This window comes from Pristis pectinata, chromosome 26 (assembly GCF_009764475.1).
Source record: "Pristis pectinata isolate sPriPec2 chromosome 26, sPriPec2.1.pri, whole genome shotgun sequence".
Taxonomy (NCBI): domain Eukaryota; kingdom Metazoa; phylum Chordata; class Chondrichthyes; order Rhinopristiformes; family Pristidae; genus Pristis; species Pristis pectinata.
In genome coordinates this window covers 5,986,230-6,058,318 of record NC_067430.1, presented here as the reverse complement: position 1 = coordinate 6,058,318, position 72,089 = coordinate 5,986,230, and the positions used below count along the sequence as shown (strand labels likewise).

The window sequence follows — 72,089 nt, the reverse complement described above, 5'->3', positions numbered from 1 at the left end:
GTCTATATCCTGCTGAATCCTTTCACAACATTCTTCACTATACATAATTAATACTTTTTTTTAAAATCTAACAGGAACCAAGTCTAATTTCCCAGCCGATAAGTTATTCGGTGATTGAATGCTGACTGCAATTTGAAATGAAAGGTTAATAAGAAAGGGCAGCTTATGTTCCCAAGGTGTCCAAGAACACAGGCCTAAAATAGCATTTGGCAGGAACTCAATTGCAAGATTGCATTCTTCTTCCAGAAGGTAATGCCTATAATTTCCTCAATCAACATGTACTCACCTAAAACATTGCTTTCCATGTCTTAATACACCCCAAGTCATGTTTACCTACATTGGCTGCTGGTGCAGAAAAGATGGAACTGAAAAACTGATACGTGTTTTAAATTTCTTCCACGGCATTTCCCCTCCCTATTTCGTTAACCTTCTCTAGAATCATGGACTGGAATCATCACAGCACACGAAGGGTGCCTGAGTTCTCCGCACTCCTAAATCTGGCTTCTTGCACCCCCCCTGATTTTTATCATCTGCCCAATGATGGCTGTGCTTTCAGTTGTTGGGACCTAGGATAGTCCCACCCTCAACCTTTCCTTGTTCTGTAGGTAAACCTGTGATGGACGCACACTCACAGAAGAGATAAGTACATACACATTCCCACTGCAGTATGAAGTAGAATATACAAAATTCAGTTCTCCATATCTCTTAGTGATTCATTGTATTTCTGGCACTGTGCAAGTATAAGAGCCCATATAAACATTATAAACTGGTGATGAAAGTGTAAAGAGTGTCTCCCAAAAGCAGGAGAAAGAAGACTTCATGTCAAATGAGAATACTTCCCCGTGAGTGTAAGCACTGTTAACGACAGAGGCAGCTTGAGGCACCACCAGTGTTGCTGAGTGTAGTGGTGGCTGGCCAAGAGTGTCAGCAAATGTGGACTCAAGAGCAAAGGCCACCAACGTTTTGCATGTGAGAACAGAGTTTTGGGGGGATCCAATCAAGCACTTTGGCGAGGATTGGCGCAATTGATGCCAAGAAGATCGAGGCTCTAAAAAGTATTTGTGAATGCCTTATGTGAGAAATGAAAGATTCACACAGGCAGTCAGGTCCAGATGTGGTGGGCCATGAGCACAGCAGGATAAGATCATAGGTCCAGAATCATAGGAATCCCATTAAAAGGACAATGTGGTTAGTTTAATGTCAGAGCTACTAAAGTGGAAGAAAACTTGGTGAATTGTGATTTGATGATATCAGTTTTAGTGGAAATTAAGTTATAAGAAAAGTTAAATACGGCTGCTGAGCTTCAGTTGGTTACATTGGAAGCCTTGGTTGATGTGATCAGGTGTACAAGCCTTTCAGTTCTTACATAGAATATATGGAAATACTTTTTTAGAACAAATACTACAGTGGAAATTGCTGATAATGGTGAGAATGCACTTGCACAAAACAATGCAGGAAACACAGTGGTTACAACACTGAATGAAGCCATTTGGCCTGATGAGACTGTAGATTATTAGTAAGCTCTAAGCAAGAGCAATCCAGTTAGTTCCACTCTCCCATCCTCTCCACAATGGCCTGCAAATTCTTTCCTTATAGATATTTATCCAACTCCCAAATGAATCTGCCTCCACAATTACCTCTGGCAGTGCATTCTTCACCCAAACACTCGCTACACATAAGCATTTTTTCTCATGTCACTTTTGATTCTTTTGTCATTCACTATTCTTTTATATCCCCTAATTCTCGACCCCTCAGTCACTCTAAGTCTGGCTTTTCTTGATTTTAAATCCCTTTATCAGGTCCTCTTGCCACTTCCTCTCTTCTAAGGAGAACTCCAGATTCTTCAATCTATCCTCATCCCTGGAATCATTGCTTGTAATTTTTTTTCTTCATGCTTTCTAAGACCTTCGCCTATGTTAAAGTGTGTCGCACAGAGCCGAACACCACACCAGATTGGCTATAGCACTGTTTTACAAAGGTTTATCGTGCCTGCCTTGTCCTTGTACTTTATGCCTCCATTTGCAAAGCCCAGGAACCCACATGCATGTTTAATCACTTTCTCCATCTGCCCTACCACTTTCAATGAACTATACACATCCCAGATATCTCTGTTCATGTACCCCTTTTAGAATGGCACCCTCTAATTTACATTGCCTCACCTTGAGCTTCCCACCAAAATATAACACCTTGTACTTCGCAACATTAAGTTCCAGCATCATGTCTAAATCTCAAGGAACTTGAAAACTGTGGAGAGTTACAAACTTGGAATGAGGATTCAGAGGTCGGGTAAGACTGTCAGAGATTTTTTGAAGGACCTATCTCAGGAATGCAACTTTTGGACTTCCTTAGACTATGTGCTGTGTGACAAATTTATCTCTGGTTTAATTAATGAGCAATTTCACTTGAAATGATTGAACATACCTCAGAACCTCTTGTTTAATCCTGCATGAAACATGAAATCCAGAGTGAACAGTAGAGAATTGAGTTTTCTAGCATTTACAGTAATGGAAAGCTGAACAAATTTAAGGTAAAAATTTAGTTAAATGGGCAGTTTATCATTGTGTCAGCAAATACTTTATCGTGGATGAGTAGACATACCCTTGTTAGTTTAACTAAGTACCACTAACAAGGAGTAAATTGAAAATATATTTCAGTAAAATACCGAAGCTTTTGAGCCAGATAAAATATTCAGTGAGTTCAACAGTCAGTAAATAGCACTATTACACTATTCCATCAATATTGATGGACATTGATTGGGTCAGAAAATAGAAGCTAAAACTGTTTTGTATACAGTTTAGATTCCTCTCTATGAAAGAATCTACTTGCTGTAGAAATGCAGCAAAAATTCACTAGACTGGTGCCTGGCACAATGCGTTGGCCCTCTAAGGAGAGGTTGAGTAGTCTGGGACTTTAGTCTCTGAAGTGTAAAAAGAATGAGAGAAGATCTCATGGAAGCTTACAAAATTCTTAAATAGCTTGAGAGGCTAAATGCAGGAAGGATGTTTCACCTGACTGAGGAGTCTAGAACAAGCTCTTTAATGTTGGTTTAAATACATTCTTGCAGCAAGTCTAGCTACAGGAGTTTATCTTGGGCTAAAAGCTGATCCAAATGGATTGCAACCAGTCAAAGGAAAGGTATAAGTAATGTTGAAAGCATGGAAAACTGAAAACATTTTAGAACTTAGATCATTCTACAGAATTATGTTGGATTTTTATCAGTTCTTACAACAGTGCTGATACAACGACTAAAGATAGACTCAAAATGGAATTGGGGAAAGAGCAAATTTATGCAAGAAAAGTCTTTAAGTCTTTATTAGTGTAAAATGATCCATCACATATTTTGAAACTTGCACCTGATGCTTAGAGTTATGAAGTAGAAGTTGTTCCTAGTCACGTAGTAATGACGTTCAAAGAAAACTAATTGTGTTTATATAACATGAACAGTTTGAGGAAGAGGCATTAGGAAATGTCTTTGGAGTGAAAACATTTCATCAGTTCCTCGTGGGCTTTTACCACATTAACAAATCATGGTCCAAAGTCAGTAATGGTCTCAATGGCTGCATTAAGAATGCAAAGGTGGACGTTCTCTGACCTCAATATGATTACACAATCAAATATAGGTCTTTGAATCAAAATGCAATTTCAGATGCGTTGTTGAGGTTACCATTTTAGAATTCCGACACTGGGTGTGAGAGTGTGATTTTCACGATTTCCCAGCTGCAGTAGTGGGGAGAGCTGAGGAGACACAAAGATATTGTTTTCAAGTAGATGTATGAAAAAACCTTAACAGGATGGAGTGAATCAGACAAATATCCAGGTGAAGACATGGGGCTGTATTATATGTCAACAATGAGTACATTCTCCCTGTATCTGCGTGGGTTTCCTCTGGGTGCTCCAGTTTCCTCCCACATTCCAAAGACGTATGGGTTAGGAAGTCATGGGCATGCTATGTTGGCGCCAGAAGCATGGCGACACTTGCAGGCTGCCCCGAGAACATTCTACGCAAAAGGTGCATTTCACTGTGTTTCATTGTATGTGACTAATAAAGAAATCTTTCTTATTTTAACTCAACACGAATGGATTAAGTGGGGCACAGAGATTTTGCATGAAATACATTGAAAGGAGCTGCACACTAAACATTCTGGTATTCTGAGCATGAAGCCAGATGCCAGAATCTGTCTTGGGTGAATAAACTAGTGGATATCTATTAAGATTGCAATGTCAAACCAGCAAACACACATGTACAAGGTGTTTCCAAAGAGTTTCTATCAACTGTTGTGAGAAAGGGATTGATCATTGCTTGGTAATCATAGGTTGTCACTGGATTAAAGTAAACACATTGGATCCTGTACAACACCAGAGCATTCTGTCAACAAATTGAGATCCATTTTCTCATGTCACAGATTATTAGCAGAGTTATTTAGTTTTGGATAATGGTCTTCAGTTTTATTCATATATTCTTGAGTACTTTATGAAACTAAATTGTATTAAGCATGTTCTTATTTTACCATATTGTCCAACCTCAAATTTGCAGAAGAGAGATCAGTGAGAATTGATAAACACTGTAGCATTAACTGTTACAGTGGTGATTGAATTTAACAATGCAAAATCAATTCACATTTTTTTTTAGAGAATTACATAATATTCTACAAAGGTTACATTCCTACTGAGTTATTTGCGTATAGAAGACTCGGTACACAATAGAGCTCAGTTCAGCTAAATCTTGAGGGGATAGAGGAAGAGCTGCAGAAAGAGTAGAGGTGGGGTAGCAGAACTAAACTTTTGATTAAAGCCATGGAGAGGAACATTTTAAATAACATGATTGGAGTTTGTGTGTCAATACCACCAGACAAATCTGACATTCAGAATTGGGATGAAACAGAGACAGTGGAGGTATGCAGTACAAAGAGATGAAACAGGTTACAAAATTGGCAATGTACACAGAAATCACAATTCCTCTGAGGTCATAGAATCACAGAATCATTCAGCACAGAAAGAGGTCCTTTGGCCCATTAAGTCACACTGACCACCAAACACCCATAAGATGACCCAATAGTTGACCCTGTGGAGGCAATGGAAGAAAGGACAAGATTTTATTGAAATGAACCAAGAAATGACACCTCCCTCACGTCAAGGAGAGGATGCAAAGCTAATGGCATAAATTCCACTTTGAGTAGGTCTTAGAGATTAAATTTGCAAATAATGTGAATGTGAATCACTCATTCTTCTCCACAAGGGGAACACAGTGTAGTGCACTTTATGTTTTTGCACTTTATTATCTGCACTTAAACAAATAACTTACATTTATAACTATAGTGCACAAGCACAACGCAGTTGGAGAGAGCGGAATAAACGAGGTGCCGACGTTTCCGCAGCTCTCTGTGTCTCTTAGTAATTCATCATATTCCTAGCACTTCAAACCATTGGGTTAAGAAACAACACATACACTACATTTCTTCTCTCCTCTCCCAGACACTCCTGACATGGCCAATTTTTGGTCATCTGACCTGATATATCTTTCTATGGCTTGGTGTCAAATTTTGGTTGACGTTAAAAGGTGACAAATAAATGCAAGCTGTTAGTTCAATTCCTGGTAGTTTTCTTGTACTTGGTTTTAACCATTTAATAAAGATTGCACTACATTTATATGAATATTGGTATAACATCCGGGTGTTCTCATTCTTTATAATTTTCCAAAAGAGGTTTGTGACTCCAGTTGAAGACATTCTACTAAACAGCACAAAATGGAGTAGTGAAAAAAAAGTAAATGCATTTGAAGCAAAGATAGTAGACATTAGCCTCTTGCAAACAGCTGGTGCCGTTGGAACACAATGACCCATATTAGATAAGGAAAAGAAGACACTCGCTGTTCCTTTGCAAGCCATGTGATACTCACGACTAACTGCTCCTAAATAACTTGACTTAAATATATTGCTTGTGATTGGCAGCATCCACCAGCAGAAAATGCTAATTCCAGTCATGTCTCTGTGATATTCATGTGATCAGCAAAGCAATAAAGATGGGGAGATTCTGCAGTTCAATAAGACGAGGTCTTTTCTCCTCTGAGCTTAGGGCAAAACAAGGCCTGCAACTGCAATAATATTTTTCATCAATTGTTAGACCAACTGAAAGGTTCCAATGAAAGCTGATTTAAACATCTATAATGTGGGCCTCAGGTTCTGATATTACCTTTCACTGCATGATATTGAAAGGGAAAACAAACAAAGAACAACAGTGGATCGTTTATCCAGTTTTTTTCCTCAAGTTCTGGTTGTTAAACAAAGAATATTAATATCAGTCACAATGCTCTCCCGAGTTTACATTATTGACTTCAGGCATCAGCAAGTAATTTTCCGGTGTTTGCTCACCCTCTCGCAGGAGCTGGCATGAGGGAGTGGGATGGGATTGATCATGTGCGTAGGCCACATCATGCATCATGGTGCGTGAATGTATGATGGAAGCAGCCAATTTTTTTTCCCTGTTATGCCTGTGGTTATATCCCAAAGGCTTCAATCAGGCACTTTCCTATCGCTCTAGGCAACAGTCCACTCCTGTAGGCCAAAGAATCAATGTTTGCATTCCTCAGCAATTAACCAGTTGCCCTTGTTAACTACAATTACCTCAGTGGAAATGGCAAGTTTGGCTCAATATCATGTCGCTGAAAAACTAACATCTTGTCCCATAATGGAAAACCAGCATCTGCTACCCAAGCACAGAATTATTAACTTGCAGCAGCTTGAAAGGAAGCACGTAAAAGCTTGTGATACTTGGCTCACATGGCTAATAATAAATCAGCCATACAATCACTTATGCATGATGTTTCATTCACCAAAATGGATCAGCCAGTCACCATCTCAATGGCCACTGACATAAGTGAAGCACAATGCCTGATTTGTCAGTAACAACAGAGACTGCTGGAAACATGCAGCCAGTCAGGAAGCAAATGTGCAAAGGCAAATAGTTAACACTTCAGGTCCAAGACCTTTGTATCATTTTTGTCTTCTCTGAAGGTCAGAATTACGTACAATAAATAAGGAAGAAAGACTTGCATTTAAATAATGACATTTGTGTTCCCAGGACATCCAGAATATTTTACAACCAATCAGGTATTTCCAAAATAGAATGAATGGAGGAAATGGAGAAGCAAATTTGCATATGTAATGTGATACTGAGCACAAAATGGACAATGCTTGAAGACAACTGCACAAAGGAAAGGCTTAAAAGTGTCTGTTGTTTGGGACCCATGGGTCCTGAATTGGTTCCAAAGTGATGACCTAAGCGCGCGCGTGCATGCGCGCGCACACACCCGCACACACCCACACACACCCACACACACACACACACACACACTTGCATCAAGAATCATATCAAGCACCATAATTGCAAGGGCATTTGCACAGAAGGTACAGGAGCCTGAGGGCACGTACCACCAGGCTCAAGGACAGCTTCTATCCCACTGTGACAAGACTATTGAACGGTTCCCTTATAGAATGAAATGGACTCTTGACCTCACAATCTACCTTGTTTGACCTTGCATCTTATTGTCTACCTGCAATGCACTTCCCCGTAGCTGTGACACTTTACTCTGTATTCTGTTATTGTTTTTATCCTGTACTACCTCAACACACTCTGTACTGCCTCAATGCACTGTGTAATGAATTGATCTGTATGAATGGTATGCAAGACAATTTTTTCACTGTACCTCGGTACCAGTGATAATAATAAACCAATACCAATACGTTTATTATGACTACCCATTGTACTTATCCAGGCCAAAGAGGTCATTATGCAGTAAGTGTTCAATGTGGACTTGATGCCAGCACTATTAAATTCAAACTCAATACTCCACCTATCAACCTTTCTTAACCTTGCAAAGCTGAAGATGTGTTCTGCAGAGTGAAGGAACCCTCAATCCATTTAACGGTGTCATCTAGTGTTTTCACATCAGAGGCTGACTGACATCAGCAGACTGCTGTTTGGTGTTTTATAAAGATGCTACGTTCTAGAGGGAATGTTGACTTCAAAGCTTCTGCACAAACCGGTTTGCTGCTGGTGTAGGCACTCTGGTATACATTCACTTTGGATTATGGTGTGGCTGCAATGAGCAAAGAGTACACAGATCAGGACAGAATGGTGGGAGGGAAAGAGTAAGAGATAAGTAATAAGTCTGCAGGGAGGGAAATTAAACTTGAGTTAAAAAGCTGGCAATAATATAATGTAACAGTCACTTCATCGAGGCTTAGGAACAATACTGAGGCATTGCTTCTCCAAGCTGCTGCTGCAAACTCAATTCCAATCTTAGAGAAGGGTGAGAATAGTGGCTTTCAGGGTCATGGTCTCCATGTGCTCGATCTGTCAACATCATGCTTTCATCATCGAGTTGTTCCGGACTTCCAATATGAATAACATTTTTCCAATTATAGCAACTCGTCTTGCACATTCAAATATTCTCAAACTCACCAGGTTACAGGAGTTTAAGCTCCCTCAACAATGCCAGATTCTCAGATTCTGCACACACACTCCAGCTCTCCACTTGTCTTGCCCTTCTACTGTCTCTGAATTGTTAGCCTTCCTGACCATTGGCTTTGGTCTCAAACACCATTCCCCCAGCAAAGACTCCATCCCTCTCCACTACACAGTTTTCAGCCTCTGTCTCTCCTTGGACATGAGCTGAATTTATGCCCTCCCATTTGATCATGAAAATCACCTGCTCTGAAACATTACCCATTTCTCCTTCAGCTCGTCTGCTATTATAACCTCCATCTATCATTTTGTTACCTTCGAACCAATTGCTTTCTTGACCACTCTCCAAAACCCGAACACATCCAAAACCTTTTGCCAAATTCGTTATGAGACCTGTTTACCACTCAGCTCTCCTTATCCATCAGCACTTAGATTTTAATATAATCATCCTGTCCTCTAATCTCTGGATGGCTTTGAGTCTTCCAATCTTTGCCATCTCCTCCAAACCTACAAGCTTTCAAGAACTCCCTGTCTTCCTTTACCGATCATGGCCATTGCACCTTCAGCTGCATGGGCTTTATAATTCCTGCCTTAAACTCTGCCGCCTCTCCGCTTCTCACTTATTCTTAAAATACAATACTTTGGCCAAGCTATAGATCGCTTATCCAAATATCGCATATCTAAGGCCAAAACTCCCACTTTGTCTGAGAATGCTGCTGTGAAGCACCTTGGGACATTGTAATCATATTAAAGTCACTACATAACTGCACTGATGAAATTACACTGGCAAGCAGAGGTAAAAATTGGTGAAAAACAAAATTGAAAGAGACATTAAAAATAAATTATTTTTTCCTGCATAGGGAAATATGTTTCAAATAATCAAACAAGTAGAGAAACATACTGAGATTATTCAAAATATAGTTAAATAATTCTATTATTCCTTCAGCACAGTAGTGTAGCGGTTAGCGTAACGCTATTACAGCGCCAGCAACCCAGGTTCAATTCCGGCCGCTGTCTGTAAGGAGTTTGTACGTGCTCCCCGTGCTTGCTCGGGTTTCCTCCGGGTGCTCCGGTTTCCTCCCATATTCCAAAGATGTACGCCTTAGAAAGTTGTGGGCAGGCTATGTTGGCGCTGGTGGTGACACTTGCGGGCTGCCCCCAGAACACTCTACGCAAAGATCCATTTCACTGTGTGTTTTGATGTACATCTTATCTTATCCCTGGAATCAAGTTAGTGAACTTTTGTTGCACTGTCTCTGAGGTAAGGAAATGGGAAAATGTGGATCATTTCCCACATCGCGGTGCCACTGCTTACTGGAGGTGGACAACGATTCCAAAGTTCTCCACTGTTTTTGGAAGGCTGAGGAAAAGTGCGTTTGAGGCCTAGACCACAAAACTAACACCAAGCCCATGGTCTATCGAGTAGCAGTGATTCCCATCCCCTTGTGTGCTTCAAAGATAAGGATAACCTTAAAGTACTGGAGCAGTACCACACTCATTGCCTCTGTGAAATCTTCTTTATCTATTGGCAGGACAGATGAATCAATATGAACATCACTTTCTTGGTAAACATCCCCAGACTCTGATCATTATCAACCATTGTCCTTATGTTTAACACCAGACTCCCATAACAAGCACTCTACTTGTAGCTCTGTAATGGCAACAGACTTATTGGAGCACAGAGAAATCTACAAGGATGTTCTCGATGTCTCCTTGAAAAGCCTCCTGGCTTTATGGGTATGTGTGGCACATGTCTCCTCAGAACAGAGGAGGAACCACTAAGAAGCACTGAGCATCTTGAGTATCTACTGCCGGAGCATGAGGAGGACTTGCACAACCAGACGATGGACCTTGTGATTTCCCAAATGACCAACCCACCCACCCTGTCAAGCACTTCCTGCCCCACCTGTGGCAGAGTCTGAACCTAGATGACAGTCATACATGTCCTGATAAATGGCAAATGACATTCACTCCACAAAAGGGGCAGATAATGACCATTTCTAAGAGAGGATCAAATAACTTACCCTCGATATTCAATGACATTACCACTGCTGAGTCCCCCACCAACAAGCTCATCTGGACCAGCGACATAAATACTGTTGCTGGCTGTCCTGAAATCCTAATGTGTTTCCAGCAGCTGCAAGGCACAAGTCAGGAGATTGATGAAATAATCTCCACTTGCTTCGATGAGTCCAGCTCCAATGCTCCAGAAGCTTAATGTCCTCCAGGCCAAATCAGCCCACTTGATTGGCAATCTATCCTCTACCCTAAATGTTTATTCCCCCCACCAACAGCACACGGGCTGCAGAGTGCACCATCTACAAATCAGTAATGGTCACCGGATCCGTTCCTAAGCAGCAGTAGTTGCATTTCCCATTTTTCACCATTAGGCTCTTCATATTTTTCCCCAACAATAGGTTTGCATTTATAAACCTTGCCGTAGAATGCAGCTCCTGTCCAACTTCTGGCCATAACTTTTCTCTTAATGCCAATGTTTAACATTTAGATGACCTAGAATAGAGCTGTGATAAGACTATTGAATGGTTCCCTTATACGATGAGATGGACTACGACCTCACAATCTACCTTGTTGTGACCTTGCACCTTATTATCTACCTGCACTGCACTTCCTCTGTAGCTGTGACACTTTACTCTGTACTGTTATTGTTTTTACCTGTACTACCTCAATGCACTCTGTACTAACTCAATGTAACCGCACTGTGTAATGAATTGACCTGTACGAATGGTATGCAAAACAAATTTTTCACTGTACCTTGGTACAAGTGACAATAATAAACCAATACCAATACAGAAGCCTGTGAACAATTGCTTCAATGGTCAGTAGCTGGCAGTGTGGAGTGACTACCTCAACTCTCATTGCCTGTTCCATCATCCTTCACACATCAAAGAAACTTTGGCTAATTGTTGCAGTTACTCTCACTGTGTCCTCCAAGCCTGCAACCTCTACGATCAAAAAGGATAAGGCCTGCAGTAGAATACCTCTGCAAGTCACACACCATCTTGACTTAGAAATATTGCTGCATTGTTGTGGGGTCTAAGTCCTGGGTCACTCTCTCAACTTCACTGTGAGAGGACCTTACCAGAGGAATGCAGCAGTTCAAGCCTCAGCTCGCCACCATCTGTTCAAAGGCAACTCGGGACGATCAACAATTGTTGGATTTAATGATACCCAGATCTTTAAAGAAACAAATTTAAAAAATCCAACAGTACATTACTTAAGACGCCACCATCAGTGATTAATGAAAGCTTCTTTGATGCATAAAGCATGATGGCATAGGCAATGAGTTGAGGTAGTCACTCCACACTGCCACCTACTGACACTGACCCCAAGTACAGTACTGCAGGCAACCATTCATGGACTTCCACTCCAGGTTCAACACCGGCATAAAAATAATACTCATGCCCAGGAGCTGGAAAGGCAGTGCATTCTACTGAAGGATACATTCTTGGGGAAAAAAAACACTATGAAGAGCCTGATAGTGGAAAAGGTGAAACGTAAGGTCCACTGTTGCTTGAAGACAAAGCTGGTTATCATTACTATGTAGCTAAAAGTAATCAAATTGAATGAATTGTGCTCACAAATATTGAGCTTTACTTAGTTCTTTGGAATTTACTTTGCTCATAATTTACAGTGTTTAAAATTCAGTGAAAAATCATCTACCAATGGGTAGTAAGGAATAAAGTGGCAAAAGGTGAAGAGAGTGTAACAGTGGAAGGAATGAAATTGTATCCTAAAGGAGTGAAAGGTAGAGAATCCAAGTGAGGGGGAGAGAGGATTAAGACCAAGAGAGTGAGAGGAAAGACCTGTTTGTGCAGGAAGGGAGAAAGAACAGAATGTGGAGAAGTACTGAGCGAATGAGTTTGGGGTAATCAGGGAAGAAATAGGGCAAATGCAAAGAGTGTCCTTATCAGAAGTGGCAGTGAGCGAGACATCACTGCAAAGTAGAATGAGAAAGAGAGGGGAGCGTGAGAAGGAACAAGAGGTGTCTGTGTGAAGAGGAGAAGTTATGGTCACTGTTTATTGCCTGTCACCTGAAGATAAAGGGATGTCTTTTTCTTTGATGGGTTACTGCAGGAGGAACTTTAATCTGTTTTTTTGTGTATTGTACCAGCCCTGGGAGTGTGTGATGGGTCATTGTAGAGGGTTAGCCTTTATTCTGTATGTAACACTTTTTTAGTGAATGTTGTGAAAAAGTAATTATTTCACAAGAAGTAAACAGAAAAAAAAACAAAGTACAATGCGATCTTCAGCATCCAAGGTGTACTCTATGTCTAGCAGACTCCACCATTGAAGCCTCAAGAGTATCAGTGGGCATTTGGTACTCCTTTGTGGTCATCCACGGATACAGCCTCAGCAGATTCTAAACTCACATAGAGGAATCTTATTATAAAATTCTTACTTATCATCCAGCAGCCCTGTTGAAAAAAGTTCACCATTAATTCTCAATCAGAAGCATTGTTCTGAGGGAAAAATGTAATTATTTATCTCCTCAGTGTAAATGAATGTGAAATTTATAGTGTCTGTGCTTGCTGTTGGGAATTACATCTTAGTGATGTAGAGGGGCAGCTTGACGAGCAGGTCCCTCCATTGGCCCATCTTGCCCACCCCCTCCTCTCCATCAGATGCTCAAGGAGCTTGGAACCGAAGTGCAACTAATTTTGAAGTGCAGCCCCTTCAAATATTAAATGAGGACCATTAAGCTCTTGCAGTGTGTGCATATATGGAACGCGGACCACTCCAGACTCTAGACAATGCAGGTCGCCTGGGAGTCCATCAACTTGCTTGGAGACACTAGAGACTGCAGATGCTGGAATCTGGAGCAACACACAAAAGAGCTGGAGGAACTCAGCAGGTCAGGCAGCATCTGTGGAGGGAAATGGACAGTCGATGTTTTGGGTCAAGACCTTCCCATTTTATTGCATGGAACTGTTCCTGGTCCTCAGAGGGCTCTCCTCACCCCATGTAGAGACATCCACTGGAGATCCTTCCACCTTTTCCTGAGGCAATCCTTGATCCCTTGCTGTAGAATTTCAAAATCAAACCTCATGTTCTCAGCTGGGTGTACTCTGAGATCGGTCTGTGAGCAGCAGCTTCAGAGGGAGATCAGGAAGGGGAAGCAGTGGTGGCAAATGAAGGCTTCAAATCCCAGTATCAGCCATCATGAGCGGGAACCACTACGCAGCGATTCCAAGTCGGCTGATACTCCGAGGTTCCCACTGCCTGATGGCAACAAAAATCAATGATAATTTGCCATCCATTTATTTCAATCAAGGGGCAATTTCCCCGTGATTTTCTGACGTTTACCTACCAGAATCTGAGGTAGCCGTCTGTAATCTAAAATGAGTCCTGTCCTTAACTCCAACCAGTGGATAATCGGCTACCCAATTTTTATCATTTGTCACAGATGCTATAAGTTTTATATTAATTTACCCTCAGGAGAAAAACTATTACAATTTTTCCTCAAAACAATGCTTCTGATTGAGAATTAATGGTGGATTTTCCTCAACAGGGCTGCCGGGTGACGAATAAAACTTTTATAAAAAGATTCCTGTATATGAGTTTAGAATCTGCTAAAGGCAAGAATAAACAGAAGATGGAACTGCCCAGAAAATTGGGGAAAAAATTAACTTTCTGGCTCCCAAACCTTAAAATTGTCTTTGGTGTTAGCTTCATGTGGACATTTAGAGAGTTGGATGTGTTTCATATTTTCCAGCTATTTACCCATTCCTTAGGGCAGCAATAATCCATAACAGAGAGTGCATACGAATGATTTCATGTCCCAACAGCTGTGGGCTGTAATAGGATAAAAACCTAATGCAGCAGTGTTACTGGTAGATGTCAGTGTCACAATGATCATAATTTCACATGGTTCATCTCTGCCCATTAACATGGTCAAAAATAATTTTTTTTTCACTGTATTATGAGATACAGCTGACCAAAATAGCCTTCTAAACCTCAGTCTTGTATCATGTTAGAAATGCAGCCCAGATCATTTTGCTTAATGAGAGAGAGTAGGAATTATGCACACATCATCTTAATACTGAACACTCTAACTAACCTCTGGACTTTTCCTGCTGTTTTTTGATGGCTTAACAGTGACATGTTCGGAGGTTTCTGATTATATTGCTTTTGTGAATTTGTAGTCAAAACACTTTGTCCCTCTTTTGTCTGCACCTTTGCCATTTGATCTCATCTTGCAGAGTTAATGAGCAAAAGCCTACGCTATCATATAAACATACAAGAATTGGACTCTCTAAGACAGAAGCAGGTGCTAGAAATCCAGAATTTTAAAACGTGCTGGAAATATTCAGCAGATTTAGGCAGTATCTGTGGAGAGAGAAAGAGCCAACCTTTCAGGGACCTGAATTTTCATCAAAGATAGACCATGCTTTCTTAACACTGAGATTCTTTTCATAGAATAATCATCAGCTGTAAGTACTTTGGGACACCTTGAGGATTTGAAGGGGGCAATAAAATTTAAAAAAAACTCAAACTAGGCTTGATACAAGGTACTTAATGAAAACTGGGAATTACACTTTGAATTAATTTGTCTATATTGGCACCCAAGTCCATAGGTCACTGAAAGTGGCCACGCAAGCAAATGAGGTGGTAAAGGTGACATATGGCACGCTTGCCTTCATTGGCCAGGGCATTGAGTAGAAGAGTCAGGAAGTCATGTTGCAGCTGTATAAAACTTTGGTTAGGCCGCACTTGGAGTATTGTGTGCAATTCTGGTTGCCTCATTACAGGAAGGATATGGAGGCTTTGGAAAGGGTGCAGAAGAGGTTCACCAGGATGCAGCCTGGATAAGAGAGCATGAGCTATAAGGGGAGGTTGGACAAACTTGGGTTGTCTTCTCTGGAGTGTCGGAGGCCGAGGGGAGATCTGATAGAAGTTTATAGGATTACGAGAGGCATAGATAGTGTAGTCAGAATCCTTTTTCCAGGGTAGAAATGTCGAGTACTAAGGACGTGCATTTAAAGTGAGAGGGGGAAAGTTTAAACGAGATGTGTGAGGCAAGTATTTTTTAAACACAGGGAGCGGTGGATGCCGGAACGGGCTGCCGGGGTGGTGGTGGAAGCAGATACGATAGTGATATTTGAGAGGCTGTTAGACAGACACATGAATATGGAGGGATATGGATCATGTACAGGCAAAAGAGAATTAGTTTAATTCGGCATTTTGTTCAGTGTAGACATTGTGGGCTGAAGGGCCTGTTCCTGTGCTGTACTGTTCTATATTCTATTAGTAGGCCTCAAGAACGATCAGTGCCTTTTGTACAAAGAATTAGTGCACGGACACTTTACCCCAGTCAGAAAATCCAGAATTCCACACATCAGCTGAGAAACCGATGAGATCTTGATCTTCTGGCCCTCCAGCTGCCAGGTCCACGTTGCGACCGCTCGAAGTGTGGACCCGAAAACTCTGCTAATTCACTAGAAATTCCAGTGCGCCCTAAAAGGGATGGAAGTTTACCACCTGATCCTGCACTCCCAAGGCCTGAAACTTGGTGGGAAAGAGGTGACAACCCTGGACGGTGGAGGATGTGATTGGAAGAACAGGAAAACATAAGAAGTAGAAGCAGGAGTAGGTTATCTGGTCCTCCTAGTCTGCTCTGATTCAATAAAAGTATCGTTGATCTTTTACCTCAATACCACTCCTCTTCATTCACCTCATATCTCACGATTCCATCTCTGTCTTGAACATACTCAGTGGCTGAAGCTTTATAGCCCTCTTGGGTCCAGAGTTCTATTGATTCACTACCCTCTGGGTGGAGAAATTTTTTCCGATTCCTGGTCCTGAAATGCTGGCTCTTTGAGACCGTCATCCCAGAAACCAATCTGGCCACCTTCAACGACAATCCCTCAAATGCAAGTACGTCAGCTTGTGGCTAGGAGGGAGGCCAATTGCATTTTCCAAGTGACACAAAATAACTTATATTTCTCGCTTGAAAAAAATATTATTTTCAACACTGAAAAAGCATTCTGCAATTGTTTTCCCTTGCCAGCACTGGATCAAAAACCTGAGCTCTGCTGCTCTCTGCTGTCCGTTTACTCTAATGACTAAATAGTTCCCCTGCAGTTGCTTTATCGCACAGAGAAAGTAATGGGCACTTCCACAATCATTGTCACGATTCAGAGGCCTTTGGGGTTGAGGGAGAACATTTGGACTCCCATGTTTCTGCTCGTTCATGATCCAGTTCTCTACTTCACTCCAGATGGACAAATTTGCATCGGTTACCAGCAAGGGCAAGTAATGCAAGTTTCTTAGTGTTCATCTTAGAGGAACAGAGCTGGAATTCTGGCTACAGATCGAAAAACAGAAAACACTGGAAACACTCAGCAAGTCAGGCCGCACCTGTGAATAGTTTTAGGTCTGGGACCCTTCGTCAGAACTGGGGGAAATAGGAAAGTGAAAAACCAAAAGGAGGAGGAACTCTAGTGGGTCAGGCAGCATCTGTGGGGGAAAAATGGACAGTCTACGTTTCAGGTTGAGACCCTTCATGTGGACTGTCATTTTGTTTTTTGCTCCAGATTCCAGCATCTGCAGTCGTTTGTGCGGCCAAAGAAAAAAGTAGTTAGTTTTCAATTGTAGAAGAGGTCAGGGAGGAATGGATAGGACAAAAGGAATGTGTCTGATGAAACCAAATGGATTAGAGTCATAGAGCAATACAGCATGGATACAGGCCCTTCAGCCCAACCAGTCCATGCCAACCATGGTGCCCACCCAACTAGTCCTAATTTCCTGCATTCTTAAATGATACTATTGCACCTGCCTCAACTACTTCCTCTGGCAGCTCATTCCCTATACTCGCCACCCTCTGCATGAAAAAGTTTCCCCTCAGGTCCCTTTTAAATCTTTCCCCTCTCACTCTAAATCTATGGCCCCTAGTTTTGGACTCCCCTACCCTGGGGAAAAGACTGTTACCATCCACCTTATCTCTGCCTCTCATCATTTTAAACACTTCTTGTATAAGGTCGTCCCTCATTCTCCTACATTTCAAGGAATAAAGGCCTAGCCTGGCTGACCTTTCCCTATAGCTCAGGCCCTCTAGTGCTGGCAACATCCTTGTAAATCTTCCCTGCACTGCTCTGATTAATGTGACAGAAGCAGATTGTGCTTTTGTCTACGTTGTGCGTTGCAGATGTGGGATATGCCTGGCAGGCCAGTCTATACTAATGCATGTAATATAGCCTGCCCTGGTAGGCAGGTCCTGCATCCCTTCCCCACCTTTTCTACAACTGAAAACTAATTTGTTTAAAAATTTTTTTTGAAACTTTATTTATACAGCACAGTAGCAGGTTCTTCTGGCCCAACGAGCCACGCTGCCCAATTACACCCCGGTTAACCTACTAACCTGTATGTCTTTGGAATGTGGGAGGAAACCAGAGCACCCAGAGGAAACCCATTCAGGCACGGGGAGAACATACTAACTCCTTACAGATAGCGGCGGGAACTGAACCCCGATCACTGGCACCGTAAAAAGCGTCACATTAACCGCTACGCTACCGTGCCTGCCCCTACTTTTCCCCAGTTCTATCAAAGGTCTCGCACCTGAAATGTTAGCCCTGTTTCTCTTTCCACAGATGCTGCTTGACCTGCTGAGTGTTTCTGACATTTTCTACTTTTATTTCAGATTTCCAGCATCCATAATTTTTATTTATTTTCATTCTGGCTGCAAAGTTACCTCGCCAAATGCTTACATGGCTAATAATCTGTGTGCATACTGAAGCATATGAGGGCTACTGAGTAACGTTAATAACATAGAACCTCTGGCAAACATTATGTTGCAAATTGACCTATTACCATAGGCTGCAGGAAATCAGGGACAGATAATTCTAATGGACTCAATATCTTGAGTGATCAGACAATACTGGTCCTTTGATAAAAGTGTGCTGCCATGGGCTGTTGACATGTTTCCCAATAAAATGTCAGGTTTGGATTTTCCAGCTCTGTGGAAGGTGGTGAGTGGATATATCGATGCAGGAAGAGACAAGCCCAATGTAGCCTTTAAGCTCTCTTCTCGAATGTGATTCCTGCAGGGAAATCAACATCACCAACGAGAGGCAGTACTTGACGATGGGCAAAAATAACTGTAAAATCCTGACTGAAGCTCAAATGTACCTCAGGCGTTAACGTGGAGGCTTCAGTGACAGCGGACGGAAAAGACTGTCTCCATGCTTATACAGGGGCCGTACTAATCTGGGGAGAGCTTGGGTTTCAAAGGAGTCCTGAGTCCAGATGAAGGGTCTTGACCTGAAATGTCGTCTGTCCATTTCCCTCCATAGATGCTGCCTGACCTGCCGAGCTTATGTTTTGTGGTCCGGCCTCAGAATGCGGTTCAAAGCCACACTCTGCTGAATATGCTACCAATTATGCCAAGGCTGCCATTTACATGGTGTAGTGGGTTCCTGATCCCCCACCACCCTCTGGATGAAAAGTTCTTTTCTTTTTTCTCCACTTTAGATCTGCTTTAGATACTCCGCTTTAGATAAAGCCTTTCTCAGGGTTTAGATACAGTTTTTTCCAATAGTGTTTGTTACTTAAAGCATGTACCATGCCTTCTACCACTGCAAGCAGACTGCACACTGTGCCTCTAGCCATAATGTGAAACTGTTCCTTTAAAAAACCTTTTTTAATACCACCTGCCCCACGATGACATCAACCTGTTGCCAGCTGGCTAAAGCTGAACTGCGGACATGAAAAACAATGCTAACTTCAAGAAATCCCACCGTTAGTGTGCACGTCTTTAACTCCATTCCAACACCGCATCCTTTCAGCGTTTAAGGAGGACTTCCTCCCAAAGTGCTGCTTTCTTATTCTGCAAGTAACACTGCAGGGGCTTCTCCCACAAAATTTTTTTTAAAACTGCCTATTAACAGGAGCAGCAGTATGTTATCAAAGTGAGCTGTAAAGGCAGTCAGGGGCTTGTTCAGCAGAAGAAGTCAGGTGTGCATTTATATCACATTTTCAAAAGCACTTCACAGCCAATGGAGCCTTGTCATTGTTGACAGAAACACCTCAGGCATTTGGTGCACAGCCATCTCCCGGAAACACCAGCAATGTTAGCAAGCAGACCGTGATGCTGGTTGAGGCATCAGAGATAACTCACCTGCTCATCTTCGAGATAATGCTTAGGATTTTTCCTACACTTGCTGGACAGCAGGCAGAGTTTAGGTTCTTGTCTTCCAAAAGACAATACCTCTAACAGTGGCCTCAGGCAGGCAACTAGCTTTTGGTGCTCAAATCTCTAGAGCGGGACTTGAACCCAGAACCTTCTCATTTAAAAGAAAGCTGAGGCACTGCTGACACTGAAATAACACCTGAATTAGAAGGCACCAGTAGCAAAGTAATAACCGAGTTGGTTTGATAGGCTAGATTGTGCAAACTTCATTCTGATGGTCACTTTCCTCTGCCTGTCACTAACCTTGTGCCTCCATTCCCCTATAAACCTGAAAGAACCTGCTGGCGCACTGCAGGCGAGAACAGAAAGCAATGTCAGGAGCCACGCAGCCTCAGACATGATTAGGCTTCGTGATGTACAATCGCAGGCAATCACCAGAATCTTAGCAGGAGCACGATGTAGTCCTGCAGTATTGCTGGGCTTGGCTTTGCTTCCAGCAGTAGCCAGCACCAGTCCAGTTACGCTTCTCTTTCCCACGCACTTTTCACAGTCAGTAATGTGAGACTACTGAACTGCAGTTAGAATGATACTGTTGGATTAGGGTCTAAACTGCTACTTAAATTGTTATTTTTCTTGTAGCTTAACTTTCTTTTTGCTTGCTTATATGTTTGTATAATCACCTGTTTGCCTGTAAATTGCACGGTAGTGTAGCAGTTAGCGGGACGCTATTACAGCGCCAGCGATCGGGGTTCGATTCCCGTCGCTGTCTGTAAGGAGTTTGTACGTTCTCCCTGTGTTTGTGTGGGTTTCCTCCGGGTGCTCCGGTTTCCTCCCACATTGCAAAGACGTACGGGTAGGCTAATTTGGTTTTAAAATGGGCGGCGTGGACTCGTTGGGCTGGAAGGGCCTGTTACCACGCTGTAAATAAAATTTTTTAAAAAATTTTAGTAGATTTTTAAGTTTCTTTGTCTGTAAGCCTGAGATGTGTGTAAATGAAGACTGGCAGTGTCATTCACTGACTGTTCCTATCAGAGAAGACTCCCTTATCTAACCAGGTTAAACTAGTTTGCAGCATAAAGAAGGAACACAGAGTCTCCAGTTCTTTTTTTCTTGCTTGAATTGCCCAGTTTTACTTCGTGTTACTTACTGTTTCAAGCCAACACTGCCTGACCTGTACTTTGATGAACATCTAATAAAACGGCTGGAAACATAAGATTTGAGCCTCGTTCTTGACTTCCAAAGAACCTTCTGGACAATATCATCCAACAGTGCACTAGGAGCCTGATTAAAGAGGAAACAGTGAGGTGAAGTCCGAACTAGTCAGGACGTTCAGAGAGAGGTGAGCAAAGACAAGGAATAACCTCTTAGTTATAAAAAGGCAGTTCCCTTGCAAATAAAGACTTGATTTTATGATTAAAGTAAAAATCAAGTATTGAAAAAAAGGAACCAATTAAAATGAGTGTTTTTGTTTGGAAGAAAGTGTCTAAGAGGTCACACCATTTTGGCAAAAGGATTGTAGAGGAATGAAGATGAGGACTGAGGAGAGCTGGAGACTGGTGGATAAGGACTGGATTGACCTGGGGATTTGGCTCAGTTTGTTTGGAATATGCATAAGAGAGAGTTATCTAAAATGACAGTTCAGCCACACAGCTGGACCTTATAATGCAAGCACTTGGCTTACCGACCCTACAGTTACTATTGTTTCTGGAGCAAGATTCTTTCTCAGGAAAGATGTGATTGCACTGCTGAGGGTGGAAATAAAATTTACAAAGATGTTGCCACAACTGAAAATGAGGAATGATTGGATACACTAAAGTTGCTTTCTTTGGAACAGTGGAGACTAAAGAGAGACTTAGCTGGGGCATATAAAATGATGAGGATCCGAGACAGAGGAAAAGAGGAGAATTAAAAACAAAGGAGGCAGAGATTTAAAGGACTAGAGGGGAGAAAAACAAAAAAAAACCTTTTCATCCAGAGGGTGGTGAGGGGTCAGGAATCCACTGCTTGAAAGGAAGTTTCGAAACAGAAGCCCACATCACATTTAAACACTATTTGGATGTGTGCTTGTTGAGCCCTGACCTGCAGGATGACAGACCCAGTGCTGGAAGGTGTGATTAAGCTGAGGAACTCTTTCTTGACCAGCACAGATACTACAACTTCCTTCTGAGTCATAAATTTTCTCCAATTTTATGATTCAGTTTTTTTATCCCATTGGTCTCCTACTTGCATTACTTTCCTCCAGACCCTTTTGCAAAGAAATTGTACGCAGCACATAGCAACGTAGAGAGAAGTACACTTTGATACACCTCTGAGCTGTCTCAACATATGAAATGCTGCTTCACAATGCCTTGATATGTTCATGAATAATCCTGTTGGTTGAACAGGCCATTAAGTAACCTGCTGGCAGACTTATTAACCAGCTCGAAGATGATAGTGTTGACCTGGCACAGTAGGGCAGCTTGTAGAGCCGCTGCCTCACAGCTCCATCAACCCGGGTTCAATCCTGACCTCCCAAGCTGTCTGTGTGGAGTTTGCACATCCACCCCGTGACCGCATGGGTTTCCTCCGGCTGCACCCATTTCCTCCCATACCCCAAACACTTGGTACTGTAAATTGTCTCTAGTGTGTAGGTGAGAGATTGAATCTGGGGAGAGTTGATGGGAATGTGAGGAGAATAAAATGGGATTAGTGCTAACATGGTTCTTGGGCCAAAGGACCTGGTTCCTCTAAGAAAACATTTGCACTCTCTTTTGTCCCCCAGATAACTCCTGATTTTAAACCATCCTGAGGAAGTTGCTGGGAAACCAGATATTGATCAGCATGTCGCAGGGGAGTACTTACGAAAGAAATTAGGAGGGCAAAGAGGAAGAATGACGAGATTAAGGAAAATTCTAAATGGCGACCTCATCAAAACCTACCTTATATTGAAAGGCTTGGCTGGAGGGGATGTGGAGACAATGTTTCCATTAGTAGGAGAGTCTAAGCCTCAGAATAAAGGGACGTCCCGTTAGAACTGAGATGAGGAGGAATTTCTTCAGCCAGAGGGCGGTGAATCTGTGGAATTCGTTGCCACAAAGGGCTATGGAGGCCAGTTACTGGGTGTATTTAAGGCAGAGATTGATAGGTTCTTGATCAGTAAGGGGGGTAAGGGTTACAGGGAGAAAGCAGGAGAATGGGGTTGAGGAAAAAAAAGCAACCAAGATTGAATGGCAGTGCAGACCCGATGGGCTGAATGGCCTAATTCTGTTCCAATATCTTATAGTCTTATGGTCTAATATTAAGGGCAAGCATGTAACCAGGGAAAGAGTATGGCATATTAGGGACTAAAGTGTCAATCTGTATGTGGAGCCAGACGACATAGGCAAGTTCTTAAATGAAGAGTTCCCATACATATTTGGTAAGGAGGACATTGTAGTTGCAGAATTCATGGAAAGCACGATGAAATTCTACAACACATTGAAAAGGAGATGGTATCTGATGTGTTAGCAAGCTTAAAGGTTGATAATTCTCCCAATGACATATGAGATATTTTCCAGGCTGCTTGAGGAGGCAAGGGAGATGACTGGGGCCCTGACAGAGATTTTTAAAATCTTCTCTGACCACAGGTGAGATAATCGATAACTGGAGGACAACAAATGCGGTCCCCTTATTCCAGAAGGGCAATAGGGTTAAACCAGGTAGCTGTAAGCCTGTGAGTTTAATATCAATGATAAGAAAGTTGTAAGAAAAAAATTCTGAGGGACAAGGTCAATCTGCATTTAGAAAGGCAGAAATTAATCAAAGATAATCAGCATGGTTATGTTAGGCGAAGATCCTGTCTCGCCAATTTGATTTAATTTTTTGAAGGAGGTATTGAAATATATTGATCAGGGCAATGCAGTTGATGTTGTCTACATGGACTTCAGTTAACGCCTTTGACAGGGTTCCACTTAGAAGACTGGTCCAAAACGTTAGAACCCTTGGGGTCTGCAACAAGTTGGCAAAATGGAACCAAAACTGGCTTTGTAATAAGTGACAAGTGGTGATGGTGAAGGGTTGTTTTTGTGACTGGAACCTTGTGACAGTTGTCTACCTCAGGGATCAGTGCTGAGATTGCTAGTATTTGATTGGTAAGTTTGCAGATAATGGGAAAACTGATGCTTGTTGTTCATAGAGAGGAAAGTAGCATTAGGCTACAGAGTGATATTGATAAGTTAGCAAGATGGGCAGAGCAATGGCAGATGGAGTTTAGTCCGGCCAAGTTCAAGGTGATGCGCTTTGAGAAGACTAATAATAGAACATTCACAATGAATGCTGGAAAACCAGGGAGTACCGAGGAACAGAGGGATCTTGGTTTCCAACTCCAAGGATTCCTGAAGATGGCAGCCCGAGTAGCTAACGTGAAGACATCTGGGATATTTGACTTCATTAGCCAGAGTATAGAATGTAAGACTAGAGAGGTTATGATACAATTTTATAAAATACTGGTTAGGCAACACTGGGTGTGCTGTGTGTAGTTCTGGTCATCACACTATAGGAAGGCCCTAATTGTACTGGAGAGGGTGCAGGGGAGATTCACCAGGGTATTGCTTGGGAGGGAGTACTTCCGTTATGAGGAGAGACTAGATAGGCTGGGTTTGTTTTCCTTGGAGCAGAGGAAGGACCTGAAAGGTATACAAAATTATGGGGTGCACTGAGAGTAGATCATGAAAAACTTCTCTCTTTAGCAGACAGCATAGGTTTAAGACAAGAGGTGGGAGATTTAGAGGGGACGCGAGGAAGAATTTTTCTTCACCTAAAGGGTGGTTAGATTCTGGAACATTCTGCCTGAATGGATGGTGAAGGAAGGTATAACATTTAAATATCTAGAAAAGCACTTGAATTGCCAAGGCATAGAAGACTATTGGCCCAGTACTAGAAAATGGGACTAATATAGATGGGTTCTTGATAGCATGGACTCTGTGGGCTGAAGGGCCTGTTTCTGTGTTGTATGATTCTGAGACTCTTATATAAAAAGGAATTTTCTTAGCTTATGGGACAAGCTCATGAAACAAAATTGTAAGCAGACTACTACAGGTTGACTGTAGTTGGGTTGCAGTTAGGCTTTTAAAACTTGTTCTACATCAAGCTGTTCATAGGACCTGGGTAGTAATCTTGGAAATAATGAAACACCAAGTCCCACTTTGTGGCCAGAAATTAGATTGTAACAGAAGACCGTTCTGATTGAAAGAATAGTGAGCGGTGAACATTTCATTTGATGGCTGTGTCTGCTCTGGAGATTCCAGTGATTTATTTCATCAGCTACTCCAGGACAACTGTAGCTTGAAAAGGATAGGATAACAGAGTGCTTTGCAATATTATTCTGAATAAAGCAGGAGTGCAGAACTTAATATGGTGGTGCAGAAAATATCTTATAGTCACTTTGCTTCCAACTATAATGGAAGGCTTCAGCCAGTGGCAGCAGCATGTGGTGGGGGGTGGGGGGGGGTGGAAAGAAGGGGAGGAGAAGCCATGGGCAGGGGGGTATCTTACCCACCCAAGAGGCCAGCAGCAGATTTAAAGCTAACATCGTGACTCGGAAAGTGATGTCTGTAAATGTAGGCAACTGATCGGCAAGTAGCAGCAGGTGAGTATTTCTACTTTTTACACTTTACCAATTAAGTTAAAGGAGAAACAAGATCCTTTGATTGTGTGTGGGATTGTAACGTAGAAAAATATAGCAGAGAATACGCACAGCAAAGTGCTATAAACAGTTCTGAAAGAAACCACAAAATCTCAGAACACAGCTTGAGCTGAGGGCTTTTCTAGTTCAAGTTTATTGTCACAGGCGTGCATACATGGGGTATAGATGCAATGAAAATTAGCTTTTTGCAGCAGCACAGTACATTACAAACATTCCACATGTGCTACAACTGAGCCAAAGGTAACTCCAAGCTACCCTGCTTCGGAAAACCTCGGAAGCTGATACCTTGGCTGTTTTTGCCCCCACCCAGGGCACACCCAGATCTTGTGCCTCTACTGCTGCCTTCTAATACTAAAATGAGAGCACACACAAAGTTCAAAACTGCACACTTTCAGATCCCTAATGAATAGTGAACTTACTACCAAGTCACTGGAAGACCTTCCTGTTTACATTTGTTCTGGGCAGCCCATTTATTTGCAACTGCCTGCTTGCATGTACCTGCTAGGAACAGCCACAATATCACATAATGGGAGTACAAATACATTATATAACAACTAAATTGGTATTTTTCCCCTCAAAGGACTGCTTCAACAGCATAATTTGATTGTTTTATTTTCTAATCTCAAAAATAAATTGAAACATTGATAGTAAGCTGAAAGCCAAACTGTAAAATGATACTACACCTCACCATGCACATTCATCTCTACAATCCCTACTGGCCACCAAAAATGATTTACAAATATTGGGAAGAGTTTGTTTAATAAAGTCTGGCACTCTATTAAAATATAAACCAAATGAAAACTCTTGCTATTCCCTTGTTACATCTGATAGACATTGCTGCAATTAAATTATGACAAAACATACATGCCCAAGAATTGGATCACAAAGGCTATTTTTCCCCAAAGCTATAATTTCCAAATTTGAAGTAAATCACATGATGATCATTTCTGGGTGAAACCGGGGTGATCACAAATCAGGCCAGGTATATCTGGTCCAGATTTATACCACTATCTCTGATGTTTTCCCAGCATCAGATGCACACCCTATGATTTCAATAGTGCATTACATCTTTGATCCCTAAATTGTTCTTCATTCAAGTCCGTTTCTTCAAGGCAACTATATTTAGCAATTACACTTAGAGACAATGAATGCAATCCTTTGGGTTTGACTTATTGATATCACAAAGGGCCTCCATTTTCCAACAGAACAATTCACAAGGCTTTACTGGTGACTATTCAGACCCCTCCCAAAGTGCTCAGACAATGCTATTTGGAGAATGCAGCTATTAAGTAACTCTGCTCAATGGTCATGCTGCCATGAGCAGAAGGAGGAGGCACTGCAGCCAAGACGGCCTCCCTCCTCTCCAGGAAGCTATTCTTCCATTCCTGGTCATTTCTGTCTCAATAGAGGATATGGACTGAATAACGAGCAGTGACTAATATTTTCACTGGAATCCAACATTAGGAAGCTTCCTAAACAATTAGGTTCTCTGCACTTTAGACGTTTTGTAATTTTGGAATAATTGATTTTAGTAAAAGCCAATTTTACTCATTTTCTGTTTACTTAAACAACGTCGTGAATGTCTGTCTTTGTTAGGGTTGGATCTAGTTTCTGGAGCTAGATACAGAGAGGAGAAAACAAGCTGAAGATCTTGACTGTTTATCGGCAACTTCAGCCCTACGTCCAGTGAAAACAACATGTATTTATATAGCGTCATTAATGTAGTGGAACAGCCCAAGGTGGTTCATAGACATGTTAGCATTTAAACATTGAGACACGCAAGGAAATATTAGAACAGATGAGGGGTCACAGAGCACCCATAGAGGAAAGAAGTGGAGAGATTTCAGGAAGCAACTGTAAGCCAACGCTGCTGAAGACATGACCATCATCAACGGAGCAATTAAATTTCTAAGTGGCCAGAACTGAAGCAGCAAATACCAGAGGCCAGAGGTGCTTTGGGGTAATCCGGCCTGGAGATTACAAAAGAATGGAGTTGAAAAAAAGGTAGACCAGTGGTCTTGGTAATGGTGTAAATATATAATCGTGACATTTAAGGTGGACAGTCTGGTTCAGTTTCAGACAGCTGCATGAAGACAGACAGAGCTAGCAATAGGGTAAATGGCTCTTCAAAATTATGAAATGGTACTACTGCCATTTAAGAAGGGTAATGGTCCAGCCAATTTTACCCACATGATGGAAGGGCCATAGAAACACTGGGACTTCAAGCACTATTTATTATTTAAAATCAAACACTTTTCCCCACATTCTACTGGCAATGCTATTTAAAACATTTGGAATGGGAGTGGACTGGTTCTTGATACTGGTGATGAGCAATTGGGCCCCGTGGATCTGGTAACAGGAATAATTCTGTCAAGATGATCCTGAACTACTTGAGTATGGTCGCCCTATTCAGCAGCTTGGGAGTAGATTTTATAACAGTGACTGAAGATTGTGTCTGAATTTTGGACTTGCTAATATTTCATTTCAGGAAATTTCTGCTAATTTAGCACTGGATATCAGACAAGTAAAGAGAGGGGTAATCATAACATGGCACGATTTTAGGGTGAACATCTAGGATCCTCAACTTAATAAGGGCAATTACAATGGTATGAAGGTAGAATTGTCTCATAGGTAAATAGGTGAAGGGATTGATCAGTGGCAGATATTTAAACAGCTAGTTCATAATTCTTGGTGGAAATTTATCTCAATTAGAAAGAGGGATTCCATGAGAAAGATGAACCATCCATGGTTAACAAAGAAGGTTAAGGAAAATATTAAAGTTATTGAGGAAGAAAATTGACTGAGAGAAACTGGCAATATCGAAGCAAATAGTAAGAGTTTCTACAGATATATAAAAAGGAAGAGGGCAACTATGGTAGGTGTGGGGACCTTAGAGGGTGAGACTGGGGCATTAATAATGGGTAACAAGGAAATGGCAGGTAAGTTAAATCAATACTTTGTATCAGTCTTCACAGTGGAGGACACTGCAAAACTCCCAAAAATATCTCATAGGCTAGTTTCAATTAGTATGGAAAAACTTGCAATAATCCTTATCACAAGGGACAAGGGATTGGAAAAACTAATGCAACCAAAGGCAGACAAGTCACCAGGACTCAATGGCCTGTACCCAAGGATTTTAAAGAAAACAGCCGTAGAGATAGTGGAACCATTGGTTGAATTTTTTTTCAAAACTCAATGAGTTGCAGAAATGTACCAGTGGGTTGGAAAAACCTCAAATAATAAGTAGGGAGAAAGATAAAAAGTGGTAGCTATTAGGCCTGTTAGCTTAACTTCTGTTGTTGGGAAGATACTGGAGTCTGAAATCTAGTCATTTACAGAAACTTACTATAATCAAACCAAGTCAATATAATGAAAGATGAATCATGTTTGATCAAAGCTGCAGCTCTTTGAGGATGTAATAAGCAGTGTTGATAAGGGGGATCCTGGAGATGTCGTTCATTTGGATTTCCAGAAGGCATTTGACAAGGTGCAACATAAAAGGCTAGTGCACAAGCTAAGAGCTTGTGCTATTGGGGAAGTATTTCAGCATGGATTAAAGATTATCACATAGAAGACTATTAGAACTATCAGACTTTTTCCCCAGTGCAACAATGGCTAACATAAGGGGACATAATTTTAAGGTGATCGGAGGAAGGTATAAGGGGGAAGTCGGGGTAAGTATTTTTTTTACACAGAGAGTGGTGGTTGCGTGGAACGCACTGCTTGCAGGGGTTGTGGGGGCAGATACATTAGGGACATTTAAGAGACTCTTAGATAGAGACATGAATGATAGCAAAATAAGGGGCTATGTGGGAGGGAAGAGATAGATAGATCTTAGAGCAGGATAAAATGTCGGCACAACATTGTGGGCCGAAGGGCCTGTACTGTGCTGTAGTGTACTATGTTCTAATAAACAGGTCTTTTTCAGGCTGGAAGAGTGTAACTTGTGGAGTGCCCACGGATTAGTTCTTGACCCTCAATTATTTACTATTTATATTAATAATCTGGAGGAGAGGGCAGAGTGTAAGGTATCCAAGTTTTTACCAATGATATGAAAATATGTGGGAGGACATATTGCAATGAGGCGATCTGGACTCTGCAACAATGTTGACTCAGTGGGTGAAAACCTGGCAAAAAGAGTTTAATGTGGGAAAGTGGGAAGTCATACACTTCAGTCAGAGGAATCTAAAGGCAAATGATTATCTAAATGGAGGGAGATTGCAGTTGAGCCAATTACAGAGGGATCCAGGTCTTCTTGTACATGAACCATTAACAGCAAGCAAGCAGGTAATTAGAAAGGCAAATAGTACATTAGCCTTTATTGCCAGAGGGTTGGAGTTTGGGAATAGGGAAGTATTGTTACAATTGTAAAGGGTAATGGTGAGGTCACATCTGGAGTACCGTGCACTGTTTTGGTCCCTTTATGTAAGAAAGGATATATTAGCATTGGAGGCAGTCCAAAAGAGATTCACTAGGCTAATTCCTGGGATGAGAGGGTTGGCCAGTCAAAAGTGAAATCAGATACTTTTGTTCTGGAGCTCCGAAGAATGAGGGGTGATCTTACTGAAACATATAAGATCCTAGAGGGGGCATGACAGGGTCGACTTTTCTCGTTAATGGGAGAATCTCAAGCGAGGGGATGTAGGTACGAGATGAGAGGGCGGTCATTTAAAACTGAGGTGCGTGAGAACTTCTCTGGAATTCTCTGCCTCAGAGGGTTGTTGAAGTGAGAGCATCGGAGGTACCAATGAGGAAGTAGATACATTTGTGAAAGACTGGGAAATTGAGCACTGTGGGAGAGTGACGCAGAAGAGCAGGTGAAGCCTGGGGCAGATCAGCCAAGACCATACTGAATGGCGGGGTGTGCTTGAGGTGCAGAGTGGCCTATTCCTCCTTTTTTCTTATATTGCTATGTTTTAATATCATCCTGTAGTTTAAGACTATCCTCATTAATGTCACATCTGCAAACTTACTAATCATGACTCTAATATTCATATCACTGAGGTACACTGTAGATCACAGGCTCCCAGACATAAAAACAATCCTCCACCGTCTCCCTCTGCCTCTTACCAAGCCAATTTTGGATTGAAATTGTCAACTCGCTGTGGATCCCAGGGGCTCGAACCTTTTGGACCAGTTTGAACCTTGTGGAATGCCTTCCTGAAGTCGATGTACACCACATCAACTGCACTGTCCTCATCAATACATTTTGTTAACTCATAGGTGCCCTATTCCATGCTCTTCTTAAACTCACTGAGTCTCAGTTCACACACTCTTTTTAAACTTACCAGGGCCCTGTTTCTCACGCTCCCTTTATATTCAACGAGTTTTGTTCCTCGTTCTCCCTTTAAACTCTTCTGGTTCACTGGAAAATTAATTACACTCTTGTGTAACATCTACAAAACAGGTGAATCTAATAACGCATTGGTGTGTTAACAGCAGTAATATCTATTAATCTGGAATCTCTGCCAGTCCAGCATCACCAAAGTCCCAAGAGTACCAGATGATCAGTTTTAGTTATATAGTACAGAAACAGGCCATTTGGCCCATCATGTCCATTGCCAACTATCAAGTACCCATCTGTACTCATCCCATTTACCAGCACTTGACAATTGAAGTGCTCATCCGGATATTTTTTAAACGTTTGAGAGTACCTGCCTCCACCACCTTCTCATGCAGTTCCAGATTGCAACCACCTTCCGGTGATCTTTTTCTTTCCCTTTCAAACCCTGTTACTCCTCACTTTAGCCCCAGTCAGTGGGCTTGTAATGGATGTTTGTAGCTAGCCTATCCCCTGAGACGGTGACAGAAAGATCCAGGAAGAGAAGAGTCAGAAATGGACCATGTAAAGGCAAGAGCAAGACAGAAATTAGCAGCAAAAGTAATGAAATTTTTAAACTATTTATGAGTGCAGGAAGTAGCACCAATGCAGTCATCGATGTACTGGAAAAAGAATCGATCAAGGAGCTTGACTAGGACTGAAACAAAGACTGTTCCACATATCCCACAAAAACATACATCACATGAGCCCTCACGAGTTCCCACAGCTACACCTTTGATCTGGAGAAAGTGAGTTGAAGGAGAATTTGTTCAATATGAGGATGAACTCAGCCAGATGAATAAGTTTATTGGAAAGGGAAACGACTGGGCCAGCATCCGTGGAAGAAGCAGAGGGTCGAGATGTCCAAATGTGGTATGGAAGTATAGAGGGCTTGTATGTCTATGGTAAAGGTGGGCCAGAAAATTGGAAACTGTCTAGATGATGGAGTGTCATGAATGGAAGTGAGAAGGGACTGGATTGGGTTGGAAGGATAGAGCCAAGGTTGGAAGAAATAGGGTTGGTGGGACAAGAGCAGGCTAAAACAATGGGTCTGCCCTGATCATCCTGTTTGTGGATCTTTGGCAGAAAGTAAAAACCGGCTGTGCAGGGCTGGGCACTACAAGGAAGGAAGCTCTGGAGGGAAGATCCCTCAAGGAAAGAGGTCCATGACAATGTGGCAAACAACGTCCTAATATTTGGCAGTGAGATCATGGTCTAGAAGGTATCAAGATGTGTCTGAGAGCTGATGTTTGACCACTGCAAGACATGGGTCAGTTTACTTGTTGGCTTTGACGACAGTATCAGGATTAGACTTCACTGAGCAGAGTTCTGCAATTTCAAAAGAGGGTATATTAGCATGAATGAAGTGGAAAAATTAAGGTGGCCAATATCCCATCATCAGTTAGCAATGAGTAGATATAGAAAGGGGAAGAGGTCCAGGTGGATTAGAAATTCGGGAAACAGGAGAAAGGATCTGCAGTCAGGGGTGAAGTCTCCTGGCCAAAGAAATACACAGGGAGTTAGAGGAAGTGGGAAAAGAGATAAATGTCAAGTTGGGTTCACAATTCTATTATTTGAATTGTCTTGATTTTCATTTAAATTATTATACTTGCTATTAATTAATGATAGTACCAAAATTGTCAGTCATGACTTCCAACAATTACTTACACTAAAATATAACTCAGGAATAAATTCTCTTACTTAAATCTGAAACATGCAACTCGCAATCAGGTCTCATATTTGTCCTTAACCATCCTAGCAAGTCCAAGGAATCCTGGAAGTTAAGGGAAATTAAGCGTTGGATGTCAAAAAGGAAGCATGTGGTAGGTATGGAGAAATGAAAACAAGGATGGTCCTTCAGGAGTACAGAGAATGTAGGCGGGTACTTAAGAAAGAAATTAGGAGGATGAAGAGGTGGCGTGAAATTTCACTGGCAGGAGAGATTAAAGAAAATCCCAAAGCACTTTATAAATATATTAGGGACGTGAGGGGAAACAGAGAAAGATTAAGGCCCATTAGGATCCAAAGGGGCAATCTGTCCATGGAGCCAGACACTGTAGGTTAGGTCTTCAATGAGTACTTCTTATATTTTCACTTGGGAAGAAGATATTGTAGTTGGAGCATTCAGGGAGAAGAACAGTGAAATTCTAGAACATGTAATCATTAAAAAGGGGTATTACATAGAAGAGTACAGCACAGGAATAGGCCCTTTGGCCCACGATATTGTGCCGAACTAATTAAACGCCTAACTAAACTAAAAGGTATTAGGAGGTCTTCGTGAGCTTAAAGGTGGATAAATCCTCAGAGCCTGATGAGATGTATCACAGGATATTATAGGAGCTGAGGGAGGAGGTTGCTAGAACCCTGATAGAGAATTTTAAAGGTAAGGAGGACAGCAAATGTGGTATCTTTTATTCAAGAAGGGATACATGGATGAGCCAGATAATAGATTTATAGAGTAATACAGCATGGATACAGGCCCTTTGGCTCAACGAATCCATGCCAACCATGGTGCCCACCCACCTAGCCACAATTTCCTGCATTTGGCCCATATACCTCTGAGCCCTGCCCCTGCATGTACCTATCCAAGTGCTAATAACCACAAGCCCGTAAGTCTTCCCTCATGATAGGAAATTTTTTGAAACAAAAATCTGAAGGGTAGAATTAATAAAGCCATGGGGAGTCATAGATTTTATCTCGGAAAGATAGGGATTAATTTTTTATAGGAGGTCCTGTCAGACCAATTTGAATGAATCATTTGAAGAGCTGATACAAAGTATACCCCATGGCCCATATCCCTCTAAAACTTTCCTGTCCACAAATGTCTTTTAAATATTGTAATTCTACCCACCTACCGCTCCCTCTGGCAGCTTGCTCCACATACCCACCACTTTCCGTGTGAAAAACAAGCCCCTCAGGCCCCCTTTAAATCTTTCCCCTCTGCTGTCTAGTTTTAGATTTCTATACCCATGGAAAAACACTGTGACCATCCACCTTATCTATGCCCCTCATGATTTTATAAACCTCTATGAGGTCACTCCTCAGCCTCCTTCCCTCCAGGGAAAACAGTCCCAGATAATCAATGCTCCCCCCATAACTCAAGCCCTCCAGTCCCAGCAATAAAAGCTTGTGAATCTTTTCTGCCCCCTCTCTAGCTTAATCACATCATTACTATTGCATAGTGACTGGAACTGCACGCAATACTCCAAGTGCACTTTCATCAATGTCCTGTAAAGCAGTAACATGATGCTCCAACTTCTGTACTCAAGGCTCTGACCAATGAAGGCAAGTGTATCATCCCCCTTCTTCACCATCCTGTCTGTATCGCCACTTTCAGGAAGCCATGTACTTGTAACCTTAAGGTCTCTATTCTACAACACTCCCCAAGACGCTGCTATTCATTGTGCATGTCGTATTCTGGTTTAATTTCCCAAAATGCATCACTTCACACCTGTCTGAGTTAAGTCCTATCACCCATTCCTTGGCCCACTTTCCCAGTTGATCTAGATCCTGTTGTAATCGTATATAACTTTCTTCACTGTCCATTACACCACTAACTTTGGTGTCATCTGCAAACTTACTAACCACGCTGTAGTATGAAAGGCCAGGGGTCAGATGACAGTGACAACACTACTGACCCCCATGTTCGGATGATAGCATTGTCTATCAGGTCGGAAGCTATACCACTGTCAATCAGGGGTCCGGCTCCGCCCCATTAGGTAAACACCTTTGTCCTGCTGCACCACTCGGATTGGTCTGTGCGAGCACCTTTGTTCCTGGACATATCTACTATTGGCCCATTTAAAACACCTTTGTCCTTGCTGGGCTACCCAGCCCCCCAGCAGCATCAAAGTGCTGCATGTTTGGTTTTTCTTTCTCTTTTTCTGTCTCCGAGGATGTTAAGGTAAGCTGTGCAGTACTTCAGGGCAGTTAGTTAAGGACTCCCAAGACCAAAGAGCCAATGTTTGTCCAGAATCAGGGTGTCCAAACATTGTACCGTTTATTCCTTGATCATTTGTACCCAGTTATGGTGTGTGTGTGTGTGTGTGTGTGTGTGTGTGTGTGTGTGTGTGTGTGTGTGTGTACCTCACCCTCTGTTGCGATTTTCCCTCCACATTCGTGCTCCTGCTTGAGAGTGTGTGAGTGTGCATCTGTTCCCATTCATTCTGTCCCGCGTTTGTCTTTGTTAATAAACCATTTTTAAATTACAAAGACTGTGTGTCCAGACCTTTATCTTTAAGATACCAAAAGAACCTTTCTCACAACACACGCCACCTATATTCTTGATCATTAATATAGATGACAAACAACAGTGGACCCAGCACTGATACCTGCGACACACCACCGGTCACAGGCATCCAATCTGCAAAACAACCCTCCAGATCACCCTCTGATTCTTAACACCAAGCCAATTGTGTACCCTGGATCCCATTTGATCTGGCCCTCCAGACCAGTCTACCGTGCAGGACCTCATCAAAAGGCCTTGCTCAAGTCCACATACACAGCATCTACTGCCCTGCCCTCATCAATCCTCATGGTCACCTCTTCCAAATACTCAAATAAATTCGTGAGAAACAATTCCCCACACGCAAAGCAATGCTGACTATCCCTAATCAGTCCTTGCCTTTCCAAATGCACATAGATCCTCTTTCTCAGAATCCCCACCAGTAACTTTCCCACCACCTATGTTGGACTCATCACCTTGTAGTTCACTGGCTTGTCCTTGCAGCATTTCCTAAATAAAGGCACAACATTAGCCACCTTCCAGTCTTCTGGTACCTCACCCGCATTTAACAAAGATACAAAAATCTTTGCCAGCACCCCAACAATTTATTCTGTTGCTTCCATCAATGTGCTAGGATACCCTTGGTCAGACCCCAGGGATTTAGCTGCCTCTATGCGCTTCAAGACTGCCAACACCTCCTCTTTTGTAATGTCAGTATGTTTCAGAACTGTTCTTTTCCGTGAACTCACGAACTTCCATAACCTTGTCCACAGTTTGGGATGTGGGAGAAAACCAGAACATCCGGAGGAAACCCACGCGGCTACAGGGAGAACATGTGAACTCCGCACAGACAACATCGGAGGTCAGGATTCAAACCAGGTCGATAGAGCTGTAAGACAGCAGCTCTACCACTGTTCCAGCCAACGACCTGGTTTAGTTTCCCACACTCCCTGGAAGCTTATCGGGTTCACTGGAACATTTATCCTCCTACTGTATAATGTGGAAAAAAAAGTGAATTAAAAATGCATTGGAGCATTTCAGAAATAGCAACTGATAGTCTGGACAATCTGCAACGCTTGCACCAAAGTCTCGAGCGGATTACTGAAGTTTTAATAAGCCACAAGAGATGGCAGATGCTGGAATGTGGAGCTAAAGAACAAACTGCTAGAGGAACTCAGTGGCTCAGGCAGCATCTGTGAAGGCAAGGGGATATCCCTTTCCCTCCAGATACTGCCTCCAGCAGTCTGTTATTCACTACTGGAGTTTTACGTCAGCCTCCCAGCAAAGAAACCACCTACAATATTGCTGCAAGTCTGCTCTGCCTTCTACTGCACAGGATGGTGAGAATGAAATATTTCACTGCAGACATGCAATACTTCTTTAAAAAGGACAGTCTATTCACATTTCCCCCCCCTCCTCTCCCCATGCTCATTGCTCCCTCCCTCCCCATCATCAACCCCTCCCCTCCCCATCTTCATTGCCCCCTCCCAATCGCCCCTTCCCTCCCCATATTCATTGCCCCCTCCCCATCCTCATTGCCCCCTCCGCTCCCTTCCCCCATCATCACCCCCTCCCTCCCCATCTCCCGCCTCCTCCTCCACCCCTCTCCCCTCCTCCTGCACCCCTCCCCTCCACCTCCTCCACCCCTCCCTCCCCTCCTCCTCCACCTCTCCCTCCCCTCGTCCACCCTTCCCTCCCCTCCTCCTCCACCCCTCCCTCCCCACCTCCTCCTCATCTCCCTATCCTTATTTCTCCCTCCCCTCTCTCCCACCATCTGCTCTTCCCATCCCCAACCATTTGGCCTTTCCACTGTAACGCAAGTAAAGTTTATAGTATAACCATATATATAAAAAACATGATATCCAATCCTTTCCTGCTAACTAACAATAATTAATGAAGAGGAATTAATTTACCAAATTATAACTCTGCAGCCCATACACAACGCTGAACACAGAAGACACAGGAGCCTGAGGGCACGTAACAGCAGACATAAGGACAGCTTCTACGCCACTGTGATAAGACTATTGAACGGTTCCCTTATACGATGAGATGGACTCTGACCTCACAATCTACCTTGTTGTGACCTCGCACCTTATTGCACTGCACTTTCTCTGTAGCTGTGACACTTTACTCTGTACTGTTATTGTTTTTACCTGTACTACGTCAATGCACTCTGTACTGACTCAATGTAACTGCACTGTGTAATGAATTGACCTGTACGATCGGTTTGCAAGACAAGTTTTTCACTGTATCTCAGTACAAGTGACAATAATAAACCAATACCTGTGATCAGTGACAACCCCCCCAACCAACCAACCCCCCTCTCACTCCCCACTCCCTAACCCACTCCCCCTCACCCACCTAACCACTTCTCCCCCTACCCCTCATTCCCCCCACTCCCCCAAACCCACCCTCCCCACTCCCCCCCCAACCCCCACCCTCCCCACTCCCCCCCCCAAACCCCCACCCTCCCCACTCCCCCCCCCAAACCCCCACCCTCCCCACTCCCCCCCCAAACCCCCACCCTCCCCTCTCCCCCCCAAACCCCCACCCTCCCTTACTCCCCCCCAAACCCCCACCCTCCCCTACTCCCCCCCAAACCCCACCCTCCCCACTACCCCCCCAAACCCCCACCCTCCCCACTACCCCCCCCAAACCCCCACCCTCCCCACTACCCCCCAAACCCCCACCCTCCCCACTCCCCCCCCAAACCCCCACCCTCCCCACTCCCCCCCCAAACCCCCCCCCCCCCCCCCCCCCCCCCCCCCCCCCCCCCCCCCCCCCCCCACCCCCCCCCCCCCCCCCCCCCCCCCCCCCCCCCCCCCCACCCCCCCCCCCCCCCCCCCCCCCCCCCCCCCCACCCCCCCCCCCCCCCCCCCCCCCCCCCCCCCCCACCCCCCCCCCCCCCCCCCCCCCCCCCCCCCCCCCCACCCCCCCCCCCCCCCCCCCCCCCCCCCCCCCCCCCCCCCCCCCCCCCCCCCCCCCCCCCCCCACCCCCCCCCCCCCCCCCCCCCCCCCCCCCCCCCCCACCCCCCCCCCCCCCCCCCCCCCCCCCCCCCCCCCCCCCCCCCCCCCCCCCCCCCCCCCCCCCCCCCACCCCCCCCCCCACCCCCCCCCCCCCCCCCCCCCCCCCCCCCCCCCCCCCCCCCCCCCCCCCCCCCCCCCCCCCCCCACCCCCCCCCCACCCCCCCCCCCCCCCCCCCCCCCCCCCCCCCCCCCCCCCCCCCCCCCCCCCCCCCCCCCCCCCCCCCCCCCCCCCCCCCCCCCCCCCCCCCCCCCCCCCCCCCCCCCCCCCCCCCCCCCCCCCCCCCCCCCCCCCCCCCCCCCCCCCCCCCCCCCCCCCCCCCCCCCCCCCCCCCCCCCCCCCCCCACCCCCCCCCCCCCCCCCCCCCCCACCCCCCCCCCCCCCCCCCCCCCCCCCCCCCCCCCCCCCCCCCCCCCCCCCCCCCCCCCCCCCCCCCCCCCCCCCCCCCCCCCACCCCCCCCCCCCCCCCCCCCCCCCCCCCCCCCCCCACCCCCCCCCCCCCCCCCCCCCCCCCCCCCCCCCCCCCCCCCCCCCCACCCCCCCCCCCCCCCCCCCCCCCCCCCCCCCCCCCCCACCCCCCCCCCCCCCCCCCCCCCCCCCCCCCCCCCCCCCCCCCCCCCCCCCCCCCCCCCCCCCCCCCCCCCACCCCCCCCCCCCCCCCCCCCCCCCCCCCCCCCCCCCACCCCCCCCCCCCCCCCCCCCCCCCCAAACCCCCACCCTCCTTACTCCCCCCCCAAACCCCCACCCTCCTTACTCCCCCCCAACCCAACCCACCCACCCCTACCCCACCCCACCCCACCCCACCCCACCCCACCCCCAACTTTCTTCAGCGCAGCACGGGTATCAGCAACTTACGATGACATTACACGCAAGAGACGCTGACGTCGAGCGCGAGTGCGGCAGCCGCCTTGCCCCAGGAACTGATGACGCGGCACGCAGAAGCGGTTGAAAGCGCGGGTCGGGCGCCAGCCGCCTCCATTTTGTGCCGGTGTGTGAGGGGACGGTCCGGGGCCGCGCCGCCGCCACAGCCCCGCTGCCGCCTCTAAACTCGCGCTGCCCTCGTTGTTTTCCACCCTGGCCATGGCAGAGTACATCCGTGTGGCCGAAGAGGAGTCGGAGGAGCCGATGGAGATCCCGTCGGAGGACGACGGCACGGTGCTGCTGTCCACGGTGACGGCGCAGTTCCCGGGGGCGTGCGGCCTGCGTTACCGCAACCCCGACAACCAGTGCATGCGGGGGGTGCGGCTGGTGGAGGGCATCCTGCACGCCCCCGACAACGGCTGGGGCAACCTGGTCTACGTGGTCAACTACCCCAAAGGTGCGGCCCGGCCCGGCGGGGGTGTTGGGGGGGAGGGGGCCTCGGCAACCGGCTGGTCCCGGGGTGGGGGGGGGGGGTTGGTGGTGGGGGGCCTCAGTAACCGGTCTGTCCGGAGGGGGAGCGGGGGTGTGTGGAGGGAGAGGCCTCGTTAACCGGGGGAGGCTCGGTGACCGGTCGGTCCCGTTGGGGGGGGCGGGGGTAAGTCTGTGGAGGGAGAGGCCTCGGTAACCGGTCGGTCCGGAGAAGGAGCGGGGGAGAGGCCTCGGTAACCGGTCGGTCTGGAGGGGGAGCGGGGGTGTGTGGAGGGAGAGGCCTTGGTAACCTGTCGGTCGGGACGGGGGGGGGGGGGAGAGGCTCGGTAACCGGTCGGTCCGCCGACACAGGCCGCGGTTGCTGCTGCTCCGATAAACGTATTGGGAATGCTCAGGAGATCGGGCAGAGTCCGTGGAGGGAGAAACATTCCCCCCCCCCCCCCCCCCCCCACTCATTGAAAGCTGACTTGTTTCTTTCCGTCGCATTAACAACTGACTGCACGAACCAACGTGCTTTGGCTTATTATCGTTACAATAATCTTTTGCTGTCGTCCAGTAGATCGTGCCACACATAGTACAAGGAGGTAGTACGAAAGAAAAAGGGGGAAAAGTGCAGAATAAAATGTGCTGGTAACTGGCTACAGCCATTTTGACTCGAACTGTAACAGACATTCCTTTTTGTTCTGGGCACAAGAGATTCTGCAGATGCTGGAATCTGGAGGAACTTAGCTGGTCGGGTAGTATCTGTGGAGGGAAATGAGCCATCAATGTTTTGGTTCAAGACCCCTCTGTTCTGCACATCCATTACCTTTTTTCTCCTCCTGAAAACTAACTTGCATCATCTTGCCCTTGCCCAGTTCTGATGAAGGGTCACAGACCTCAATCTGCTGCTTTGCCCATTAACTGTTCCTTTTTCCAATGCCAATATCAATACCTGTTGCTTAATACATGTGGCAATAATAAACCAAAGCACGTTGGTCTGTGCAGTGAATTGTTAATGAGATGGAGAGAAATAAGTTAGCTTTCGATAGATGGGGGCATTCCCAATGTTGTTTTTATTAGGAGAAGTGACATCACTTTTGTTTCAGATTTCCACTATAGGCAGGTTTTTGTGGATGACCTTCTGCTGTTTTCTGTTGAGTTCTGGTATATGGTGGAGCCACTAGAGACTGCAGATGCTGGAATCTGGAGCAGTATACAAACCCCTGGAAGAACTCAGCAGATGGAGCAGCATCTGTTGGGGTTGAGGGGGTGGGGGGAGGGATGGTTGATGTTCTAATAGTCCTGATGCAAGGTTGTGACCCAAAACATTGACAATTTGTTCCGTACCCCCTTCTCAACCCTTCCTCTCCAACAGATACTGCTTGACCTGCTGAGTTCCTCCAGCAGACTGTTGCTTCAAGTATAAGGTCCTTGACCTGAAACGTTTATTCTGTGTCTCTGTAGATGTTACCTGACCATCTGAGTATTATCAGCATTCACTACTTCAAATTTCCATTGATTATTTGTTTTTTCTTTTTTTAAAATAGTATGTGCTGCTCTGGGTGAGAATGTTTTTTGTTGGCGTCTAGGAAGCCTTCCCTTTGAGTTGTACCCTTCACTCTATGCCCATTGCTGCAATGTCAGTCTGGCATTATGTAATTAAACAAGACATTGGGATTTCTCCAACCAAATCATCCCTTGCAGGATTTGTTCGTGTGCTTTGAGGGTGCAAGTCAAAGAGAAAATAAAGGCCTTTGGACACTTCACCTGATGTCAATTGGTGGCACAGTGGCAAAATCCATTCATCATTGTTAAGGAAATGCTGATGGGGCACTTGAGTTTTTGATGCATGGCAAAATTGGTATCTCTTCATGAGAGGCGTATCCTGCCTGGGTTAAGTAGATGAGGATGTACTTTGTGGGGAAAAGTGAGGGGCAACTGGTAAATGCTAAGAAACCATGCAAAATGTCTTTACGTAAAATAAGAATTAAAGGAGGATTGGTTAAACAAAGGAATATTTTCAGATTGGCAGACTTGTTAAAAGCCGTCTGGATCAGAAAAGACACAAGTTTGCCAAGAATTCAGCTAGATGGGAAAGTGAGTTGGAGGATAATGCGAGTATCTGTAAAGGAATGCAGTTACTTTAAAGGAGTGGTCAAGAACATGTTGGGTGGAATTTTAATGAGAATTTGAGTTGTGGGCTTTGGTGGGGGAATTAAGTAGGTCTTAATCCTAAGGGTCTCCTGAAATTGCTGGTTTTGGGAGATGTAAAAAAGGTAAATCTGTAGATAAAGTAAATGACAGGAAGGCAAATGATATATGATTGCAAGTGTTAGAGTGCAAAAGTAAGGTTGCCTAGCTGTTGTCTTAAAGGGATTTGGTGAGACTGTACCTTGTGTTCAGTTTTGGTGTTCTTGCTGCCTGGGAGCTGGATGTCAATACAGTGAAGGTCCACTACATCAAATTCTGAATTTTGTGATTTGGAAAATCCATTAGTGACTGGGTAACTAAACTGGTTTCCTTCCAGATTATCAGATGAATTTGGATTTTATTGCTAAGTGTGGTCATGTAATCCTGAGCTACTGCACTCCCTTTAGTTAATTGACCAATTGCAACTGCATGATGCTAAAACTTTTAATTTGATCTTCTGTTTTATAACTTTCAATTTTGCTCTTAAAATGTCTTCCTATGCTTCTACCTATAAAGAGTGGGATTTGACTTCCTTTGGAGTGGAACAATTAAGTGTAAATTGTGTAGTATCATTGCAAACCATTTGTATTAAATCAAAATGAATTTTGAATTGATTTCAACTAAATGCATTATGAAAATGGGCACTGCCCAAGTGTTTGTCTTTCCATCTGGAATGGTGCAAGTGCAGGATGATTGATTAAACAAATTCTGCCTGTATTTGCTGCATCAGATTTGGGAGCTATTTCTGTAGTGATGGGAAGTACCATTTCATTTTTTTTAAATTGCAACTTTTTGGAGAGGATATGGAACCTAGTTTAAGTGCTGCACGAGTAGAAGTATTAGTCGTAATGTTTCCTGTATGTGTGTGTGTCTATGACTTAATGACTTGAACACCCTCGATGCTAGGGTTTACACTGGTCCATTTCACATTAAAATTGGTACAATGTTTTATCCTTGTTGAAAATAGTTTTTTCAATAGCAGTCAAATGTGCTGAACAGCTTTCAAACTCTGACCTGCTTGTAACTGTATCTAGACAACAAAAGGAAAATGGATGAAACTGATGCATCTTCAGCTGTGAAAGTGAAGAGAGCAGTTCAGAAGACGTCAGACCTCATCGTTCTTGGCCTTCCCTGGAAGACAACAGAGCAGGATTTAAAAGATTACTTCAGTACTTTTGGAGAAGTCATTATGGTGCAGGTGAGATCACATCACAGGTGGCATTGTATTGTGACAACCAAACATGTTTTGGCAATAAATTTGCCTCAAATCTATCTTCCTGCTTTGTAGTTGAGGATTAGCACAGATGAATTTAACTTAAGTTTTCAGTGGTGTGCTTAAATTATGATGTTGATCTGTTTACTAGAAATGAACGTGGGTACCAACACAACTGAAGTCGTAATACCATTTTAATGCTATATCATGCAGACTTTGGAGTTTATACACATTCTTGAGCTTATTCAGAACTGGGAAATAGCTATACTGCTTGTAAGTTTCTTCTTTTGCCTTTTGATAAGGGAAGAAGATTTCGTTCAATGTTGAATATTTTTTTAAGTGTTTAATTCTTTTGGCTGGATTACTTGTAGCATGTAAATGAAACAACCTGAGATTTTGTTCAGACTTCAGACTGTAAATGTGTACTCAGGAATTTTGCTGCTTTGGAAGCATTTTGTCTTGCTAACAATGATACAGAATGAGGCCATTTGGCACATGCTGGTTCATTAGTCGCATTTGCCCCTCTTGTTTCTCTCTGACCCTGCAACATATTCTCTGCACATCCCATCAATTCTCCTTTGATTCTTTTTGAAGTTAATTTAAGGGTAATTTACAGTAGCCAATTAGTCTGTCAACTCATCTTTGGAATGTGGGAGGAAACTGGAGAACTCAGGAAATGATGCAGTCATTGAGAGGACATGAACTTGACATAGCACCAATATCTGGACTAAACCTGGGTCCATGAAGCTGTGAGGCAGCAATGCTAATTGATGCACCACAGTGCTGCCACTTAATGTGAATGTATTGCAGTTTATACATAAAAATTCATTCATGGAATGTTGCTTTTCTCACGTTGAATCGATTTTATTCCATCTAATGGGTGTGCTGAGCTTGAAATCTTGTTTTTGGAATTTGGGCATTAAATAGACATGTTGGATGCAGTGGATACTTGCTGTACATGGAGGCTTTATGTAACTTCTCACATTTGTATCTTTTGAAACAATTTCTTACTCTGTACATCCCCAGGTGAAGAGAGATACTAAGACTGGGAATTCGAAAGGCTTTGGTTTTGTCAGATTCACAGAATATGAAACGCAAGTGAAAGTGATGTCACAACGACACATGATTGATGGGCGATGGTGTGATTGCAAACTCCCTAATTCCAAGGTATGAAGCTTTACTTTCCCATCCCCAAATTAGTAGCTGGTTTGCACTGACATTTTCCTGAGTGGGGAAAAAAGCTGGTAATATAGCGCCGAAAACAAAATATTTCTATGTAAACCTGTCTTTGTTTCCCTTTTTTACTCTTTGAATTTGCAAGACAGAACCTGGCAATTACAGCATTAAGAATTTGCTATCTGTCATGCGTCTGGTTTTCCTCTCTGCCAGGGAAGCTCTGGCTTTGGTTTTCTTTTCTGTCCTCTCTTAAAGGAGTGTACTGAGACTGATAGTTCTATTGCAATTTTGCCTGCCAAGCTTTGCTTCAATTTCCCTGTGCCAGATTTGTTTCCATCAAATTAAATTGACTTTTTCACTTTTTAAAAATCTTTTCAGTTGTCTATATTCTGTTTTATTTCAATTCTAAATTTATTGATGATATCAGTGCTAACTTTCCCTTGTGTTCCTGCACTGACATTTAGATAGTTGAAGACCTTGTGTCCATTACTATTCTGGCTTTTGTATATCTTTAATTTCCCTGAAAGTTTGCTCTTCAATATCATTCACAGTTGTTGGTGGCCTGTAGAATAGTCCTTTTTTTAAAAAAAACCTCAAAGCATATCCTGTATTGCCATTTAGTGTTTCAAATCAGATAAACCAGTAGGTTGTTAAATAGCAGAGCAGGCTTGAAGGGTCAAGTGATCTGCTCCTTGTGTACACAATAGTAATCCCATGTTGTTCATGTACTTGAAGTTTATCAATCTCATGTAATATGCTTTAACTTTGTAGTATATTGATGTAAGCAATCTTGTGCTTTCTTGAACCCTCCTTTGGTCTTGTCTTCAAAATCTCTAATGCTTTGTATTGTTGAACTTTTTGCATCTATTTTCCTTTTTTGGGCTATGTTTTTGTGCTCCTTCCACGTGAGGGCATGGGTTACATTTCTCAGGTGTTATCTGTCCAACCTATACAAGTTTATTTTGCTCTCCACTACCAGAATAAGTTGAGTGCTTCAGGAATCTAAAGCCTTGCCTTCCTTTGTGTGCCCTAACTCATGACTTCAGTCATGCATTTATCTGTTCTTTCCTCCTATTACATTGTTCATTGTGTGGCACAGGAGTAATATGGAAATAATCAGCTTTGAGGTCCTGCTTACTCTCATTCTTTATTCTTTATAATCTGTATAAGCAATCACTTTCCTATATATTGACAATTATTTGTCCCAAATTATTTTCTGAAAATAATTGTCAAATTGAATGAGTGAATCATGTTAGAAATGTCAGGGCAAATGACTGAAAACAGTCCTAGATAAGAGACCCATCGAATCTGTCACGAGGGAAAAAAACCTTTGCCAGCTCTCAGCACTCCCCAGCAGCTCCCTCCTGATTCTGCTGCCACCATCCTACTTTGGGAGCAATTTTTGTTGTAGCCAGTTAACATATCAGATTATATCTGGGATGAGTGAGGAAAATTGGGAAATACTCACAATAATGGGTAGAACATACAAATTCTGCAGGGGCAGTTTTTAAAGAGAAGAGTGGGGAGGGAATTCTAGAAGTTAGTTTGAAGTACTACTATTAGACTGTAACTGGTAAAGAGGCTGACGTTGTAGGAGTACAGATCTTAAAAAGTTGTGATTTTAAAAACAAAATGCTGGAAGAACTCAGCACGTAAGGCTGTCTGGAAAGAGAATTGTTTAGTGTTTCAGATCTGAATCCTTTTTATTAAAGCTAGGGGGGAAAAAACAAGTTGAGTCTGGGTAGCAGAGATGGTTGGGAAAGGAAGTGGGTTGATCAAAGGGAACTTCTGCAATAGGATATAACGATGTAGCTGTTGAGGAGCAGTTGAGCTTGTCTGTATGGTGTGTTGCTAATGTTGAAAAGTCTAGGCAGTGCATAGTCTGGCCTGCTGTGTCGTGCTAAGTAGGCCAGAAGATACAGATGAAAGATAAGGGGATGGCAGGCAAAAATGGCCCGCCCTGGTATAAATTGAAAGAAAGGGCAAGTTACATAAAGTTGAAGAACTTGACATTGAGTCCTGCAGACTGCAGCATTCCCAGACAAAAGATGAGGTGTTTTGTGAGTTTGCATTGGGCCTCATTGTAGTAGTGCAGGAGGCTGCAGACAGGTCAGAGTGGGACTGGTATGGGGGATTTAAGTGGCACGGAACCAGAATCTCTGGATCACTCCTGCAGTGAGCACAGATGCTCTGGCTTTTCAAATGGTTACAGTTTGGAATTTGTTAAAGGTGGGAGAATTTGAAAGTGAGGATGAGGATTTTTGGGTTGAGTCTCAATAAGTGCGTGAGTGATGAAAGATTTTGTATTAGATTTTCCACAACTAGAGTTCTAATTTTCAATGGATGAATGGGACTTGTTGCAAATTGGGATGTCGACGAGTTTTGGATGAGCCTGATTTTACATTTAAAATGGACAGGAATTGCTTTGAAATAGTCAATTCCAGAGATAACACAGAATAGGTCTTCACTGTCAGAATTGGGGATGCTAGAGGTATCAAAGTTGAGTTTATTGTCATGAGCACAAGTACATCAACGCACAGGTGCAATGAGAAACTTGCATCAGTGGCATTATAGCATCGTATAAGCAGCGTTCACAAGGAAAAACATTATATGCAATTCTTAATGCAATTGCTACGGACTCGGTGAAAGTCCCTTCAAGATAGAGTGCGTGTGTGTGGCGTGCTTATGTCAATAGAAGATAAAGGACGTAATGACGTTGTTGAAGTAGTCAGAGAGAGATAGAGAAAAGGGAGAGAGACACCAGCCTGCTAGTTTCTCTATCGATGGATATGAAACAATAACTGTGTCTGCCATTGAAATCCATGTATGGAAATTGGAAGTAATCCAGTGGAGTTCACTTTGTTGCTGACCTGTAGAAGGAAACAGGTATTTGTGTGGACGACCATGATTCGGATGGTTTTCGGGGTGAGGAAGTCACTACTGAGTAAACACTGAAGTGTCGTTTGGGTTCCATCGTGGAACATTTGGATTTCGTAATTACTCTCTCTATGTTCCCTACGTCTTATCTTCAGTCAACGGTGGTTGTTGAAGAAGCCTTTGCTCATGTTTCACCTTATGGCTTGCGGAACTGAACTTTAAGAACCATTCGTTGGACTTGGAGTTTGGGACTTTGCCACACACACACACGAAGAGTTTAGTTTTTGGGATTAATGTTCAAGGTTTAACATTTTTGAATTCTAACATACTAACATTTTTACTTCTATTTTTTGTATTATTATAAGTAGTGATTAATAAAATAGTTTTTTAACTCTGAATCATGACTCAGTGTGTTTCTTTTGTTGCTGGTTCGTAACAGAATACAATTAGAACAAAAGTCCATTTTAGTGTAAAGTGGTCATAGTGTTGCTAAACTGTAGTCATTTAGGGTTGTGCAGGTTGGTTCAAGAACCAAATGGTTGAAGGAAAGTAGCTGTTCTTGAACCTGGTGGTGTGGGACGTCAGGCTTCTATACCTCCTGCCCAATGGTATCTGCGAGAAGGTGGCATGGCCATGATGGTGGGCATCTTTGATAGATGTTGTTGCCTCGAGGCAGTGCCTTCTGTAGATACCACCAGTGTTGGGAAGGGATATGTTTGTGATGTATTGGGCAGAATCCACTAATCTCTGCAGCTGCTTGTGATCCTGTACATTGGAATTGCTGTACCAGGCCATGATGCAACCGGTCAGGATATTTGTAGAAGTTTGTTAGTGTTCAGTGACAAGCTGAACCTCCTTAATCTCCTAAGAAAGTAAAGACAGTAGTGCGCTTTCCTTACGATTGCATCTATGTGCTGGGCCATGAATGTGCTCTTGCTATTGGATTAATTAGTGATTGGAAGTTCATTTTGAAATCAAAAATTGAAGTGGCAGGCAATCGACAAAAGGCTAAAATCATAAACTGCAGGTTTGGAACTCTGGGGGGGGCGGGGAGGCAGAAAAGTCTGGAAACGTCGAGCATCTGTGAAAAAAGAAACAGTCACAGTTTCAGGCTGATTGTTTTAAAAAGTTGCTTATTGTAAGACTAAGAGGTAGAGGAAGGACTACATAACTGTCTTGAATAGATCTGAAGGTTTGTGATTGGAAGTTTATCTTGAAATCAAAGATGCAATTCCTGCATTAAATTAACAACCAGAAAACCTCTCCAGTTTAACTCATGGCAGTCTTGACTTTGCCTTATCAGCGAGATTCTCTTTGTTCTGTGCATCCTCCCCCCACCCCCCACTGCCATCTCGACAAATTGGTTTTCTCATTTTCCCCAATCTGGTGACTGGTCTTTAAAATTTTAACTGTTTCTTTCCACAGATGTTGACTGACCTTTTCGTTGTTATTTCTGTTTTTCCACATCTGCGGTTTGATTTTTTTCATTCAGTTCGTTCCCTTCATTGTGCAGTAAAGCTAATAGACTGCTGTTGAACTATTCAGAAATCCCAGTAGTTCAGCATCTGGCTCACCAGTTGATGTTTGCACTTGTCACTACCACTCCCTAGGACCCCATTTCCTGCACTCTTTAAATATACTTGGTTCACCACCACATTTTATCATTTCTGTGTTACTGCTTAATACTGTGAAAAATTTAAGCTATTATTAAATAGTCTGGAAAATATGCTAGTCTGACACCACAGAAGTCCCAAGCCTGTTGATTTTACAGCAAATTTGTTTTCACCTAGAAAGAAAACAACATTTATATCAGATTTGTGATTTTGTTTCTGTAGCAAAATGCAGATGAGCCTTTGAGAAGCAGAAAAGTGTTTGTGGGTCGTTGCACCGAGGACATGAGTGCTGATGAACTTCGTCAGTTCTTTTCCCAGTTTGGAGATGTGACCGATGTATTTATACCAAAACCTTTTCGTGCTTTTGCTTTTGTCACATTTGCTGATGACCAGGTAGGTTTTTGTAAAAGTGCAATTCTAAGTTTGTATTTTGTTTTCTAAGGTTTGAGTAAATTTCTAAGAGTCTGTTTTTTCAAAACAAATGTTAAGGTGGTAAAAAAAGTTGGGGAAATAGACCTAAAGTTTAATTCTGCAACACTGAGGCAGTATCTGATCACGTTGGCAAACCTGAATGTGAAGTACCAAAAATGTATCCTGCCATGAAAGATTTACAATGAAAAAGGGGGAATGATTGTGTTCTGTGCCACACAATTCTTCTCTGGTGATTTTTTTTTCCCCCACATCAGTTGAACATTGTAATAATTTGGATCATGCATTCATTTGTGGGCACAGAACTTACCATTTTGTGAAATTAAAGGCTAATTTGCTGCAAGAGGAAGAGCTTTGTTTTTTTTACATAATTATGTGCATCTTAAGTAAGCGTTTTGTACTTCTGAACAAGTTCAGGATTTTTCAGGCAGTTTACTTTCCTGTTCATTCCTTTAATCGGGCATTTGAAGAAACATTTAATAGGGTCATAATAACTTCAAGACCATACCCTGGTGGCTTTCATTTTTTAGTTCTCCAGTTTTAAGTGCTATTGGTGCCAGTTTATGAAGGTGTTTTCAAGCTATCAATTATGTTCTTTAGTTAGGCAGATTGTACAGCTATAATCATTAGCTATTCTGGTGAATAGTGCAATGAGGGATGTCTCAATTGATTACAAACAGAAATTTGAGCTGTGTCTTTATTTGCAATAAATCTAGTAGCAGCATTCGGAATAAGTTTAAGCATTATAGGACGGGTATTAATCCTTTGCTTTTAATCCTTTTCCCTTTTTACTATGTTGGTATAGTACTGGAGTGGCATAATTTCATTGTGGTTTGCTTTTTTTTTTGCAGGTTGCCCAGTCTCTGTGTGGTGAAGATCTGATCATTAAGGGGGTCAGCGTGCACATTTCCAATGCAGAACCTAAGCATCTGAATGCTAGACAACAGATAGATAGAGGACGATTCACAAACAGCCAGGGAGGCTTTGGCAATCAGGGTGGGTTTGGAAACAACAGAGGTGGTGGAGGAGGATTAGGTGGCAGTCCAAACAGTAACATGAGTGGGGGTGGAATGAATTTTGGGGCTTTCAGCATCAACCCAGCAATGATGGCTGCTGCTCAGGCAGCCCTACAGAGTAGTTGGGGAATGATGGGGATGCTGGCTAGTCAGCAGAACCAATCTGGGGCAGCAGGGGCAAACCCACAACAAAATCAGGGGAATGTACCAAGGGAACAAAATCAGCCATTTGGAACTAACAATAATTCATACAGCTCAAATTCGGGTGCATTAGGTTGGGGGTCAGCGTCCAATTCAGGTGGTCCTGGGTTCAGCTCTGGTTTTGGATCCAGTATGGAGTCCAAATCGTCAGGGTGGGGAATGTAAAAATGATTTGTAGGTGCTTAGCAAATGTGAAGAAGGAGTTTAGAGATTTGAATAATGGTAAGTAAAAACAAAAGTAGGTTTTCACGAACTTTTTCTTGCTACATAATTGAAGAAAAATTTTAAGTGGTTGCCTTGCAATGTCATTTCAAGACACTGACGATAAGGTGAAATTTGAAAATTACTATAATAAGCAATTGAACTTGCATTTTGAAAGTGCTTCTACCTGTTCCTGACTCGTACTGCAGTATGTAGTTCTGTCATGAGTTTAAATTCTTGAACTAATGATCTGTAATCTGTGTGTGCACACATTTGTTAATCGTCCTGAACCCCAGCCTCCCAATTGTGTTAAGGATTTGACACAATGTCCAAGTTGGTGTTGAACAGCATGGGGAACCCAGTTTTTTTTATTCTTACTGCAGGTTATGAAGCCATGACTTCAGCCACTCCTCAAGTGAGGTGCAGTTTATCTCCAAATGTTGTATCTTCAAGCTAGTCAAAGGTTTCTACCTTTTTATCACCTGGTAAACAGCATACTTTTGTAGCAATGCTATCATTGTACCAAGATAGCTTTTTTAATTGGTTAAATTCCTTTTTCCCAACCCAGGCTATATTTTGTAGTTATCTGAAACAAGTCTAAACTGGATAGGGAAAACACGTCGACCAAACAACTTCACCAGTCCCTCACGATTAACTACTGATCATGATAGCACTGAATACATTTGTTCAAATTGATTGGCTTTGCATTGTGTCCATTGTCAATCCTTCTGGCACTGGACATGTATTTGAACAATATTGGCATTGTAAGTAGGTGCATTTCCCAGTCTGGTCATAGAATTTTTTTTTTGAAATCAGCTCATAAAATAGCCATGAAAGAGGGAGTTGGTGAAATGGCATTCCATGGGGAAATGTGTCAGGAACCAGAGCGAAGTAATCCATTTGCATCTGGCAATATTCACTTTTTCTTTCACAGTGGACGTGGTGGACCTTTAATGGTGCCTGTACCTAGATATTATTTGCATGCTCCTCAGAAACCATTTTTCTGAATGAAATGCAAATTTATGTCGTAGAAGGGGGGAATGATCTTGACAGCAGATGCTTTTTACGGATGAATTCATTGAAGTTTTGAGTGGAGTTCGACCAGTTAAAGGATTGCAAATATTTAAAAAGGATATTGACTTGTAAAAATCACTTGATGTTTACATTTGTATCTTCAATCACATCTTTATAGGCTTATTATAACTTGACCTTCAGTTTGGAGAATCTGACTCCTGCTTTCCATGTCTTTTTTGTGCTGTTTCTCTCCTTGCATTAAGTGAATTGACAGTATGCCTTCAATATGATTGGGAGTATTCTCTTCAAAAAGATACTTGGGTAACATCCCCTTTGATTTCTGGTATTTATGCAAATGTCTTAACATCTGTAAGGATGCCGGCAGAAGTTTTGGAAAACAAATTGCTTGCAAATGAGTTATGGTTAAAGACTGATGTTTTTGAAGCTAAAGTATTTTAAAATTGAAATGTGCAAATTGCACCCTTGCTTTTCTATATAATTATATAACCTCTGCAGGCTACCACAATTTTAAGTTTTGCCAGATTTACATAACATTCTTTGAAATGTTTTTCTTGACTTTGTACTAGCAAATAACACTATCATCCATGTTGGACATCAAACATTTTCACCTATGTAAGCAGTATGGGCAAATCTGAAAAGATCTTTGCTGTAGATATCTTGTTAATCTGCAGTGTTGATGAACTTGGTGAACCACTGGCATTCTAGTTTATATCACTTCTTTGCCCAGAATGCTCATCAGTGTGCAGTAGTGAATCTGTGTGCACTGGGTTATTGCTGTTTCATCCTGAACTATCCACTCTAAAAAAAAAAAATTAGAGTTTTAACTTTCAGTGCTGAGCAGAGTCTTTACTAGCACTACTAGCCAAAGGAGGGATGTGGAAGAATATCCAATGTATCATGGTTTGGGTAGTTACAGATAGGAAATGAACAGCATTGTGTAGGAAATCTTTTAAAAGTGCAAAATCTAGATATAATGTTTAATAGAATATTATGTAGAGTTTTCATAAATTGAAATTTTTTTTAAGGCGTGGTCTGGATCTCCGAGCATGAGCACCTACATATGTATAGAAAATGCTTTCTCTAAACCATTTCGCCACATAACTGCAGGCTGCATGGAGTTGCAGGTTGTATTCGAAGGGACCACGGTGGGTGTTCCATTTTTGTCCTCTACTGTTCTTTTCATCGATTCGTTTATCAGCGCTGTGAAACAAGATGTGATACAGAGCTGTGATGACTTAAGTTGAAGCCTGGTGTGGGATTGATGCTATGGTGGTGCCAGCGAATGAGAGGGCTAGTATGAGCGAGGAAGGAGAGCGCATGCAGAGACCTGGTGGTGCATTATGACGTTTTTAAACGTGGCAAGATGTGGCTCTCAATCCCTTGGCATGGTGAGAGAATGCAGAGGAGAAGTGGGATACAGTACGAATGTTTTTCTTGTATTCACAAAGGACGTCCGTGGCTGATGAGGGGGGAAAAAAAGACTTTGGAGTGGTGATATTTGCTTGTAATTTGAGTAATTGGAAAATGTTGAATGTGTTCAGTGAAATGAATATCTCCCGGGGTTGAAACCAAGGAAATTTCAGTTCTCCAATTAACAAAAAAAATTCAGAACATTGGGTTGTAAGTTATGGGTTAGTATTAAACCCTTTGCAAATATCTTTTCCAACTGAAGTAAACATTCTTCTAATTATAAAATGAGCACAAGGAAATTCTTTTGCTTTACATTTGAATTAATTGCAGGTTAATTAATGTTATTCAGTCAGTCCTTAAAAAGCTGCAGAGGACCACTGATGTTTTTAATTCTAGTTTCAACCCCTGAATATTTTGTATCTTTCCCTTCCCTTCCTGTTAACTGTGTGTGCCGAATGGTTGGTGATGTATTTTTGTATTACTGATTTGTAAGTGTGGATAAGTGAAATGACGTGGTGTTATGAAGGAACAATATTCTGTGGAGTGTATTGTGGCATTGCTGCCTGCCAGAGATGACTTGGGTGAGCTCAGTGTCAATCTTGGTCAAGAGTGTACGTTTGTGTTTTCTGCGAGTTTATTGCGAATGCATAATAAATGACTGCTTGAGTTAAGTGTGTTTTGAAGCCCTTTTTTAATGTCATTGTAGGTAATTCTTAATAAAAATTTAACTTGACTGAACATTCTTGTCTCTGCATTCTGACATGGTAAAAGCAGAAAAATGAACTTCAAGCAATGCAAGATTTGGAAATGATGCAAAATGGGGTTTAAGCTTTTGAAGCGTTTATGTCTAGATTATTAAAAGTTAACCTGTTCAGGTCTTTTAGAGATCTTAGTCAAGTTCTATGCTTAAACATTGGGTGTTTTCAAAGCTGTTCATTTAGTAGCTTGTTTTCGCTAAAGAGTTAAATAGGGCTTTTCATTTTCTCCCTCAAAGATGTCATGAATTCACTTCATGGTGGGATATAGCTTCCATGGGTGTTGGCAGCCCACTGGTATCTCGTCCAAGTGAGCATCCTTTTTCTCTCAGTTATTGGGTTGGTGAGTTCCTGATTATTTGACTGTTTGTGTGTGGGGGAGGGGGGGGGGTGTCTTTGTATTGCAGCTAAACCTAATTCTGGTGTCACTATAACTGGTTACTAGGTAGCCAACTCAAAATCCAGGGAAAACTTATTTGCAAACTAAATATTCATGTTTATTACCAGTACATCTGAATTTTATCATGATTTTGATACTGAAAATTTTAGCTGGCTGATGCTATTGTATTGAGTTTATTTAGGAGTCTCATTTGGGGATTCCCAGTGGAAACTTCTGTCAAATTTTGCTTAAAGTTGACATTCCTAATGGAAAATTATAAGTCTTTAAACAGATGAAGATTTCTCTCTGCAGCCACAATAGTCTACCAGAGACACAAGTTCATTTTATACAAGCTGTAATTCAGTTTTCTAGAGATTTCAATTTGCAGCACCAGCTAAATCTTTTCATCCTAAGAATGTTTGATTTTGGAAAAACTAGTAAGTTTGCCCTATCTCTTGTTAATTTTGAAATGTTAAGGTTGCTGTCATGGGTAATCCAAGGATAAAGGAAAGCAGATTGGCAATGGTTTCTGTTGCTGACTAAGTTGCTAGAACTTAATGTATTGCACAAAGTAGGCTTGACAGCATAGTCCCAAGCTGGCTAAGCCTACCAATTCTGTCAAACGATTAAAAGCCATTTAGCTGAGTTAATGGAAGCTTTCAGCTGTTGAAGGAGATCTGTTGGCAAAGGTCAGACAATTTCTATAGCTGTAGTGAAGCTTGAAATGCTTCATTCAAAGGAATAATTGTGACACTTGTAAGTTTAGGTTTCAAGGCTGTTGAATTCATTTTTTTGATGATTATCAATATTTTGAAAAGTTTGGATTAGAGGTTGAAATGTGCAGAATTGGAAAGAAATGTGTAGTTTAAAAAAATTTACCACATTTCTAATTGGCATCGAGCCAAAAAGACCCTTGGAACTCTGGGATACCCATCATCTGGGTGACAGTTGCTCCTTGGTCCCAGTATCCTGGCCATCATGTATGCAACATACAGCACTAGCAAAATAATAGGTTTAACTAGTGGCTTCTCATTTGTGGGATCGGCTTTAGGTTTTGCTTGTGTACAGGGACTACACACTGAAAATGATTCATTAGCTGTGAAGTTGAAACTTCCTGAGGACTTGGTGCAGCATGTAAGGTAATTCTTTACTAGATCTTTACTATGATGAAAGAAATGAACTGTAGTTGTGGTATCATGTATGTAAACTTGAGGCATTTTCATCTTCTATAATAAGGTATTTTCCACCATGTCATTGCAAAAGTAGTAAAAGCAATGCAAGACACAGTCAATTAATTTTAAAGTCTTCATTCTTTTGGAATACATCTTTGTGATTTCTTCAATCCAAGTATTATTGAACACATTTTGGATATTCTGCACACATTTGTGCCCATTAAAACTTTTGGTGCTCCAAGAGTGGCTTGTGACTTAACATTGTGATAAAATCAAATTTACAAATGCAAGATTACTTAACCTACACTAGGTTTGCCCCCATCTTATTTTTCCTCACCTTGGAGTATTTGATGATGTACAATACAGACCTAAGGTAAACATTTTTGCATACAGGATTTTTTGATCAGGATGTATTTTAAGTTTCCTTAATTTTTCTTAGTTTTCTCCCAGCAGACACTACCTTTAAATTATTGTTCTTTAGGCAAATTGGTAAAATACTCTGCACTAGAGGAACCTTTGCAGCAATTGTATTAATGCAATGTTATTAGGAAAGTTTCCCCTTTTAACGCAGTTTCTATTATGGTTTCTACTGCAGGATAAGCATTCAACTGCATTCTGTGTTGAGATACCTGCACTATTATCAAAGTTTACTGTATTTGTAATGGAATCCAAATGCTGTAAGGAGCTCCACTAAAACACATAGGTGCCATGTCTTGACTTTGCTGGGGAATTATATTTTAAATCCAAAGATATGCAAAGGTAATTTCACTTCACAGGATATGCATTTACTGCAGAGGGGCATAAAGAAACATCCATTAAAAAAAAACACTATCTTTTTAAGGATTGATAATTTGCTGTCTGCTATAATGTTTCTTTTAGGGTGAAGATGACTTCTCATCAACTGCTCTGTGCAACTTAATTTTTCCAGTTGTGGTCTCTTCCTGCCCTGGCTCCAGAGAGAGTGAAAGGCTGCTTCAAAGCACTCCCATCAGTCTGTGGTCAAGGTTCTACAAAATCTGAAGTGAACTTTGGGAAATCTAGGGGTGCATACCAAACTTACTTGCTCATGTGCATTTGTGTAGAGTTCTCTCCAAGATTTCAAAAACCTTGATTGATTTCACAAAATGCCTAAACATACATAACCCAAAGCAAAAGTTGTATTTCAGCTGTTCAGTGATGTGCTTAGGAAATATCATTGACACCAAGCAATTACACTGCCTTCATGGATGAATACACCACTTAAGACTTAAAGATCTCTCGTACCCACGGCTATTTAAGGTAAGGTTTGTTGGGCTTATTTTCAGGTAAATGAAAATAAACTTCATGTGAATTAAACTTGCATGCAATATAGCTCTAGCTTCACTTAAGCAGTTTGATATGCAAGGGTGTGCCAGGTTAATGTGAGTGGATAAGAATGTGGGGTTAAGGTTACAGTCTAATCAGCCATACTCTTATTAAATGGAACAAGCTTGGGGAGCCAAGTGTCCTACTCCTAATTTGTTATGTACAAATGGTTTAAGAATCCTGGCCATTCCTTCAGCATATCCTGTAGGTAGAGTAAAAGTGCATGTTATTTCAGATGTTGCCTCAGCAATGGCCTATTACTTGTCTATATTGCTATCATAAATACTTGTCATTAAAAACATAAATCACGTGTAGGGGGACTAAAACCCCAACCAGAACTGGTTGTTTTTCATCATCTTTCTACAATTAAACTCGCATTGATTTTTTTTGTGTGTTTTATTTTGGCTGTTAATCTCAGTTCTTTAAAATGTGAAAATTTGATTAAAGGCTACCAACACAAGTACCTCTTAAATTCAGTAGATTTGAGAGGATGATGTTTCCAATTCTCAGTCATTTAAGATAATTTCAAACTTAGAATTCTATTATTACCCATCCTAGTAAGTTGGATGGGTTTGCCTGCCCACTTAAGTATCTGAAATTCATTATTTCACATTTCTATCTGACATAGCTCTTTAAAAAGATGTATAGCATATGAATGTAAACAGGACTAGCATGCTCTAAACTTGGCTTTAAAAATATTTAGTATTTTGTATGTTTGCTATTATTGATTTTCCCACTGGGGAACAAATATTTGTATTATTTTAAGTGCTAGTTTAATTAAACAATTAAGTCTACACCCTGCAAAATAAATGCAAAGATACTAAAGTTTTATTTTGTGCAGTTTAAACACCATCTGCTGTACCATTTCCTCCATTGTGGTCTTCATGTAGTAGCATTCTTTTACATGCTGTCAACTAATTACAATGCTTGTTGTTATGGGAACTAAGATTATGCATTTTTTGATTATGTATGCTATTGAGTGCAAGGCTGTCCTAATGCCATCCACATTTTCTGGCAGCAGTCATTAAATGGCAATCATGGGATACAAAAATGTTTTCCCTCAAATTTGACTAATAAGTGTACTCAACAATTAAGCAGGTGGTTTCTGGTGGCATTGAAGCGTGTGTAGATAAAAAAAATACATTGTGTGGCACAGTGGCAGGCAAAAGTTTGGGCACCCCTGGTCAAAACTTCTGTTACTGTGAATAGCTAAGTAAAAGATGACCATTTCCAAAGGCATAAAGTAATGCCATCATTAAATATTTTAATTATTTTTTATTTCCATCTTTTACAGTTTCAAAATAACAAAAGGAAAGGGGGCCCAAAGCAAAAGTTTGGGCACTCTGCATGGTCAGTACTTAGTAACACCCCCTTTGGCAAGTATCACAGCTTGTAATTGTTTCTGTAGCCAGTTAAGTCTTTCAATTCTTGTTTGGAGGATTTTTGCCCATTCTTCCTTACAAAAGGCTTCTAGTTCTGAGAGATTCTTGGGCTCTTGCATGCACTGCTAGAGGTTTATCCACAGATTTTCAATGATGTTTAGGTAGGGGGACTGCGAGGGCCATGGCAAAACCTTCAGCTTGTCCCTCAAGGTAGTCCATTGTGGATTTTGAGGTGTGTTCAGGATTGTTATCCTGTTGTAGAAGCCTTTTTTTTTAAAATAAACTGTGATGTTTGCTTCCAGAATTTGCTGGTATTTAATTGAATTCATTCTTCCCCCTACCAGTGAAATGTTCCCTGTGCCACTGGCTACAACACAAACCTGAAGCATGATTAATCCACCAGTGCTTAACAGTTGGAGGTGTTCTTTTCATGAAATTCTGCATGTTTTGCTCCAAACATACCTTTGCTCATTGCGGCCAAGAAGTTTTATTTTAACTTCAGTCCACGGGACTTGTTTCCAAAATGCATCAGGCTTGTTTAGATGTTCCTTTGCAAACTTCTGACACTGAATTTTATAGTGAGGAAGCAGGAAAGGTTTCTTCTGATGACTCTTCCATGAAGGTCATTTGTACAGGTGTCAGTGCACAGTAGAACAGTGCACCACCACTCCAGAGTCTGCTACATCTTCCTGAAGGTCTTTTGCAGTCAAACCGGGGTTTTGATTTGCCTTTCTAGCAATCCTACAAGCAGTTCTGTTTTTTGGTCTTCCAGACCTCAACTTTACCTCCACCATTCCTGTTAACTACCATTTCTTAATTACATTATGAACTGAGGAAGTGGCTACCTGAAAACATTCTGCTATCTTCTTATAGCCTTCTCCTTTGTGGGCATAATTTATTTTAATTTTCAGAGTGTTAGGCAGCTGCTTTGAGGAGCCCACAGCTGCTGATTGTTGGGACAAGGTTTGAGCCATCAGGGTATTTATAAAGCTTTGAAATTTGCATCACCTGGTCTTTGGTAACTATGACTGAACAAGCCATAGCCCTAACAAGCTAATGAAGGTCTGAAACCTTGGCAAGTTATGAGAGCTGAAAATCTCTTGATGCCCAAGCTTTTGCATGGTGCTCCTTTCCTTTTTCACTCAAATTGTACAAAACAAAAATAATACACTAATCTTGCTTAATGTTGAAAAGAATGTTTCATCTCTAACTTTGATATCAGTTCATCTACTACTCATTTAACCATTCAGTAACAAATTTTGACCAGGGATGCCCAAACTTTTGCATGCCACTGTACAGTTTGTCACCAGAGCCATTTATCTTTAGACCTTGTTCTAGTCTTGATACAAATGTGAACCAAACAGCTGAACTCCAAAAATATGAGTGATTACTCATGACAACAGTACCAAACCTAAATGCTGTATTAAAAAGCCCTGAGCGTCACAAAAAGTACAATGGTTGGAATTCTACCTGCAGCAAGGGAAGATGGATGTAATTTACTGTCATTGCAGCAGTGTTTCAGGGGCAGTCCCAACTACCTTTGTACCTAACTTCCATCATAGGTTCTGATGCACAGTCATTAGCATTTAGATTCCAATAGTCTTGACTTGGGTGGAGCAGTCTATGCCACCATGCAGCAAGATTGCTATCATTTTGGGCACAGACTGGGAGTATATGGTGCAAGTATTGTCACTGAAATGCCAGATCAAGACCAAATCCAATAAAGTATAATGACTAACCCTTCATTTTCAATGGTATTGGCATTGCTGAGGGTCCCCACCATCCCAAAAGTCATTAATTTCTATTTCCTGTCAACCAATTTTTAATTCCTGCCAGTATATTGTCCCTGATCAAGTATTTTACTGTTGCACATTCTCTTACTTGAAACTTTCAATCAAAAACCTAAGTCAAAATACTGCATCCATTAATTTTTCCCTTATCCTACCTGATACATCCTCAAAAAAACACCAGTAGATCATTTAAGCATGATTTTCCATTTCATAAATCCATCTGACTTTTTCCAACCTGTGTAATACTTTCCAAGTGTTCCAGTATTGCACAAGCTTAATAGATTCCAGCACTACCCTGCCATTGTCACAGGCTTTAGTTTATTTTTTTTTGCTGTCCTGATCTGTAGGAGCTGCTCCAGAATCTGACAGATTTTTGGAAGATTATCATAATGCATCCATTATTTCCAGGGCTGTCACTTTCAGTACTGTGGCATAGATTATGAAGCCCTGGGGATTGTTCATCCATTTGCCCCATTAATTTCCCTGGCACTGTTTGTTAGTATGGTTTTTTCCTTTGGTTCCTTCCTCTTTAAACCCTGTATGTTCTATCCTTTGTGCAGAGAGAAACAATGTGGCTTTATTCTGCCTTTGTTTTCATTTATAATTTCCTCTGACTAGGAGATCTACGTTGTTGTTAACCTTTTCATATATTTACAGAAGCTTTTGCAATCAGTTTATATATACATGCAAGTTTACTCTTGCATTCTATTTCTTCCTCAATTGTTTTGCCTTCTGAATCCTAAACTGCTCCCAGTCCTTGGGTTTGTTGCAGTTTGGGCAAATTTCCTTCCTAAGCTGGTTGAGTCCTCATTTGACTCTTGTGCCAGATGGCTTGAGTCATTGTAATTCATGTATACATAATATTATGCATTGCATATTCACTGTCAATCCACATAAAGTTCCATTCATTTAGGTTCAGGATCCTGGTTTCTGAATTTGCTACATTATTTTTCATGAATTCTATCATGTCATAGTTGATCTTCCCCAGGGCCCATGCAAAAGGTTAATTACTGTATTCCTTATTGGAATGGCCAGTCCAGGATTGTCTTCTCCAGATCATTCCATAATACATTTGTCTAGAGATCCATTACACATGCATCCAAGAATGTTCTTAATGGTATTATTGCTAAATTGCTTTGACTAAATGTATATATAGATTGAAGTCACCTATGATTTATTTTTGTACCCTTCTTGAATGTGTCCATAATTTCCCATTTGTCACTTAATCACAACTGCTTGTACACAAACCCCACCAACATCTGCCCTTTAACTCTGCCCATCCAGATTCCTCAGCAGGATTTTCTGAGCCAATGTCAATCCTTCTTACAATTCTTTCCTCACTGCTATTCCACCTTTCCCATGTGTTTTTTCTGGATATGGGGCAGTGCTGGAAAATGGTACTGAGGTAGATCTTACTGTATGGTAGAGCGTGCTTAAGTGCTGCTCCAATTTCTTATAACCACACCAGCAGTGCCTTTGCACCTGCTGCTACAAATTGTCTATGCTCTACACAATCACTTAAGCTCATGCGAACCTCTAACCTAATCTTGCCCTTATCCTAACTTGCACCAAGTTTCACTTGCCCATCACCCCAATCCTTGCTGGCCCATGCTTAACTGCCTATCCAGCAGAAAGCTGCTTTGAAAATTCTGGTTCTTGTTTTCAAATTTTTTTTTAAGATAGCTATTGGTGGCATGTACATTGAAACAGTGAAATGCATCTTTGTGTAGTGTTCTGGGGGCAGCCCACGAGTGTCACCATGCTTCTGCTGCCAGCCTAGCATGCCCACAACTTCCTAACCCATAAGTCTTTGGAATATGGGAGAAAACTGGAGCACTGAGGAAACCCACACAGACATAGGGAGAACATACAGCAGCCAGAATTGAACCTGGGCTGCTGGTGCTGTAATAGTGTTACACTAACCACTACACTACTGTGCCCACCTTAATCCTACAGCTCCAAGATCCGTGCAAACCAATGCAATCCTCTAGCATGCCTGATTTTGATCATTTCCTCTTAGTATTGGTTTATTATTGTCACTTGTACTGAGGTACAGTGAAAAGCTTGTCTTACAAACCTATTGTACAGGTCAATTCATTACAGTGCAGTTACATTGAGTTAGTACAGGTAAAAGCAATAACAGTGCAGAGTAAAGTGTCACAGCTACTGAGTGTAGTGCAATAAGGTACAAGGTCACAACAATGTAGATCGAGAGGTCAGAGTCCATCTCATTGTATAAGGGAACCGTTCAATAGTCTTATCACAGTGGGATAGAAGCTGTCCTGAAGTCTGGTGATATGCCCTCAGGGTATCTTCTACCTGATGGGAGAGGAGAGAGAATGTCCTGGGTGGGTGGGGTCTTTGATTATGCTGGCTGCTACACTAAGACAACGAGAGGTAAAGACAGAGTCCAAGGAAGGGAGGCTGGTGTCTGTGATGCACTGGGCTCTGTTTCCAGGACTTCAGCTCCCTTGGACCCAAGCCCTGGAATTCTCTCATTAACTCTTGCTCTTCTTAACTGACCTATGTGCAAACATTTGGTCATGTGCTAATATTTTGTGGCTCAATGTCACTGTTTCTTATGATACAGGAACTGCACGATAAGTTCTTGTTGCAGTGCCTGTACCTAATTTGCCTGGCTAGTAACTAACTTGCAGTGTGAAACCCAATTTGCACGAGTTGCAAATCGAATACCTGAATTGCACTGTCATGTTCTGGAACTGACTTTCCAGGCTAGTTGTGATCCCTAGGCTTTCCAAGTATAGATGTACTCCATGCACAGATTCCCAAGATAACAAAAAAAATCCAAGATGCAGAGTCTATCAGATGCTTTGGGAAACTAAGCAACACCTGCTGTAGAATAAAAGAATGAGGAAAAGGTAGAGGCTTCGATGGGATATAGAGAAATTGAATGGGTGAGAATGTGGTGCAGAGAATGAATATAATGTAGGGAAAATAAGATCATTTGTGTTTATGGCACAAAAGCAAAGCAATACTGTAAATGGCAAGGGGTTAGATAGTGTTAATTTCAAAAGGGACCTGGGAGTGCTGATACTTAAGTCACTAAAACCCACGAGTGAAATGCAGCAAAGGGATAAAATGGTAATAACCTTTACAAGAGTTAGGAAATCTTTTATCCATGGGTAAGGTCACACCTGGACTATTGTCATTTTCATCTTACCTAAGAAGTTGCAGACGAATGCAGGAAGATTTACTGTGCTAGCTGCAGGGATGACAGGTTAGTTGTACGAGGAGGAAATGAGTTGGCTGGGTATGTGTTCTCTAAAATGAATAAAGGGAGATATCACTGAAATATACAAGTCTTACAGGACTGGATGCCACAGGAGAGTTGGTTCACAGGAAACAAGACAACAGCTGTGACCACAAGAAATCACATTATGGAAAATAAAATACTTCCCAGCCAATGATATAGCCAGTTAAGTTTAATGTCTGGTACGGATGCTAGTGCTGCAGAGGACAAAAGGTACAGGTTGTGGGAAATAGTTCTGTCAAGACATATTTACTAAAAACTGGCTTGAATCAAGCTGGGATTCCATTGGAATTTACATTATGTAGTTACTTTTTAAAAAGTTCAGAAGATCCAATGCGAGATGAGCAGTTAGGCACAGATCTGATGTCAATACAATGAGGGGTAGAGATCAAGTTTGCCCAACAACAACAATAATTGCCTGGTTAGTAGGTTTGATGACAACATTGGGATTAATCCATGGTGATAGGAGTCCTGCAAGTTCAGAGGACGTACGTCATCAGCTAGCAAGGGTGGTGCCTTTTGGCAAACTGTAATCTGCCTCAGGCTAAATACCAGTTCTGATACCTCTACATGCCTTTCTCTGGATCAAAACTCAACCACAGAACATCAGGCAATTGCTTACAAGATCTTCCCTCAGACTCCAGCTTCCAAAGTTGCCCAAACATGCAAAGCACACTACCACTTCAAGTTCCACAAGCAGCACAGCTCATGAATCCATTTTTCAGCTTGATCTTGTCCCCTGGATACATTCCTATCTTCCTTATCCATTCTCCCTTTATTCCATTCTTTTCACTTGTATCCACAACATCTGATGCTTTCTGCATTTTAAGTTTCCTGATCCCAACCAAATTTTTTTAAACTATGGATGTCAAAGCACAGAAGCAAGCCTTTCAGCTCACTGGGTCCATGCTGACCTTCATGTTCCTACACTAATATTTTAGTGTCTTATCCTCTACAGGAAGCAATTGAGGTATTTGCCCACAGACTAATTCTTCCTTGAATCAGACCCCCAGCTTCCCATTCCAAACACCAAACTCTAATGGGTAGTAAATTGAATATACTTGTCCTGAGGTCAAAGTTCAACCAGGCACCAGTGACCAAGTTTCAAGGATCCTGCCAACTGCAGTAAGTGTGAGACAAAGGCTATTTGCAAGTCTGCAGAATTCAAGTAAGATTTGTATCTGAGCATATACAAAGGAGAAGCTCTTGGTTACCCTGAGTAACTAAGGGTACAGAGTGCATGTTTATAGTTTTCTTTCCATTTTAATATTTCACAATGTTCCTCAAACCTGTAGGCCCCATGTTCTGTCATCTCAATCCCAGCCTTGCATTTGTTTTCCGTAGTGACAACCATCCTCTGAATTTCAGTTCCCCTTTTCTCCTCCCTCTGTGCAGTAGTGAAGTCTTCCACTATTGCTAGTGGTGGAGACTTCATTCCCAGAGCTACCATGTGTCATGTATCCCATCTTGCCTAATCATAACTACAGTGCTTATATTTAAATCCAACATTAACCATTCTACTACAAACCACCTGTATATACTGCACTTTTGTATCACAACTGGAGTGCTAAAAGTCAACAACCTGTAACATTAACTCAGCTTTTCTCTCTGCAAGTGTTACTTTCTGGGTATTTCCAGCAACTTGTATGTTCTCAGCCTCTGGACTTCTCTCACTTGCTCTGGCATCCTTATTCATCTCATTCTATTAACATTTCCTCCTAAAAGATCAGTGGCAATTAGAGCCTTCACCACACTCAGCCAATACCATTTGTACCATCCATTATCTTGTTCTCTCCACCCTTTTCTGCATTTTTTTTAAATTGTGTTAACATTTTCTAGATACGAGGTCATGTTCACCATGTGTCTCCACAGATGTTGCCCAACCTATTGAGTTTTTCCAGTATTTCCCGTTTCTAATATTTAGAACATGAGCAGGCATAGTAGTGTAGCAGTTAGTGTAACACTATTAGTGCCAGCAACCTGGGTTCAATTCCAGCTGCTGCCTGTAAGGAGTTTGTACATTCTCCCTGTGTGGGTTTCCTCCCACATTCCAAAGCTGTATAGGTTAGGAAGTTGTGGGCATGCTAAATTGGTGCTGGAAACAGCAACAACTGCAGGCTGCCCCCAGAACATTCAGCTCAAAGATGCATTTCATTGTGTTGCATGTGTGACTGATAAAGCTTGTATTTAATGACTTGGCCTCCACTACCTTCAGTGGTAGGGGGTTCCACAGGTTCATCACCTGGGTAGGAAATTTCTCCTGACCTTGTCTCTTAATGGCACATCTGCAGCTCCTAGTTCTGAGCTCCCCAGCCAGCAGGAGCACTCTCCCTATATCTGGTGTCTAGTCCTGGTAGTACTTTGCAGGATTTTGAGATCCTCTCATTCACTGGGGTTTAGAAGAATGCAAGTCTTATAAACCCAATTCCCCCTCATACATCAATCCTGCCACCTCAGGAATGTCTCCAGTAAATCATCATACTCCCTTCACAGCAAGAACATCTTTCTGCAGATGAGATCAAAACTGCACACAGGACTCCTAATGGAGTCTTACCAAGGCTCTGTACAGCTTTAGCAAGACATCCTTGCTCCTGTACTCAAATCCTCTTGTAATAAAGGCCAACATATCAGTTGCCTTCCTGAATGCTTGCTCTCCAACTGCTGTACAAGGACATCCAGATCTTGCTGTATCTCTATTTTCTAGTCAACTGCCATTCAAATTGTAATCTTTTGGATTTTTAGAACAGAAGTGGATCACCTCACATTTATCCACTCTAAACAGCATCTGCCATGCATTTGCCCATTCACCCAACTTGTCTGAATCATTAGAGCCTCTTTCATACTCCTCTCAGCCCACACTCACTCCCAAATTTGTGTTGCCTGCAAACTTGTAAATAATACATTTACTTCCCTCATTCAAATTATTGATTATATTGTGAATAGCTGGAGCCCAAGCACAGATCCCTGCAGCACCCTGCCTGCTATCCCAAAACAGACTTCTGAGGAACTCAGGTCAAGCAATATCTGCACCCAAAACGTTGACAATTCCTTTCTCTCCACAGATGCTGCCCAACCTGTTGAGTTCCTCCAGCAGATTGTTTGTTGCTCCAGATTTCAGTGTCTTGTATATTCCTTTTCCTGTTTGACAACCAATTCTCAATCCACCCCAGAATATTACACCCAATTTTATTAGTATTAATTTTGCAAACTAATCTCTATGGGACATTATCAAAAACCTTGAAGTCCAAGTACACCATATCCACTTGTTTCCTTACATTTTCTACTGGTTACATCTTAAGGTACTCCAGTGGAATTAAGCATGATTTCCCTTTCACAACTTTGACTTTGTCCACTCCCATTAATGCTGTAAATGTCTTAATACATTTATAATAGGTCCCAGCATTTTCCCCACTACTGGTCTGTAATTCCGTTTTTCCTCCCTAAGTATTAGTGTTACATTTGCCATACTCTAATCCATAGGAACTGCTCCAGAGATTGAAGAATTGTGGAAGATGACTAGTAATACATCCACTTTTCCAAGGCCACTTCCTTTGGTACTCTGGAATGTTGAATACAGGGGCCTAGGGATTTGCCAGACTTTTGCCCCATAAGTTTCCCTAGTAATATTTCTTGTGCACATTTCCTTCAGTTCCTCCTTCACTATTTTCCTTAACATATCTGGGAGGTAATCAGAGTCCTTCTTTGCAAAGAGAAGGAAAATGTGCCTAATTATTTTGCAAATTCTTTGTTCCCAGTTATAATATCCTGATGTTTGACTGCACAGGACCAACATTGTCTTCACTAACTTTCACATTTATAGAACATAACAGCACAGTACAGGCCCTTTGGCCCATAGTGTTGTGCCAACATTTTATCCTGCTTTAAGATTTATCTAACCCTTCCCTCCCACACAGCCCACCATTTCACCATCATTCATGTGATTGAGTCTCTTAAGTGTCCCTAATGCATCTGCCCCCACAACCTCTGCAGGCAGTGTGTTCCACACACCCACCACAAAAAAAAACTTACCCCTGACATCCCCCTTATACCTTCCTCCAATCACCTTAAAATTATGCCCCCCTCATGTTAGCCCTTGTTGCCCTGGAAAAAGTCTGACTGTCCACTCAATCTATGCCTCTTGTACATCTCCATCGTCACCTCTCATCCTCCTCTCCAAAGAGAAAAGCCCTAGCTCACTCAACCTATCCTCATAAGATATGCTCTCCAATCCAGGCAGTAACCTGGTAAATCTCCTCTGCACCCTCTCTAAAGCTTCCGCATCCTTCCTATAATGAGGTGACCAGAACTGAACACAATACTCCCAAGTGTGGTCTGACCAGAGTTCTATAGGGTTGCAACATCCCCTCACGGCTCTTGAACGCAATACCCCAACTAATGAAGGCCAACACACAATACACCTTCTTAACAACCCTATCAACCTGCGTGGCAACCTTGAGGGATCTATGGACATGGACCCCAAGATCCCTCTGTTCCTCCACACTGCTAAGAGTCCTGCCATTAACCTTGTATTCTGTCTTCAAATTTGATCTCCTGAAGTGCATCACTTTACACTCCATCTGCCACTTCTCAGCCCAACTCTGCATTCTATCAATATCCTGTTGTAATCTACAGCAACCTTCTACACGATCCACAACACCAACCTTTGTATCATCAGGAAACTTACTAACCCACCCTTCCACATCCTCATCCAAGTTATTTATAAAATCAAAGAGTAGGGGTACCAGAACAGATCCCTGCAGAACACCACTGGTCACCAACCTCCAGGCAGAATACACACCATCTACCACCACCCTCTGTCTTCTACGAGTGAGCTAATTCTGAATCCACACAGCCAAGTTTCCCTTGATCCCATATCTCCTGACTTTCTGAATGAGCCTTCCATGAGGAACCTTATCAAATGCCTTACTAAAATCCATGTATACCACATCCAGTGCTCTACCTTCAATGAGCTTTGTCACATCCTCAAAGAATTCAAGCAGGCTCATGAGGCACAACCTGCCCCTCAAAGCTATGCTGACTGTTCCTAATCAGCCTATGCTTCTCCAGATGCCCATAAATCCTGTTCTAAGATTCTTCTCCAGTAATTTGCCCACCACTGAAGACTCACTGGCCTGTAATTCCCAAGGTTATCCCTACTCTCTCAAAAAAAAAAATCTGCCCTCCAATCATCTGGCACTACTGTGGCCAGTGAGGATGCAAAGATCATCACCAAAGGCACAGCAATCTCTTCCCTCACTTCCTGTAATAACCTTGGACATATCCTGTCCAGCCCCAGTGACTTACCCATCCTGATGTTTTTCAGAAGTTCCAGCACATTCTCTTTCCTCACGTCAACATGCCCTAGCGTATCAGCCTGTTGTATGCCATCTGCACAAACATCAAGGTCTCCTTCTCTGGTAAATACTGAAGCAAAGTATTCATTAAGGACCTCCTACTTCTTCCAACTCCAGGCACGTTTCCTCTTATCCTTGATCGATCTCATTCTAGTCATCCTCCTTCATATACATGTAGAATGCCTTGGTTTTCCTTGATCCTACTCACCAAGGACTTCCCATGCCCCCTTCTAGCTCTCCGAAGTCCATTCTTAAGCTCCCTCCTGGCTACCTTGTAACTCTCCAGAGCCCTGTCTGGTCCATGCTTTCTAAAGCACAGGTAAGCTTTCTTTCTCGTGAAAAGATTTTAAATCTCTTGTCAACCATGGTTCCTTCACTCTACCATCCTTACCCTGCCTCAATGGGATAAACCTATCCAGAACCCCATGCAAGTATTCCTTAAACAACCTCCACATTTCTGCTGTGCACTTCCCCAAGAACATCTGTTCCCAATTAACACTCCCAAGTTCCTGCCTAATAGCAGGATAATTTCCCCTCCCCCATTTAAATACTTTCCCATGTTGTCTGCTCCTGTCCTTCTCCAAGGACATGGTAAAGATCAAGGAGTTATGGTCACTATCTCCAAAATGTTCTCCCACCAAGAGATCTGAAACCTGATCAGGCTCATTGCCTAGTACCAGGTCCAGTATGGCCTCTCCTCTAGTCAGCCTGTCCACATACTGTGTCAGGAATCCTTCCTGTACTCACCCAACAAACTCTGCCCCATCTATCCCCTTTACACTAAGGAGGTGCTAATCAATATTAGGGAAGTTGAAGTCGCCCATGACAACAACCCTGTTATTTTTGCACCTCTCCAAATTCTGCCTCCTGATCTGCTCCTCAGCATCTCTGCTGCTATTGGGGGTGGGGTTCTGTAGAATACTCCTAGAGTGGTGACTCCCTTCCTGTTTCTGACTTCCACCCACACTGACTCAGTGGATGATCCTTCCAGGACATCCTCCCTTTCTACAGCTGTGACACTGTCCCTGGTCAGCAAAGCCTAAAACCCACCTGTTACCTTCACCCCGTCCCTTCTGAAACTTCTAAACCCAGGAACATCCAGCAGCCATTCCTGCCCTTGTGACAGCAAGTCTCTAATGGCCACCACCTCATAGTTCCACGTACTTACCCACAGTCTAAGTTCATCACCCTTGTTCCTGATACTTCACATTAAAGTACACACACTTCAGCCCATCCAACTGACTGCAATTTTGCCCTTTCAACTGCCTATCCTTCCTCACAGGATTTCTACACTCTGCATCTACTTGTACACTAAATACACCAAGCTCTGACATATCACTCTGGTTCCCATCCCCCTGCCAAACTAGTTTAAACCCTCCCCAATAGCTTAGTAAATCAGCCCGCAAGAATATTGGTCTCCTGCCAGTTCAGGTATAACCCAAACCTATTGTACAACTCATACCTTTCCCAGAAGAGATCTCAAAGATAAACAAATCTGAAACTGCCCCCTGCACCAATTTCTCAGCCACACACTCATCTGCCAGATCATCCTATTCTTACCCTCACTGGCACATGCAGCAATCCAGAGATTACTACCCTTGAGGTCCTGCTTTTCAGTTTCCTACTTAACTCCCTGTATTCCCCATTCAGGACCTCATCTCTTTTCCTACCCATGTCATTGGTACCAATATGTACCACGACCTCTGGCTGTTCACCCCCCTTCAGAATACTGTGGGCCCAATCAGAGACATCCCTGACCCTGGCACCAGAGAGGCAACATACCATCTGGAAATCTCTCACATCCACAGCCCCCCCTTACTCTGGAATCCCCTATCACTACCACACTCCTCTTCATCCCCCCCCCCCCCCCCCCTTCCCTTCTGCACCACACAACCAGGCTTAGTGCCAGAGACCTGGTCACTGCAGCTTTCCCCTCGTAGGCCATCCACACCCCACAGTATCCAAAGCAGTATACCTGTTATTGAGGGGAACAACTACAGGGGTACAATGCACTACTTGCCTAGTCTCCATCCTTCTCCTGACAGTCACCCAGCTACCTGCCTCCTGTAGCTTCAGAGTAACTGCCTCCCTGTAGTTCTTGTCTATGTACTTCTCAGTATCCCAGAGAAGCCAAAGGTCATCCAGCTGCAGTTCCAGTTCCCTAACAGTCTGTAAGGAGCTGCAGCTGGATGCACCTCATACAGATGTAGTTATCAGCGAGGATGTCTCCCAGAACTCCCACATCTCACAAGCTGAATACACGACTGACTCTGGAGCTATTTTGTTTTTTATACAACAATGGTAACAGGTCCTTCCGGCCCAACAAGTTCACACAGCCCATTTTAAACCTCCATATTAACTTACCCATACATCTTTAGAATGTGGGAGGAAACCCACACAGACACAGGAGAATGTACAAACTCCTTACAGACAGCTACAGGAATTGAACCCCAATCACTGGCACTGTAACAGCATCACACTAACCACTATGCTACCGTGCCACCTACTCTATTTTAACTACTCTGGCCTGGCAATAAATGAAACACGAAAGCAAAGAACTTACCAGAGACTTACCTTCACCTCATCTCACTGAAGCCTCAATCCTCCACTCACATAATAGCCATTCTGCTTATACCTACCTTCTCTTTATTTGCTGCTGTTAATAAGACAATCAAGTGATAACAATCTGCAAATGTGCCTCATGTAGACTCCTGCAAGGTGAAACTCAAGCACAGGCACAGAGACTCAGCTCGTTTCAAAGGTCCTGCTCCAAATCTGGCTCCAACTCCTGACCCTGCAAGCTTACTTATTGTGCAGCTTTTAGAACTTTGGCAATTAGAATTTTTATATTAATCTTACATAGTCTTATGTAATCTTACATAGGTAAGATTTGTATTAATCTTACATATATTAATCTTAGATAGGCCAATGGTCGAGGGTCAAACAGGTTAAACACTTCAGAGACATACTGATTTATTTGATAGACCAAGAGATTGAGAGACCAAATGCATACAGCAAACTCAGCAACAGGCAGAGCCAGGCTGTAAGATTAGTTGCTGTAAGATAATGTGCAGAACAGAATAAGATAACAACTGCAAGGAGGGAAGGAAACATACAAATACGTTCTGTTGGAATACATCTCCTCACATTGGTTGATTTGGTTTACTAATCATCGCTGATCTGGGATATCCCTCAGAAAACTAAAATAATTGACAAAGAGCAAATACAGTCATAATAGTGCCTGGAAGTTCTTTGCAGTAGTCAACTTTAGCTTCAGTATTAGTAAAATCTCCTCTCCTTGGTCCTCTGGTAAAAGAAGGTAAAGAATTGCCACTGGGAGGCAGCATTACCCTGTATTTTGCAAAACAAGTATAAGGCCCCTGTTAAAATAGAACTACTTGTCTGGATTTTACTGGGATTTTCATGGAGTTTTGTGTTAAACTGCTAAAATTTACTTGCAGAAGTACTAATGAGTTCAGGACTTTGGAACAGGACATGCAAGCCCTTTCAGTACAATGGCAATGTGGAAGAAATTTAGGAACAAATTACATGAGTTTGCTTTAATGTTTTAAACTCGCTATAAGTGATTTTTCTTTAAATTTAATAATTTTTATTTGTAAACTGTGTTTTATTAATAGTTTTTAAAAGTTCAGCAGCATTGAAGCATCATGATGGTTTAACATATAGCAAATCTGGGGCAGTGCTTTGCTGTCTGTCAAAGGTTTACAGAGGATTTTCATGAGTGGGGTTTGCTCTGATTGCCCTCCTCTCGTACAAGGTCTTGCTGCTCGGCTGAGGGACCTTCTTGACAAGGAAGACTGGCCAAAACTTTATCTTTATACTAATACTAACCTCCTTTCATTCCTTTCCATCTGACTCCTGGTTGCCCAGAAGTTCTTTGTGTCCTCTTCCATGAAGACAGAGCCTGATAATCTGCATGCCAGGGTACGAAAGGTGGCAGCCATGGAAATAGTGGATGCATTCGTTGTCATCTTTCAGAATTGTATCGATTATGGAACAGTTCCTGCAGGTTGGAGTGAGGTAATGGTAACATTCTTCATAAAGGGGGGAGAGGAAACGGGGAACACCAGGTTATCCTAACATCAGT

The 72,089-nt window shown here is 42.7% G+C and overlaps 1 protein-coding gene across 1 annotated transcript; it reads left to right on the top strand.

Annotated features, from left to right (window-relative positions):
* Nucleotides 1-38,763: 38,763 nt before the first annotated feature.
* tardbpa (TAR DNA binding protein a) lies at nt 38,764-53,272 on the top strand. Its single transcript, XM_052039119.1, has 5 exons — nt 38,764-39,159; nt 42,398-42,561; nt 43,603-43,743; nt 48,465-48,635; nt 49,523-53,272. Exons 1-5 carry the CDS (start codon nt 38,922-38,924, stop codon nt 50,051-50,053), a joined length of 1,245 nt encoding a protein of 414 aa, XP_051895079.1. The 5' UTR covers nt 38,764-38,921; the 3' UTR covers nt 50,054-53,272.
* The last annotated feature ends 18,817 nt before the right edge of the window (nt 53,273-72,089 follow it).

Excerpts from the sequence above, each read along its gene's own strand:
- tardbpa (XM_052039119.1), top strand. The coding sequence starts at position 38,922 with ATGGCAGAGTACATCCGTGTGGCCGAAGAGGAGTCGGAGGAGCCGATG. Across the intron at positions 39,160-42,397 it reads CGTGGTCAACTACCCCAAAG|ACAACAAAAGGAAAATGGAT; the intron begins GTGCGGCCCGGC and ends AACTGTATCTAG. Across the intron at positions 42,562-43,602 it reads GAGAAGTCATTATGGTGCAG|GTGAAGAGAGATACTAAGAC; the intron begins GTGAGATCACAT and ends GTACATCCCCAG.